We start from the raw sequence: 72,089 nt of genomic DNA, 5'->3' as shown, positions 1-72,089 counted from the left end.
AAGAAAAGAAGAATATTTTTTTGTGGACTTTGGAATGCCAGCAAGCATTGAAAGACCTAAAAAGGTATTTGTCCAGTCCTCCGCTAATATTTAAACCGAAGGAGGGTGAACAATTATTAATTTATTTAGCGGTTTAAAAAGTTATGGTGAGTACAATCCTGGTCCGGAAGGAAGAAGGTACGCAATTTCCTGTTTATGATATTAGTAAAATACTATTGGGAGCGGATACACATTATCGGCACCTGAAAAGGTTAGCTCTAGCTCTCGTAGCCGCCTCTCTAAAGCTTAGACCCTACTTTCAATGTCATCCAATAGTCGTCGTGATAATTTTTCTCTTGAGGAATGTCCTTCATAAGCCTGAATTATCAAGTCTATTGGCTAAATAGGCAGTTGAAATTAGTGAATTTGATATAGAATATAAACCTCGGACTTCTATTAAGTCACAAGTTTTGGCCGACTTTATAACTGATTTTAGTTTAGGAATGATACCTTTAGCTGCTAAAGAAGCAGTTCTGGTATCGTAAACTATCTTCGGTGTTTAGACCTTATTTACGGATGGAGCTTCCGACGTAAAAGGGTCCGATCTTGGGATAGTACTAATTACTCCTTCGGGAGAAACCTTGAGATAGGCTATTAGAACTGTTCCTTTGACTAATAATGAAGATGAGTATGAGGCTATGGTTGCAGGACTTGAATTAGCTTGGGGACTAGGCTTCAAGGTAATTGAAATAAAATGCAACTCCCAAGTGGTAGTGAATAAGATATACAGAGTCTTTGACACGAAAGAAGAACGCATGCAGCAGTACTTGAATAAAGTTCAAGTTTTACTTTTCCGGTTTAGGAAGTGGTCGATAATTCACATTTCAAGGGAAGAGAACGTGGAGGTGGATGCATTGGCCAATTTAGAGTCGTCCACGAAAATAAAAGGAGTTGATTCTGGTGCAGTTGTTCAACTGTTACATTCAGTCCTCGACGTGGATGGGTATTACAAAGTTAACTCGACCAACCTAATCCGGGATTGGAGAAACGAGTTTATAGAATATTTAGGACATGGCAAATTGCCTGAAGATTCTAAAGCCTCCCGGGCGCTACGAACTAAAGTTGCTCATTATTGCCTTGTTGATGGTCAACTATACCGAAGATATTTATGAGGACCATTGGCTCGATGTTTAGGAACATCAGAGGCTGATTATTTGATGAGAGAAATTCAAGAAGGGGTTTGCGGAAATTATTCTGGTGCGGACTCATTGGTTCATAAATTGACAAGGGTTGGTTACTATTGGCCCCGGATGGAACAAGACGTGCAGGTACTTATACAAAAATATGATAAGTGTCAGCGTCATTTGTAATTAGTGCATCAGCTGGTAGAGCTTCTGTATTCGGTGGTGTCACCGTGGTCATTCATGAAATGAGGGATGGACATAGTTAGTTCTTTGTCACAAGGGCCAGGACAAATAAAATTTCTTTTATTTTAATTGATTATTTCACTAAATGGGTTGAAGCATGTGCTTTCAAAAATATTAGAGAGCGTGAATTGATTGATTTCATTTGGGATCATATCATTTGTCGATTTGGAGTACCAAAAGAAATTACTTGTAACATTGGGCCGCAATTTATAGGTTCCAAAGTCACAAAGTTTCTAAAAGGATTAAAGATCAAAAGGATCACATCTTCCCTATATCATCCAAGTGATAACAGTCAAGCAGAGTCAACTAACAAGGTGATAATTCTGAACCTCAAAAAGAAATTGGAAGATTTTAAAGGCAATTGGCCAGAAGAATTACTGGAGTGTTATGGGCATATCGAACAACGGCGAAGTCAAACATGGGAGAAACATCATTTTTCCTTGTGTACGACGCAGAAGATTTGATTCTGGTGGAGATTGGAGAACCGACCATAAGGTATTTCCGGTCAAACTAGAAGGAGAATAATGAAGCAATGTTGATTAAGCTGGATTTGCTTGAAGATCAGAATTTAGCATATGTGAGCATGGTGGCATAAAAGAAACGGATGGAAAGGTACTATAATCGCAGAGAAAATTTTCGATATTTCAAAGTCAGAGATTTGGTTTTGCGAAAAGTAACACAAAGTACCCGAGAAGTTAATGTTGGAAAGTTAGGACCAACATGGGAAGGACCTTACCAGATTTCAACTATAACTGGTAAGGAATCATATCAGATGGAAAATCAAAATGGAGCAAAATTATCAAGTAATTGGAACGTGAATCACTTCAAAGGTAATACTGTTGAAGATCCTTGATGATACTAAAAGTATGAGCTGTATTCTTTTTCCCTTCATCCAGTTTTTGTTCCAATTGAATTTTTCTGGCAAAGTTTTTAATGAGGCAGCAACGTAAAACATACTACGAAAAAAGATCACGACAACATCAAGAATTCCATTATTCGAATTATCATATTTAGCATCCGAACACTGGGGGGGACTATTGTATATCAGAGCACTAAAAGTGCCATTAAGACCGGGGGCTGTTAGAAGATCATAGACTGTTAGAAGACCGAGGACTATATCTTATCAGGATTGGGGACTGCATGATCAGCCCTATAGAAATAAGTAGTACAAGTTAGTCACATGTACTGGTAGCTTTATTAAGAGAATGTTTGGTCATGTAAATGTACTTTTGAAAATATAAGGAATAAATAAAAATCCTTTTTTCATCTTATTTCCTATCCATATGATACGATAAGATCTTTTTCGTTTAAAAGTTACATAACTTCAAATGCTTGTGCCAGAATGAACAAGAGAGGTTCTCTTCAAGAGCATCGTATATATAAATGCCCTCTATTATGAAACCCCGCATAGTTAAAGGGTAAAAATCAAAAGTATGAATGTCCAAAATTAAAGTTATCGGATGTAAAACAATTTGAACTTTATCAAATGGAAAAAGATATTTTTGCACAGAAATTAAGCAAAAGATGTCATTTATTTCTTAAAATTCCAAACTCAATAGAAGTTTCGGCATAGTTACAACAACAAAATATTATATTAATTGGTTTTATCAGCGGAGTCCGATGGAAGAGAAGTCTCTGCTGCATCTTTTGAAGATGAAGTTGCTCCATATCCGGTTCAGTACCTTCATCTTTGTCTTTATCTTCTTCTTTAGCTTCCTCTTTGGTTCCCGAGGAATCAGAACAGGTGCTCGAGGAGCTTGAAGCAGTGGGCCGAGCAAGAATTTTCTCGAAGGCGGTTGTCTCCAATTCAAGAGCCTCAGCTATGCAGCTATCCATGTTTGAAATGCCTTTTTTGGCCTTCACCAAGGTATTCCTCCTCATGTGATAAATTGCATAAGTGTTCTCAAGGAGTAAAGAGTCTTCTTGATCTTGGAGTTTGGCTTTGAACATTTTGATTTTGGACTGCAGTTGTTCGTTTTCAGCCCTCACGATGTCATAGCTCCGGCAAAGGTCAGTATTTGTCCTCGCGTGTTCGCGGTTTTGATCCATGACCTTTTTGAGCCTTTCCTCCATCCTTGCTCTCTTCTCCTAGGTAATGATGATCATGAATTCTGTCGCCTATAAACTTTTCCACTTCTCATCATTTTTACCTTTCACTTTTACAAACTCTTCTTCTTCGAATTTCCTTAAAGCTTTTCTGCAAACCTTTCTTTCTCAGTAAAATTTTCTTACTCGGATTTGCCATTGTCATGTCTTCGACTACCTCTGCCCCCGATAACTCAGACATTTATATCGGTGGTGGCCCTTCTAAAAAGAACAAAACCAAGAAAGTCGATGCCGATCCTCCTACTACCAACACAACCATCCCCTCTCAACTAAATTCTGAGATGGATCTTCAAGTACAAATGGAACCTCATAACCCTAAAAATGACATAAATTGGCCCGTCAGCAAATATCCTTCTTTCATTTGTCTTGCTAGTATCACTGTTGTGAAAGAAGATTGTGACTGGAAAACATTAAAGTTTTAGCCTCTAATGAAGTAGAAAGATTCACCTTCAGCAAACCAGGGTTCATGTACAATTACACGTACCATTTCACTTTAAGAATGGGTCGAGAAATCGATCCCATTATTTTGTAGTTTTTCCACAACTACCAAGTTTGTTTGGCTTAGATAGGTCTGTCAATATGGCGAACGGTAGCTTGCTTTCGGGTACTATACTCCCAGGCTGGTGAAACCGTCACTATTTCTCATATGATCAACCTCTACTCCCCAAATATTTTTCGTGGAAGCATGATCAAACTTAGTAAATGCGGTCATCATGCCATCGTCACCAATGTTGATGATGATAACAATCGTGGTTGGATGTAAAGGTTCGTTGTCATTATTACCGGAGACATTCTTCCGGCGACAGCACCTCCTATCCCTGAATCTTGGAACTTTACCTCTCTTTTGCTAACTTTTATTCCTCTTACTTCAGCTACCCATTGGGTTTCTTCAACAGTTCAGAACCTGGCCTAATGGGTACAAAAAAGATTTTAGATATTTCTACACCAGACTCCCATAAGTGAAAAGAAATTTCACCCAAATTCAATTGAAAGACCAAGAAATATGGTGTAAAACTTCTCTTTTTCCTTTTCAATCTCCAACACGACGTAATATAAATTTGTTAACTCCCTTTCATAATACATATGCCTTCCGAAAGGGTCTTCTGTCTGTCTTGTTATTGAGGTTTTCCATGACCTAATAGTAGCTCATCAACAAATTCGAGCAGCCATTGACCAGAAGAGGGCTCATGATTCCGCTCTTGTTTCCAGTGAAGGCCCATCTTCCCTGAATCCCCAGTCCAAGGAGAAAAAACCAAAAAGAAGACGTATCTCCAAAGTTGAGATTCAGGAGAAGCCTTCAACAACAGAAACCCCAGTTGGACCAACCATAGTGGTCCTTGATGAAGACGAAACCGAGGACGATGATGAAGCGGTTTCTAGAAGAAGAAGAAGAAGAAGAACTTCCCATGCTCAACCGGGAGACATTTGAGGATTCTTTACAGAAATGGGAATAGTTGAAAATGCAGAGTCTCGTTTCCGGGCTCCAGTTGTTGCTTCAAGTCAGAGGAGTTCCACTTCTGATGTTCCTCCACCTCCAACTTCAACACCAGCTACAACATCATCAGCTCTTACCTCCCCACCGGCCCTAACTGAACAAATGGAAGGTGTTCGTTTCTTTCGGTCATGCGATCACGGGAGCATTGAGAACACTTTCCCGGCACCCATCTGAAACCCCGATGGTAAACGTAATGGAACTCTTTCGATTTTGAATGAGTGTCAGATACTCTCCAAGCCAGTGGGAGTTGCCAATTACTTGAAGCATTTGGCTTGAACAAAGATTAGCGAAAGATAGAGGGTCTTTCTGTGGAGTGTCTGATCATTAACAACATGCACTTTGCTGCTCATGTATCATCTTACTCTTCTTTTCTTTCCTTTTTTCTTGCTAAACATTATCCTCAATAACTTTAATCTTTGACTTTTCAGGCTAACCTCATTACCTCCGAGGGCTTGCAGAAGATGATCCAAGCCAAAGAAGAACTTGTTGTCGAGCGGGATCAAATTGCTGCTGAACGAAATCAACTCGCTGAGCGTCTCCCGGCTTTAGAAGCAAGACTTGCTCAGATGGGTGTGCTTGAAACCATGTTGGAACAATATGAGCAAGAAAAGATGGTTCACAACCAAGAGGCCACTCAGCTACATGCAGAACTTAAGGAGTTGAAAGTCAAGTAGGCTGAGCCATAGGATACTATGATTGCGGCAGCTGAACGTGAGTCTACTTCCATGGAACAAAACAACAACCTAGAGGCAAACTTGCTTTCCAATCTGTATGGGGTAAAATTGATGAACGACAGGTGGATGCTCGTCGAGTTGAACGTGGTAGTGAAGACAAGTAAGATATAAGTCACGAAATAGTTAGCACATGTTACGAACATATGACCGGTACTGAATGAGTTTCGAAGACGCATGAACCGGGGACGAAAATCTGAAAGGGATGTATCGGTTGGAAAAGACAACATTCAATGAGCAACTGTTACAAAGAATCTTTGCATTTATACTCGATCGTTATGCAACCATCAAGAGGGGTTTTATTCATATTAAAGAAGAGCTTGATTTGAGGATCTTGTCTCCCTGAATTGAACTATAAATAGAAGAATTTGTATTCATGGTAGGACACAAAAATATTTGTACCCAAAAAGGCTAAACTTACTCTTATTCTATTAACAACATTCTTTCTTTCTGCTCAATACATTGTTCTTACTCTTGCTTCTAGAGAAACTCATTTCACAATCAGGCTTGTATTTTATTTAAGTTTCTTTAATTAATATATTTCTGTTCTTCGTTCTTTTATTCTTGGATCAAATTAATTCAGGTGTCTATAAACCACGATACAAATTCAACTGTACCGTTTTATGGGTAAACAATGACTAAAATAAATACGAAGGGAGTCCTGGTAATCCCATTGAACAACTTCTAAGTGGCATCGTTACCCGTTTTCTCGACCAACCCGGTTTTAAGAAAGGATGTGCTTAACACGTACTAATCCTTGTTTGCCACATGTCAATTTTCAAGCATATATTAATGAAAGTAAAGTTATTATAAAATTCTCATATTATAATCGTCATGTTACAATCCTAAATATTATCCCTCACTCTGCTACCTATCCAAGAAGTCGTCTTGGAGGTTTCTGGCCTAAGCGTAGAGTTCAACATTGGGAGGAGAAAATCGGGGTGATAGAACCCTTCTACGGAAGTAATCTAGCTACGTGTTAGGATTACATTAAGGAAAAAAGATTGTCAAGACGGCGAATCAAGTCCTTGTGTTACTCCGTTAAGACACAAGTGCACTGACGGAGTAAATGCAAAACAAACGAAAAAAGAAATAAAGTAACGCCTTTTCACTTTACAAATTACAGTTTATCCAAGGGTAGCAGTATCATTAAGTTCCTTCTAAATCAATGCAAAAAGAGCCAATGATTTTTATTTTTTTTCAATTTAATGATAAGTACTATGGTCTCCAAAAGATTTTGTAGTCAAGCTACAAGTACTTTCTGATGACACCTCTAAGGAGGAATCTTGAGACGAGGGGGAAGAAAGGAAGACATCTTGTCTAGGCGCAAAAAGTAGAAAACCGACTATAATAAAAAAAAATTAGAAGATAATGATCAATAAAAGAACTAGAGGAATAAAACAGATCCAAATGTTTGGGCACTTAGATGCTGTACAAACTACAATAGAAGGTTTGTTCTCGATGAAAATTCAAAACCAAGCAGTATGTACAGAGCGGAAGAGAATTTTAAATAGAAGTATAGCAAAAAATATTTGCAAAAAGTTGATCCAGAAATTAGTAAGAGTCCTTTATGTTTCTGGTTCTCTCAAACAAGCATCAACATTGCTATTGAATAGCTTAATACAAAGATCAGCAAGATCTGTACCAGCAAACGACTAATCACTGTTCTGCAAAATCACACAAAGGGATTATGTCAAACTTCAGAGCATATATGTCAATTGACACTGTAAGAGAAATGTCACTTTCCCTAGATTATGCTAAAAAGCTTAACAATTCAGAATGACTCAAAAATAGCCCATTTTCCAAAATTGGGAGCATTTATATCAATATCAATTTGCTCAATTACTTAATCGTCACAGTTACTTAACATTCAATCGTTGAAGCTCTGTGTTGTCAGATTTTCTACTCTGTAATTTCCACTGGAGTTCTAGCAAGTCCCTTCAGGGACATCTGATAAAATTGGAATGACACTGGAGTAGCAATAAAGGTCCACAAAGCTATTAAAATCACTCTCAAATCCTCTCTTCAGGAATTATGACTATCCTTGAGCCCAATTACATACTATGCCCCATTTGTTGTAGTCATATCTAGTGCTCCAAAGAGAGGCGTACCAAAAATGTAGAGTCAAAGATCCCTTTATGGTTATATGAAATTTTAAGACCAAAAGAAGTTCTAACCCTTTACTAATGTTCAAGAATTCACAAATTGTAAATCAAGGTGCTACAAATTTAGCAATTTTAGGGAAGTTGGAATAGAGCAAAAAGGAAAGCAAGACAAAATATTCTATGCAAAGGGAATAAAAACATAGTAAATAAGACAACTAAGGAGAATAGTATCTATTAAGTGCTTCCTTCTGTTATTATGGATGGCAGGATGGTAAGAGAGTGGTGGTAGAATGACAAATGTCTTTCCTTTGCCTTCTCGCCCCACGTTCCAAATGAAAGAAGCAAATTGCATGAAGCTAACAAATAGCCTCATATTATAAAAACTCCTCTTATTATTAAAATACAACAATGCTGCTGGTGTACTGTTAGTTTGAAAGTAACTTGGCATTTATACATCGGTACATCCACTTGAATAAATTTCCATAAAACAAAAATTAGAGCTTTTTTATTGTTAGTAAGAATTAGGCCTCCAATTTTAGGTTATGTATCCACGAAAAGCACACATAACACAAGTATCAAAGCGCAAAATCTGTGACCCCGCGGTTAAGTATTTTATTCTTGATTCCTATCATCTCCCTGAATCAAACGAAAGAACTTTTACAAACTTGATTACTACATACTTTCTCCGTCTCAAATTGAATGGCTCCATATCCTTTTAATTGTTCTATAACAAGGTCCACTTGAAAAGGAAATTGTGGTAAATATTACAGTTCTTTAAAATTAAATATAACCCATCTTTACTTATCTGAGCAGAATTTTCTGCCTATCCTTCAACAATCATGTGAAACCAAACCTAAGAATTTCATGCAAAACAATGAAAAGAACATAAAGGAATAGTGTTTTTTACTAAAAGTGGGCACTTTTCTTTCCAATATGAACTATGGACCAGTATTTACGTTCAAGTCACTCCTTTGTTTCACCTTCATCTCTTAATATCGAGTATATTTCAAAGGATAATAGCAACAATAGGAGTTATTCAAGGATGTCAGAAGAAGAGGTGTTTTGACAAATTAAGGTCCTGGTGAGGGTTGTCTATTAGGGTGAAAAAACATTGCTCCACAATTAGTAGATATATCTATATTACCTAGGGCCTTCATTTTCCTCAACTTACTCGATACTAATAGGTGTAAAAAGGAATTTGGTACATCATGCAGATCCTTGAACGTACTAATAACTTGCTCAAAGTTGCGCACACGTACCAGATACTTGTCCACATCCTACCACGTACATAAATGGGTGAGACAAAAAGCTGTTGAACAAGAGTTGCATTGTATTCATTTTTTAATTTTATTTTGATAACTGTAGTGTCCGGGCCAACTTGTGCGCACCTCGACTAAATCCATGGGATACCTTCTACCTCCTACCAGCAACAGGTACCAAGTAACTTTGTGAGTTTGACCGCCAAGGCTTAGACAGATGGGAAGAAATCACCTAATGTTTTTGCCTTCCGCTGGGATTTGAACCTAAGACCTTATGGTTCTCAACTCACTTCATTGACCACTAAGTCACATCTTTGGGTGCAAGTTGCACTATATTCATTAGCAATAAAAGCATTTAAATTTAATCATATCGATTGAGAATATCATCATAGATTAGGTGGTCAACCAACTAATAGCATGTTTGGCCAAGCTGGAGAAATCAGCTTATTTTGAGAAGTGCTTTTGAAAAAAGTACTTTTGCAGAGAAGCAGTTTGTGTTTGGCTAATCACTCTGAAAGACACTTTTGCACAATAATTTGTGTTTGGCCAAGCTTTTCAGAAAGTGCTTTTAAGTATCAAATTACGAATAAAGACATGAAAAGATTTGCTTAATAGTTAATATTATAAGTAAATAAATAATCTAAAAAATTTGTTATTACAGGCAATAATTAAATCTTTTCATTTTATTTAAGTAAAATATGAAAGTAAAATTTAAAAGTACTTAATTCTTTTAATATAAGTTAAATATATTAAAAATCATTCAACAAATATAAAAGCATTCACCCCTAAAGTCACTATATATTAGAAAGTTATCCTAAAAATAATAAAAAATATTTATACATTAATATCCTAAGTATTAGGTTTAACGGTTATTTTGGTATATACTATATTTTGTTAAGGGTATTTTTGGTAAAAAAAAAAGTCAAAACTACTTCTGCTTTAGGGAAGAAGCTATTTTTTTCTGCTTCTCAGAAACTGCTTCTGCTTCTTCCCAAAAGCACTTTTTTCCCTCAAAAAAGCTTGGCCAAAAACCTTAAAGTTAGGGGAAAAAAGTGCTTTTGAGAAAAAGAAAAAAAAAAGCACTTTTTCCCTCTTGAGAAGCTTGGCCAAACAGGCTATAAGTGAGTTGAGATATGTATCCAAGTCACATAACCTTTCTCTAGCAAAAAATCCCATCATTGAAGGTCTGCCTCTATTTATTTCACGGTATTAAGCTACCAAGAGAATTTGAATGATGAAAGAAACAAGGTTTGTTCAAGGAGATCCTTTGAACACAAGGATTGCTCTGATTTAATAGATTCTTGGTGGAAGTCATATGATGTTCAAGGAGATCCCGATGTCATTCTTGCAAAAAAACTGAGCTTGTTGAAGGCAGATATTAAAAAATGGAATAAAGAAGTATTTGGTAGTCTGGAAACAAAGAAGAATAAGGTTTTAGAAGGGTTGGAACAAATAGATCATGGGTTAAGAGAAAATCAGAATCAAGAGCAATTAGAAAATGAAAGAAATGCTGCAATAATGGAGCTTGAAGAAGTAGCAAATTGTGAGGAAATAAGCTGGAGGCAGAGGTCTGGATGCTTATGGATTGAGCAGGGTGACAGAAATACACAATTTTTCCATAAGCAAGCAAATGCTCACAAGAGGTTCAAATCTATAGACAAGTTAATGATTGAAGGAGAACTTGTGGAAGATAATAAGATCATAAAGGAGCACATCCAGGAATCTTATGAAAATCTATTTACTGAGAAAGAAACTTGGAGACCTAGTTGGGAACATGAAGAATTAAAGAAGTTGTCGGAGGAAGATAGGGAGTGGCTGGATAGGCCTTTTACTTTAGAAGAAGTTGAATCAGTCATCAATTCTGCTGATGGGGACAAAGCCCCAGCTCCAGATGATTTTAATCTGTATTTTTTTCAAAAATGCTAGAGAACATAAAAGAGGATGTTTGGAATGCTGTGACTGACTTCCATCAAAAAGGTACTTTCATTAGAAGTTTGAACTCTACTTTATAGCCTTGATACCAAAGAAGAAAGGAGCAGTAGAAGTGAAGGATTTCAGGCCTATTAGTTTATTAGGCAGTGTTTATAAGATTTTTGCTAAGTTGTTGGCTGAAAGGTTGAAGATAGTCATTGACAAATTGATATCTCACAATCAGAATGCCTTTATAAAGGTAGACAAATAGTAGATGTTGCCCTGATTGCAAATGAGAGCGTGGAACACTTTATGAAAATGAAGACAAGAGGGTTAGCCTGTAAACTTGACCTTGAGAAGGCATATGATCATGTTAACTGGTCATGCCTGATCAACGCCATGAAGCTGATGAACTTTGGAGGTAAATGGCTTGAATGGATCAGATTCTGTATTTCCACAGTCAGATTCCCAGTTCTCATTAATGGAAATTGGAAGCCCTCATGGCTACTTCAAATCCCAAAGAGGACTGAGACAAGGTGACCCCCTATCACCTTATTTATTTGTTTTGGTTATGGAGATGCTGAGTAACATACTGAAGAAGGCTGAACTGCTGGGTTGGATCAAAGGACTTAATGTTGGAAGAAGGAATGGTGCAAATGTGATGCTATCTCACATACTATATGCTGATGACACTTTGTTATTTTGTGAGGCAGAAAAGGAACATTTTCTATTTCTCAGAGGAATCTTATTGGCTTATGAAGCAGTCTCTGGGCTGAAAGTCAATATGGGGAAGAGCAATATTTATAGCATCAATGCTGATGACAATATAGAAGAACTAGCAAATATTCTAGGATGCCAGATGGATAAATTCCCTACAGTTTATCTAGGATTCCCCCTCGGGGTGAGAAGAAATGACCAAAGTATTTGGCAAGGTGTTTTGGATAGATGTGCTAAAAAAATGACTCCATGGAAGAAGTAATATCTATCATTTGGAGGCAGACTAACTCTGATAAATAGTGTCTTGGGATGCCCTCCTACTTAATGGCTTTATTTCCTATGCCTACTGCAATTGAAAAGAAATTGAACTCCATGAGGAATAAGCTTCTATGGGATGGAAATAATGAATGTAAAAAGATTCACTTAGTCAATTGGCAGACAGTTCTCCGAGATAAAAGAGGAGGCCTAGGTGTCAGGAACTTGAGACTTCATAATAAGAGTATGATGTTCAAATGGTTGTGGAGATTTCATAGTGATGAAGAAGGAGCTTGGTTAAAAAAGTTGAATCTATTTATGGTAGTCATCAAGGATGGAATCCCTCCTCCAGTAGCATGTATACTAGAGGGGGAATTTGGAAAGAGGTTTGCAAATTATGGGAGGAGTTCAAGCAGTTTACTAGCTTGGAGGTGGGGAATGGAAGAAAGATTAAATTTTGGAGTGACTTATGGAATGGTGAGGAATGTTTGAGAAATAAATTTCTTGTTTTATTTAACTGTTGTAAGAATAAGGATGGAGTGGTGGCTGATTTCTTCTCAGATTCTGGCTGGCAGATGTATTTCAGAAGGAATTTAAATGATTGGGAGATAGAAAATTTCTGTCAAGTTGAGTTCTATCCACATTGATCATAGTAAGAAGGATTCATTATTGTGGAATGCTAGTAATGACAGAAAGTTCTCAGTCAAAAGCGGTCATAATTTGTTAAGGAAAAATGCAAGTCACTGGGAACCTAATTGGCCTTGGAAAGTAATTTGGAGGAACAAAGCTCCAGTAAAGGTTGCATGTTTTGGTTGGACTGCAGCTTGGGAAGCTTGCCTTAGCCAAAATAATCTTCAGAAGAGAGGCTTTGTTCTGTGTAGCAGATGTTATTTGTGTGAAGAACTGTAGACTACTAATCACCTTTTCTTGCATTGTAGATATGCTAGACAGTGCTGGGAGCTTCTTTTCAATTTATGTGGAATTTTTTGGACCATACCTCAGAATGTCAGGACCCTTTTGAATGGTTGGCAGCATCAGAAGACACATAAGACACTTAAACAGATTTGGAGAACCATACCTCTGCATATTCTGGACTATTTGGCTAGAGAGGAATAGAGCTTGCTTTGATGGGCAGAAAGATCATATTTCTAGAATAAAAAATAAGTGTTTGCACAATCTATTTCTTTGGTGTAATAGTAGTTTGGTAGATAATATTGACCATTACATGGATTTTATGGAGTTACTTAGAAAATGTTGTAATTAACTGCATGGATATTCCCAGCAGTTTTGTACTCTTTTGGTATTCAGTTAATAAACCTGTACCTTTTCAAAAAAAAAAAAAACAGTTTGAAATTTTTTTCAATATTAACTGCAATTGCCATACTACGAGAACTCTTAGACGTGTTACCAATCCAGTGCTGCCACCTCATCTACTCCATCTTGGATTGATCTCATAGAATTATGGACATCATGGCTTTGCTCCCATAACAGAATTCACGACGGAGTTGATAGTTGGGCTCTGAATTCGTTCATACCTAGAAAATGTAACGGAAATGTGTGATGCTAGATCAGGGATTGCTGAACTAAGCTTTATTTGAAGTATTGAGCTCATTTGTATTAACCATTCACCATCCTTGGATAAGCGTTCTTCGATCACAAATTCATAGGTATTGATTTCAAATTTCACTAGCTGTCGGTTTAGAATGACAAAAAGAATCCAAACATGGTTTGAAATTTCTTCCGATTTTAAAAGCAAATGACATATAAGGAGACATCTTAAGACAGTTTCCTAATCCAATGTTGCTACCTCATCTTCTCCTTCATTTTGGATTGATCTAATAGAGTCGCAAGGGGGCATCTAGGCTTGGTTCTCATAAAGGAATTCTCGAAGGAGTTGGTAGTTGGGCTCCGGGTTCGTTCATACCTAGAAAATGTGATGGAAAATGTGAATTGTGATGCTAGATCAGGATTTAGTGAACCAAGCTTTAGTTATAGTATAGAGCTCCTTTTTGTTCCCCAGTCGCCATCCTTGGACAGTCATTCTTAAGTCACGATTTCTTTTTTCTTTTTTTTTTTTGATAGAAAAGGTAAACAGTCTTAAATCACGAATTCATTGGTATTGGTTTTAAAGCTCAGTAGCTGTAGGTATAATCAGTCCATGTAACATAGGCAAACAGCTTAAGATTCTTGATACTTGAAACGTCCCTGCTTACCCAATGCCCAGCCACTTGCCTTTTCCCCCTCCAAACCCAATAACCCCTCAAAAGAAGAAAAAAAAATGAAGCTCAATTTTATTATATCATTGGACTTCCGGAAGGAACTAATCCTATTTTGACGTTTCCGCTATTTCTTATTTCATTAATACTAGTCTTATGATACGCGCTTTGCGCGTGTACCCATGTCAATGAGTATAGAACTTTTTAAACAAACGTATAAATATTATTAAATATTATGTTTGTATGAAACGAATAAAAATAAAAATATAAGTTTATAAAATAATAAATCTTGATCCTTCCACCTAATGCCCCAGGCGTACGCCTGGTATGCGCCCAACGCCTTGCGCATAAGATCGTCCCAAAGTTCCTTTGCAATCGTCTGTAATTAGATTTGTATGTAGATCATAAAAGATTCATTAACAATCCTTTGAGCAGTCAAAAACTTTCTTTATTAATCGCATTTCAAGATTTGAGAATATAATATCACGTCGCAAAAGTGAATTTGATAAAACCTTTCATCCAAAGTTCTAATTTTTGCTAGGTCTTGATTATTTATATTTTTCTTCAAATTTTATTTTTATGTTATTACGTTTGACAATATTTTTTTTTATTTGTGGTTTATGAAAGTTATTATTTATTAGTTAGTATTAGTGAGTAAAAATTTATGAATATTAATTAATGTTCTTTTAGTAATGAATTAACGTATTGAACTGTTTGTCAAATTATTAATAGCTTATTAGAAGCACACGATGGTAAAATATAATATGTAATTTTGAATTATTAAAGTAAATATTGTTTTCTAATTTATTTAATTTTTAACTTGGTTGCCTCTTAAAACATGTCAATAAAGGAGACATTAGTCTTTAAGTTACTTTTTTTATTCATTTACTTCTCGCCCAAATCTATATAATGGATTAAAGTTATAGATAGTCAAAATATGGAATAAACTTTAATGGTAAAGTATTTTTTTAAGAAAATAATTATATAAATTTGATGTAAATAGAAAAGTTTAAATATTTAATTTGGAAGAAAACTGTACATTGAATGGAATCTTAACATGCTTTATCAAATTTATAAATGCACGTTCCTAATTTGTAACTCTAAAAAAGTAGAAACAAATAATTATAAATGAATTGTTTGATCTATACAAGGTCAGATTTTAATGGATTTAATGTCTTAAATTTTAAACTTATATGTAACCGTTTAAATAAGGAAAACTTTAATAAATAAAGTTTTACTTTATTTAAAATTTCTAAATATTAGGAGATAATTTAAATGACGATCTTGTCCAATATAAAAATCAAATTTTAAGGGTAAAAAAAGAGAACGACATTTCGCTAAAGGCCTTCGTGCTTTTAATATAGTATAGATAAGGGGGTTATATTGTTTTTTATTTCAATAATGTCTTATTTCTGCAAGCGTGCATTATGCAAACTGCAGAGATCGAGAAGAGGGCTTTCCATCTGAAGCTGTTTTTTTTTGTTTCTTATTTCAATAATGTCTCATTTCTGCAAGAGTGCATTATGCAAACTGCAGAGATCGAGAAGAAGGCTTTCCACCTGAAGCTGTTTTTTTTTTTTTGGACATTAACGAAAGAAAGGAACCAGATATGCTTCGAGGGAGTGGCCAGATGGTCTGGTAAATCTATTTAGCTGGAAGAACCATTGTCATGTGAATGATTCTTTTTGATAAGTTCATTGTATGTAAATGATGCCAATCAGTTTTTTGAATTTGTTCTTTAGATTTTATGTAGGAGTCAATGTTACATTTGTAAAATACGCATCCACTGGATGCAACTAAGCAATAACATTTTGGTTACTTGAATTAAACAAACAAAAACAAAAGTGTAGCATAAAGCAAAGTGATCCGACCAAGTCATGACATGAGGGGGTTGAATCTAGTAAAAGAGAGTAACTGCATGGTAAAATATTTATAGATAAAAAGGCACATAACTAGAGAAAGGGTTTTAGGGTAAGAGAACAACTTACTCAAAATTCATATTTGAGAGTTTCCATAGTCTAAGCCTTGTGCAAAAGAGCCTTCATAGACAAACTGTCATTTTCCATTAAAAATAGTAGGAGCCGTATTAAAGAATATCCAAGTAACTTAATCTTTCAAGGTCAGAAGAACTACTGCATAGTCAACTAACTGAACCAAAGATGGAACAGAAGAAAATATGACCGCTACCTTACCTGCGTATTGGAGCCAAGCTGACTTCCAACTATATCTTTTCTAATAGATGCATCTCCAACCCTAGCAGATCCCTTGGCGTCTCCCTATATCAGTTACAAGCCCACAGTACATTTTTTATGAAAATCATAATTTAAAAGAATAAGGAAATCTATCTCAATGATGTGGAGAAACTGTGTATACCTCCATCTATAACACCATCATTGATCCATGTAATCCAGCAGAGGAAGTTGTTCAGCAACCACAAGAATAACATATACTCAGTGATTATAGCATAAAATATCCAGCCAAATTACAAACTCTTGAAAACTACAATAGTGAAGTCCATAAACATTACTGGAGGACATGACGAAGAATTGCAGTAATTGCAGTTACCTCTCTGTACCTAGACAAATAGACCTTCAGTGGCTGAATGTAGTCCTCAAATCCTAAGGTAGCCAGGGCTGATAGCAAATCATCTCCATTAATCGTCTTCCTCTTCTCTTTCTGACACTTGTCACTTGCTCTATAAAATAAAGAGAACACGTTCAAAACATGCAAGGAAATCCACGTGTCATCATTCTACTAAATCTCGGTATCTATATGTATAGAAGTCTGCTCTCTAACAACAAACATTTAACAATGTAGAATGTGTCTTCTACACAAGTACCAACACATATTCCAACTTCCCAAGCATTAAATTAGTACTTGTGTAGAAGACACATGATTAGGACAAAGTAACCTTGTAGAACGTGCTTCCATGTATTTATATAAAGACACCTACATCTAATATACAGCTTGTATGATCCAGAAAAAGAAATAACAGTAAAATAATACCACCCAAAAGATTTTAGCTACATGGATACTTTTTATGTAAGGGTTTAGGGTTTAAGGTAAATATCATGCTGGAAATGACAGAAAATATTCAATCTTCCAAATTCTGATACCCCCCCCCCCCGATTGTGCACTAAAACTAGTGAAAAGTCAGGCGTGCCATAGTTTTGATAGAATAACATGATTGGGACAGGTAACATTGTCAAAGTAAGGTAAAATAGGAAAGAGGATTACTATTTTGGAAAAGGGACAGCAGTGTATCCAAGCAGGGGAAAAAACTAGGGATGGCAAGATCAGCTGAATAAGAACGTGCAGAGCAACTCTGCATGATCCCTGGCAAAAGTGCAGCAGTGGATTGTTGTACATTCTACTTTTGAGGATTAAAAAGTACTCCCTCCCTTTCAAAAAGAATAAACCTATTTCTTTTTTATTCAGTTTCAGAAAAAATGACCTCTTTCTAAATTTAGAAAGAATGTAACTTTAAACTTATTATTTTACCCTAAATGAGATGATTTATAGCCACATAAAATATCTGTGGATTGTTCGAGACCACAAACTTCTCTTTTCTAAAACTCCGCGCCCAGTTAAATAGGTTCAAACAAATTAAAACGAAGGAAATACTACGCAAAACAGAAAAACGAAGAAATAAGGGCTTGCTTCACAATAGCTATTTTTTTTGTTTCCCACCTAGTGTCTGGCCCGAGTAATCTGGACTCGGGCCGAGAAGTCCCACCTTGGTAGGTAAAGTGCTCCCCACGAAAGGCTACTCTATTTTCAGGGCTCGAACCCGAAACCTCTAATTAAAGATGCGGGGTATTTACCGCCCATCACAACCTCTGGTGGTCACAATAGCTCTTGTCTTTGTCTCACTAACCGAAAACCAAAAGCAGATATTCTTCTTTTGGATCAACTACAATCCATTCTAACCAATGTCACAAGTAGAAACAGTAAATTATTTGACGATGTGTTCCTAATTTTCTTAGTAAGCGCGGGGAAGAATTGTAGTAGAGAGCATGCCTTTTTTTTTTTTGGGGGGGGGGGGGGGGGGACTGTAGATAGTGGTTGATTACATGCTGACTTGCCCGCCTTTTTCCTTCTATTTTTTTGCCTCCCGTCCTCCCTGCTGGCTCATTGAAGTACTACTATTCTCGTCCTCCCTTTTTTCATGTTTCTCTTGAGAGCATAATTAAAATGGCAGGTCATTCTACTCCACCTCTATTATAGTCAAGTCCTTCTTTTTGTGTTCTTTCCTTTCACAAAGCAGACGAATGCCTCTACTATTCCCTTGTCTGCTACTCCTTATCAACACATCTTTCCCCGTATTCTTTTTTCCCTAATGGGCCAGGAGGTGATCACATGTCCATGATTCCCCTAGCTCTTGAATGCCGTGAACAATTTAGCTTTTAGTCATAGCCAGGGGAAAGGGAATGGTAAAGAGGGATTTCAGAAAGGAAGATAGCAGCCAGCAAAGAGGGGGAAGGAAGCTTTATGCTGTTTGGCAATTCATGGAAGAGTCGTAGCCAGAGTTTATTTTTGAGTAAGCTATTAACTCCCCTCCCTTCTGTTAATGCTATCAAAACAGCACCACCCAGACATCCTATTGATTTCTCAAAGGGGAATATTTTGTTAAATGGCTAAAAGGAACCATCTGAGCCTAAAAGGAATTCCAAAAACAATTCTTGAAATGAGAAATTAGCCACATATAATGCCACATAACTTCAGTTGGCATAGCATTCTTTACCCATTAGTATAATGATTTAAGTTATACGCACAGTCTAATTTAACCTATTATAACAGATTGCTTAACATTTATTAAAGATCACCAATCCATGTTATTAAATAGAGTTACTTGCAATTAGACCTAATTGTGTAGGTATTCTTCCACTGTCAACGCGAACTTAAACTCGTAGTATAAACCTACTATAAAATTCTCATTCCTCCATTTCAGCATCTAAAATTCGACAGTCGATTCTGGTATAAATTACATAGGTCTCTATTGTCTACGAATTTATTGAAGCAATAAATAAAAAGCAAAGCTTACTCGCTAGTGATGAAACTGATGAACTCAGAAACGCATTCCTGAACAGTATCCTTAGAATCCTTAGCGATCTTTCCATTAGCAGGCAATGCCTTTTTCATGATGCGTCCTATATTCGCGATCGGTAGGTACCTGTCTTGTTCTCGCAAGTTCGACTGAGGGCTCCGCTCACCACCACTCTCATGGCTTCCGCCGCCGCCGCCTGGACTCGCCAGTTCCGCCATCCTTCACTCTACCGGAACCCTAACTAACTTTTATGTATCCTGAAAAGGATGATCGGAGAGAAAGTATAGATTGGTTTCGTTCAATAGTTTGAGAGAAAGAACTTTGTATTTGGAGGAAAATGGTTGCTTTTGATGGCTTTTCTAAGCTGTGTTTTGTGACACTGTTTACATAGAGCAGGGAAGAACCTATTTTTTACAGCTTGTTTTGATGGTTTGTTATATATGTTTAATAAATAATATATAATAGATTATATTATTTATGATATACCAATAATATAAAAAATAAACTTGTAATATTATAAAGAAACTAGAATTACTATATAATAACAACTCAATCTAATTCCACTAGTGGAGAAAGGTAGAATTATTATATAAAAGATAAAAAATAAAATAGGATTATTAATAAAAAAAAAAGGACAAGATAAGAGTAAAAATAAAAATAAAAAAATGCGACAGCACCAAATTGGTTCGTTCTATTAGGGTAAAGGATACAATAAATATTGTATTTAAAGTAACAATACGATACAATACACAGGTCCGAGTTTCTTTTAATATAGCCTTTGAATATCAAAATTTTAATTTTAAAATATTGAGTTAATCTAGTCTAATCTAATTTAACTTTGAAGATTAGTCAAATTGACTCGAAAAAAAGAAATTATGACAACTAAAAAAGGACGGAAAGAGTTCTTTTTAGTGGCGGAGTCATATAGCCTCAAAGGTGGTTAGTTGAACTCTTTTTGTCAAAAAATTATACCGCCTATATATATAAAATTATAAACACACTTAGCGAAGTTTCTGATTTTGGCCATTAACACTTTTCATCCTCTCTTGTTACATAGAATTTGTTTTGTATCCATGAATAAATATCTTCAAAATTGGATCCTTAACATGTTTTTGTGAACTGTTAGAGCAGAGGTGCAGAGAATACATGTATTTTATTTATTTATTTATTGCTCTCCTCTATTTGAAAGGATTTCCTATTCAAGGCAAGGAGTTTAATTTTCAGCTTGTAGATAGGAACAGCATTCATTTGCTAAGTTTTATTGATAATGCTTGATCCAATATATTACTAGATATCGCAAGAAACATGATGTAATAACGTATCTATGAAATATGCATTCTTATTGGATTCTCACTGATTTGTTAACGAAAAAGTGCTCAAAAAGAAATTTTAGACGTTAATTCGATCTAATGGACTAATTCAAGACAGTCGTTTAAAGATAGCAATTGTTTTCAGTGAGGTTATTTTGGTTGTTAGATCAACTTTAATCTACAATATTTTTCTGAGGAGTTAACTTTAGTTTCCCTTATTGTAGAAAGAGTATGTTTCAAATATACAAACACCAGAAAAACAATCTTATACCAAAAGCAGAACGGACTTATGTTTCAAATATACAAACACCAGAAAAGCAATCATCTTATACCAAAAGCAGAACGGACTTCAATTCAAATCAAATCATCACAGGCGTAATCAACGCTTCATCGCCAAGTTAATTGGACACCACAACATAGAAGGAATGCCAGTTTAGCTAGTCAAGCAAAAGACTAGGCCTTGCATCACTGGAAAACCAGCTGTGCTTTGAAGATGGGACCATTCCAAAAGGTATATCAGTCATTAAATAGAACCACTGGATACCCTTCAACGCTTGCCATTTCCATGATCTCCTTCTGCAGGAAAACAAGGATGAGTCTTTGCTCATTACTTGTGCAATACAGCTACTATAAGAGGCTTCACAATTTTATAACCATTCCACTACTTAAGCTTAGGCGACAAACATAGTGCATGTAGACCAATGATTAAAGTCTATAAAAGGAAAGACTACACAATAAATCAACAAAAAGATCCAATCCTGCAGTGGTTGTGTGTGTGTGTTTTGGGGGGGGGGGGGGGGGGCTCTATTAAACATCCTTGAAAGTTGTGGTCTTATGCCCTCCAAACATGCCCAAATGCTTCTTCTTACGATAATGTCGAGTTACAGCATCGTAAATTAGGTCTATGTATGAAAGTGGGTGGGATTTTGGGTGGCTGGCTGCTTAAATATAATAAATCAAAATTACATCAACAGTAGTTAGTGATTTTCTCTGTTGAAGAAGGAAGGCCTGGCAGCATCATACTCTTTAAGAATTGAGTCATGTCAATTTTCATGGGTACGAGAGCTCGAGGTGATGGGAAAGGAGAATCAACAAGATACGATGCTCTGAACAGATGAATGTTTATGGCCTAATATGATTCAGGTAATAGCATCTTCTTATACAAGCAAACCATAAGAGAATATCTCAAAATAGCGACTGGATTTAAACATATACTCTTTCCGTTCGGATAGGTGTATACCCTTTTTAGTATGTTAAGACTATTTCAGCATGTGTAATTAAGCATTTGACTGGTGTTTCTAATTGAGGGAAGCAGGATGAATACTCGATTCTCAAATCTTAATTAAGTATCATGTAAGGGTGGACAAATGTACAATAACATTAAAAATGGAACAGAGGTAATCTCTATTAAATGGCAAAGACATTAAAAAAAGTAGTCTCTTTTATTACCTGGATGAGTGCAGATATCCTTCCAGGAGCATGCTGAAATTTACACAAACATTAGCAAGGGAATTATTTATTAAGCAGCTTCAAAACTTCTTTTATTTCCCTCTTCTTTTTTTTTTGGGTGGTTCCGGGGTTTTTTTTTTTTTTTTTTTTTTGGGGGGGGGGGGGGGAGGGGATGGGGGTGGGGTAGGCATAAATGTATGTTTATGTGAGTTTACGTGTTAGTGCATGGATCTATGACACCTCAAATAGCTTCTCCTCCCATGTTAGGTCCCTCCAAGATTTTGCTTCAAGCGATTCCCATGAACTAGGAGCTTGAATAACTTCCACATGCTGCAACAGCCTCAAGCTATCTGCAATAATAGTTCAAGTAAGTATTCTAAAAGTAAAAATAAATCCTCTTACTGTATATAGGAATACAAATTCATGATGGCACGTTAAGCACACTTTTTACTCTACCTTTTTCTTTTCAACTATACAGGAATATGCAATTCATAATGGCACATTGAGCCCGCTTTTTACTCTACCTTTCACTTTTAAACTGAGTCTAACCTTAAATATTTGCACATAATAAGCATGAAGTTGAGCTGGAGAACTGAGGCAAGAGCTTTAAGCATTAGGACCACAACTTAGACATGTATTCTAGAAACTCAATCTCCACTTGACCATGCAAAGAGAAATATCGTTGGAGCTCTCGGCAGGGAATAAAAGCAAGCTTGAAGCATATAATGCTGACCAAATGATAATTCTGAGCTTAGTTTGAACCACCTACTTGTAATGAATGCTTCCAACCACATTTCACGCTTTGACCATGAAGGTGCAATTTCTCTGACTGGGATTTTGTTTCTTGAGCATATTCTGTACAAACACAGGATCATCAGTCATTATTTGACCCCCAAAAAAATTAATGAGAAATCTCATGTGATTAAGAAAGCTTCTTTCTTTAAAAGCAAGCAGCTCCTAGCAGACAAGCTCACTAATATATTTTTCTTGACAGAGGCTACTTAAATCATATAGAAACAATATGAATTGATCCTTTCGATTCAAAAACTCCACTTTTCTCATTTCAGTCAAATTCTCCAATAATCCACAGAGCCTCAGTAGCTTCAGATTGCCCTTGTGGTTCAAATATGGTTATTATGCACAAGGAAAAATGTCAGACCATTCTATAAAGTACACCCTTGGGAACATATAGGACAACTTGCAGATAGAAATTCTCAAATGGCAAAGATGGACTAGTAAACAGACTACTAACCAATGAGTTGTTATTACTAACTTGCCTCCTATATTATAAAAAGAGATCTCTGTCCAAGATCTGAATCAGACTCCCTACCATTAAGGAAATTCTTTACAGTATAGTACGTAATATGTGCATAACACATAGAATTAGGGCAACAGAGAACCCTCTAGGATAATTCCGTGCCAACCATATCAAGCATTAGGCAAAGCATTTATTACATTCTACAGATACTGCTGCAAAATGCAGAGACAAATTTCCAAACAGTAAAGAGGAGTTCAAAATCTAAATATGTCAAGTTCCACCAGCCAGAAAAGGAACGCACTCAATAATTACTTGGCGTAAAACTCCTGGAAGTACACCATCTCTTAGAGGGGCAGTCTGCAATTCAATTGATACTGTAGATTCATTGTCTCTTTGGCTAGCCTTGTGATAATCGTCGTTAACATCCTGCAACAAAATTTTCAGTAATTTCTGTAAGAAACATGATAGACCTTGTATAAGTTATACACCATTTACATACAGTTAAAGCAAAATGATAAGAGTTGTTAACTCTTCATACACTAGATTACAATTCCAAAATACCATTGACCTTTTAAGTCTCATCCCATTTACATATTAACTGAGCAAGATAAGCTTTCCACATGAAGTTAAGATTGTCATGCATTCACTTTCTAAAGGGGAAGCTGGAATGTCGTCACCAAGGATTTACCTTATCCTAGCAAAACAGTACTACTTGCACTACTCAGATGGCTTGGTTAGTAATTGCTGGAACCCTAAGTTGCTCGGACACGGGTGCGGATCTAGAGGTCGGATCTGTCGAGATATAGATTCTAAGATTCGGGGATACGGATCCTAGTAGGGGTACGGGTGCGGGATCCGGCTAAAAATAATTCAAAAAAATAAAAATATCTCTAAGTTATGAGAAATTTTGTAGAAATAGCTTGTAAAGTGTGGATTTCTTTTTTATTCTCAAGTTGTAGATAAGTAAGGGATTGATTTCCTAGATAAGATAGGCTATTTTCTTCAAATTTACCCTGGTTTTGGTTCTGGTTTCGGGAATCAAATTGTATCTCATCTCGAATTTTTTTGGTCCGTCGTAGTCAAAGTACCCAAAATTATTTGACCAAATCCGATATGGATCCCATACCCACACCCATACTAGTGTCGTGTCGACACGGGTACGGCGCCTAAACTGCCATGTCGGAGCAACTTAGCTGGAACCCTTGCTAGATAGAAGTAGATACACCTTGAGCGTAAATACTGTGTCCATTTGAAGTAAAGCCTAGAACTTTTTTTTCTCTAACAGTAAAAGAGCATTTTTATTTACATCAGCACTAAGATGCTGCATTATCTTGTACATCCAAAAAGCAAAAGTATATTTTTTAACGGTGGAAAGAACCTATAAAATCAATCAGTGATGTTTCAGCCTCCTGTACCAAAATACAACAAGATCATACGATTACTCTTGATCTTCAGCATGGAGTTAGTACATCTTCCAAGGAACCTCTTGTTTCTTTCTTTCCGGATGGACCACCAAATGCACACAGGGATTGCATTCCATATTGTCTTCAAGCTTTACTTGAAACTTAATAGCCCCAAACATCTTTTTTTATAGCCGCAGTAATCTTACACTTCACGAGTAGTTCCAGGCACAGTCCAAGTCATTCCCAGTGTGCCCAGAAGTAAAGTTTAGCACTATTTGATCAGTAAAGCGTAAGTTTCATTAATTGTTACCTTATAGGAAAAGGTTTCATTAATAGTTAGAGGACAAGCAATAAGCTTGTGATTGTCTATACAAAGTTTCCATATACAGACAATAACCCTCCCATAATTGACTAATAAAATCTATCAAGTTATGTTGACTACTACTAGAAGAAAATCCCAGACACTTGGGATCTTTCTTTCTCATACAAAGGTTCCAATCTGATCACTAAACTCACTGATGAATTATTTCTGTATAACTTGGTTCAAAGATGCCACAATGTCAGATTGCATAACTACAACAGTGAGGACTCTAAATACAATGCAAAATTCAAAATTTACAAGTCCCCACCTATAGAAACGATGGCTATCCTAAAGAAACCAACTGTTTCTTCAATAAATGAAATCTCTAGTTAACACAACCTCGTATTCTTTTTCTGTCCTTTTTTTAAGCATTAAAAACGCGCATAAGCTCAATTTGCTGAAACTTAGACTTCCATGAAAAACCATCAATGGACTAACAAAATTGGTACTCCTTTTTCAAGATCAAATAAGATCTCGGTACCAGTTATTACTAACAAATCAACTAAACAAAAATGGCTTGGCCATCTGAAATCCAGCCAACTATATGCAATATAACGCAACACAAAACTTTAAAAAATAGGGTGGTTAACGGTGCTATAATGATGTATCACCTTGCGGCAAACGACGAAAAGATTTGTCAAACAACCCTCTAAGATCTGATCATCATTGTTTGACAACAGGAGCTCATTGATAGAAGGTGGCCTCAGCTTCTCCAATTGCTTCCTTTGCCTACCTATAACGAAAACAACAAATTTCCATCATCATAGAAAGATTGTCTCGACAAAGTTCACCTCTTCCCTGTATCCTCAAATTAGATACAAAAGCTAAATCACCATTCATTAGTATGTTGAAGAAATTCCATGAGTATATCACTGTTAAAATTAAAAGGACTGCGACCGGTTTCTTGCGCATAATTACCTAACCCAGTCTGAGTATTTGGCATTTGCTACACGCCTACCACGACCAACAACTGCCAAACGTGCTGCATTTTCACGAATACCAAAGAGTGGAGGAACATAGGAACCAACATGAACATATACATCAAAAGCTGTAGAAATCTTTTCCTCATCTAAACCCTCAAATTCCTCCAAACTATCAACATTTCCACTGACAAGACAAGTAATAGCCAATTCCTCCCCACTTCTTCTTTCTTTCAATACAAAAGGCAGAGCTTTTCTCATTGAATCATTCACAAGAGATTGAACCAATGAATCCCACATGGTTGGTTTTGTTGATACTAAGGAAAAAGGGACTCTACATCTTTCTGAATTGAATAAAAGTTCTGGGTTGGAATTTAAAAGAATTCTTAGAGAGTTGGAGAGTCTGCTCATATGCCTTTCCCAAAACAATAGCTGTGAGCCACCATTGTGAGTCCTAGTTGTTGTATATGCACCTGAAATGGAAAAAGAACTGTACCCTTAAGTTTTTTTTTTTGTTTTTTTTAAGCATTTATTGGTTGAGGTAGTTCTAAAACAAACTTTCCTATGTGGGGAACTTTTTTTTTTGTTTAACAAAACAAGAATTCAAAAGAATGAAGATGAAAAATAGGTAAAATACCTTGGTGGGCTTCAAGTAAGGTTGTTACTGATGGGGCTTCTTCCAAATATGGAATAAAGCCATTTTTGAAGAGAAATCTGCAGCTGCTGCTCGTCATTTTCGCCTGAAACAAGAAGGTGAATGACCTATTTCCTCCCAGAAAAAAACAATAAATAAAAGGGGGTTGGGGGGGGGGGGGGGGGTGGAAAAATTTCGGGTCGTTTGGCTTGGACGCTTGGTATAGAAAGAAATCAAGAATTAATCGTACCATAAAACTAAAATTTAAACTTTATGTTTTAACCTTTAAAATTTATAACATTAAGTTTATTATATTTTAAAAATTATGCGTTCAAATATACTATTTGTTATAATTTAAATGAACTTTTACGCGTAAATCTATACCTAAAATACTAAATTCAAATAAACCCAATAGTGATATTGTTGCATCCGCCTCTAAATAAAATAGTAGTAGTATCTAAGAGCCCGTTTGGACATAAAATTTGATGGAAGATTTTTTTAAAAAAAATATATTTTTTTTAAAATCAGTGTTTGTTTATAAAATTTTCAATTTTCATTTGAAGATGTATTTTGGAAATTTTTAAAAATTTGAAAAAATGCAAAAAACTATTTTTTAAAATTTTTACTCAAATCACTCACAAAACTTCAAAAACAACTCAAGCTGAAATTTATATCCAAACACAACTCTAAATTTCAAATACAATTTTCACCTAAAAATATTTTCATCATTTTTTAAAATTTTATAATTCTTATGTCCAACCGCATGTTAAATTATACTATATATTCATGCGGGATGAAATGTGAAACAAAAGTACATGCATTAACTACGGCAGTTAAAGACAAATGTGCTCTTTTAGGATAACTAATTAATGTACCTTCAACTTTCTCTATAATAACATTTTTTGTTCCATATTTTTTTATTGTAGTGAATGACCGTTAAACACCTATAATAGCATTTGACATTTAAATATTTTTCGGCTATTATAAAAAAAAATTATCAAAAAATCCTTTTTTTCCTTTTTTAATATTGCATATAAAAGTAAAAAAATATTCAAATTTAAAATCTCAAAAGATATACATATTTCACTAATTAAATAAAGCTAATATATTTTAATAAAGTCAAAATTAAACATTAAAAAAAAATTAAACTCTAAATCACATATTTTAAAGCTACTAGAAAAATAAATTCTTTCAAGATTGATGGAAGAACTTTGTAATTGTAGCTTGTTTCGTAGATTCTATTATCTTGATAGCGATATAATGTTAAAACTGGCGAAGATTTGTGTCAAACTTTCACAAAAGGGTATCTGATAGCTTTTTCCTTGAACGCAATGTAAGAGCTTGATAGTTGAATCTTCTAACTAAATATTTTTCGGCAATGAAAATGATATCATATGCAGATCTTCAAATCTGATGCATTATGCAAGATAAAAACTTTTTAATGAAAAAGATTATGCGCACATTTAATTTCTAGAATTATTTCGAGTAACCTTAGAGATTTTACATGGTTGTTATAGAGGGGTGATTTTACAAAGAGTATTCTGCTATTAATATGATTGTTGTTATAGGTAAAAAAAGCTATTATAAAGAGGTAAAATATGACTTAAGGAATCTGTTCCGAAGAAAATTTGGCTTTTATAGTGAAAGATTGTTATAGAAAGATGTTATAAATAGGTCTAACTATTTTCAGTATCACTGCACAACAATAACTTCATCATTAGTCACCGCATAACAATTTCATTATTAATCTTCCGCATAGCAATCCCTTTGTAATCCCGTTATTATTAATCATCACCATAAAAAATTATTGCATTACTAATCTCAATGTAATTCACTTTAAAACCAAACGATCCTCGAGTAGTTTTTTTTAAAAAAGACCTTGGTGGAATAGTCTACTAATATCAATAACCTCGTGCACAGTGATTATGAGTTTAAATTAGGCGTAATACATATAAAAACTTGAAGTTGGCATGAACTAATATCAATAACCCCGTGATTATGATTACAAATGTGTCTCTTAAGACATTTGGATCCACCATATCTCACGCGTATTGTCAATCGCTACAACATGTTATATGAACAAATAAGAGTTTAACACATTTGTTACACGTTGTAACGATCCGATCGATCGTTTTGTGTAATTGCTCCCCGTAAGCCCTTTTTATACTTCACACATGTGTGTTTATGGTTTTATGACTTGTGGGGTTGATTAGTTTCGTTCCGAAAAGCTTTTGAGTTGATTTGGACCCTTGATTCTTGACTTAGAAGTTTAAATTAGAAAGTGTTGACCAAACTTTGACTTTTGTCAAAAAAAATCCCAGAACTGTATTTGTATGGCTCCGATAGCTTCTTATCATAATTTTGGACTTGGGCGTATGCCCGAAATTAATTTTAGAAGTCCGTAGGTTGATTTATGTTGATTTGTCAAATTTTGGCAATTTGAAGTTGAAAAGTTTGACCGTAGGTTGACTTTTAGCTATCTAGCTCGGAATTTGATTTTGGGACTTGGAATAGGTATGTTATGGTATTTAGAACTTGTCTGCAAAATTTGGTGTCGTTTGAAGTTGATTTGATAGGATTCGGACGTTTAGTTGTAACTTTAGAAATTCTTGAACTTTACTTTGAAATTCATGCGTTTTAGCATTCGATTCATAGTTTTAGATGTTATGTTTGTGTTTTGATAGCGCGAGCGAGTTTGTATGATGTTTTTAGACTTGTGTGGATGTCTGGTTTGGAGCCTCGGGGGGGGGGCTCGGATGAGTTTCGGACATGTTTCGGAATGGTTTGAACTGAAATTGGACTGTTGGTGCTGATGGTGCTCAGGTATCGCAATGGCGAGCACTAGCATCACAATTGCGAAGGTGCAGTGGGGGCTCTGATGTTGCAATTGCGAAGCCTGCCAGATTTTGCCTTATCTCAGATTTGCGAACACTTGTTCGCTTTTGCGATGCCCACCAGTTTGTAACTGCGAAGCCTCTATCGCAATTGCGATGAATGCTGAGGCTGTCAAGGTTTGCAAATGAGAGCCCTGGTGTAACGCCCCATAAAAAGTTTCGAAATATTATAAGGTCATTAAGAGATCCGATGTATGTAATTATATTTATTTATATGCTAATGTTAATTAACATTATGAAAGATATCCCATGAACATAATAACAAGTGTATGAGGTGTATTTGAAGTGATATAGGGCCTAAGGAGAGCCCTTGGGACAAGTCAAGTTGGAAATTACATGATAGACTAAAGTTCAAAATGAGTACGAGCAAGACCTAAATTTGAACGAGCATATCTAGAAATATATAAGGAGTTATGCGGTGAAATACCTATCAAATTAAAGATCTTCAAGTCTAGGTTTTAAAGATTCAAATTGTTCGTTATTTGGACATTCCTAAAATAAGTTATGATCAAATTACCAAAAGCTGACAGTGAAGTGCTGCCATAACGTCCGGGTCCGCATCCGAGCTTGGAGGATAAGTGAACTGGGGACGCGAAGCGTCTACGCTATCGTTCGAAACCCATAAATTTGGGCCTATAAGTACAAAGTCGAGGAAAGAGAGTATTTTGAGCTTTTGAGGTTAGGGTTCTTGAGGTCAAGAGGCGATTTTAAGCTCAAATTAAGTCCAACCAATTAAGGTAAGTTGTTAATGATACTTTGGGTTAATTCTTACTTAATATACATGAGTTCTAATGTCATTCTTACATCCAAATACTATATTTCATCATCAAATCTTCAAGAACACAAAAATTATCAAATTTGTGATTTTTTAAGATTGATCTACTAGAGGTAATTCTAATGCTTCAAACTCGTTTAATATGAGTAGTTAGAAGTATTTGAAGCATTTGTTACAAGTTTTAATAGTTGAAATATTGGATTATAAAACTCTAGCTCATGGCATGAATAGTACTTTTGAGAAAATGAGAGAGAAGATGAATAGTAATCTTAGCGATGGAATTAATGAATACAGTGAACCTATGGAATTATTTGTTAGCAAAAGTTGGAAGTGGTCAACTAAGTAATTACTCGAATTGTATATTTTGCAAGTGTTGAGTATGGAAGATGATGAATGATAACTTGGTGGCATTGAACAATTGATATAGTATCTTTAATGACTTAGAATAGGTATTAAAATATAAGAATGAAGTTGAATAGGCTAGCATGTGAATCTATTCGGCGATTTGAGTTGTTGGAGGCTTGTAGCCAACTTATGAGCCATAAATGGATATTGATCAATATTTTTAGGTCGTATTTTGATGTAATTAGGATATCTAATTGTAGATATCGACTTGTTGGTAATGTTTGGGCATTTTAATCAACATTGTAATGATGGAAGATGATTAAAAGCTTGTGAATATTAATAAAGCGAAAGCGAGGTAGGTTGATTAAAACTTACTCTTCTTGAGGGATTTTCTCTAAAATCATGTTTTGAGTTAATGCCTAAGTTGTTTGCAAATGTGCTTTCGTGCTTGTGGGGACAAACAAGTACGAATGTCTCCATGTACTAAAATATTATGTTGCATATGTAGTGTCATGTTGTTTTATAAAATTTTATTTTAAATCTTGTTGGCAAAATGACACTTAAGGTAAATGTTATAAGTTTTTATCAAAATTTACATATTGATAAAAGTATACATATCGGAGTGCTAAAGATAAGTTTTCATGGAAAGTATTTCTATTAAATTGATAAATAGAATAGCACTTGTTGTATCTTTTTAAAGTGCGATGACCCGATAAGTCATCTTATGTTTTAGAATCTAATTCGGTGCTTTGAAACCTTAAATACCTCATTCTAACCTTCCTCGATTTGTGTACGCAGTCCTGATGTTTTTCCGAAAAGTTTTTATGTTAAAAACTGAGAAAATATAAACAATTTGCCTTAAAATCTATTTGAGTTGACTTCGGTCAACATTTTCAGCAAACTGATACGGATTCATATTTTGACGGTCTCGGTGGGTCCGTATCGTGATTTGGGATTTGGGCGTATGCCCATAATTGAATTCGGAAGTCCATAACCCGAGTTATCGGACTTTGTTGCAATTGAAAAGTTTGAAAGCTTAATGACTTTGAAAGTTTGACCAATATTTGACTTTATTGATATCGGGTCCGTATTTTTGTTTCGGAACCCGGTATAGGTCCAATACTATATTTATGACTTGTCTGTAAAATTTGGTGAGAAACGGAGTTGGTTTGACGTGATTCGGACGTCCGGTTGTGAAATTAGAAGTTCATGAGTTTTCTTGAAAATTTCCTTTGATTTGATGCTAAATTCATAGTTCTAGGTGTTATTTTGGCGATTTGATCGCGCGATCAAGTTCGGATGATGTTTTTAGACCCGAGTGCATATTTTGCTTAGTGCCCCGAGGACTCGAGTGAGTTTCGGATAGGCTACAGAGTGAAATTGGACTTAGAAACATCATTGGTGTGTTTCAGTTCTCGTGCAGGCCTCTGATCTCACAATTGCGAGGTCAGGCTTCGCATTTGCGACCTTTGTAAGGTTCGCATTTGTGACAAATCCTTCACATTTGCGAAGAGGGGTGGGTCAGCACTGAGTTCGCATTTGCGATCATTTGGTCACAATTGCGAGGAGGCCACTATTCGCATTTGCGAACAAGTCATCGCAATTGCGATGATAGCAGGAATTGTGAGGCTTCGCATTTGCGAAGAAAAACTCGCATTTGCAGGGTTCGCAATTGCGAACCCCTATTCGCAATTGCGACACCTGCAATTGGTCTAATAGCTGAAAGACGAGATTTTCTCCTATTCTTCAAATTTTCAAAACAAGAAAACCCTAGAGGCAATTTTTCGAAGAAATCCTCTTCCCCAAATCATTGGTAAGTGATTCTAAACTAGTTTGTTTCAATCTTCCATTACATTTCCTAAAATTTCAACCTAAAATCTTGTGTTTTCATGGTGAAAATTGGGGGTTTGGGTAGAATTAGGAATTTTTGTAAAATGAGGATTTAGACCTCAAATTGAGGTCGAATTCAAAAACAAATCACATAACCGGGTTCGGGGGTGAATGGGTAATCGGGTTTTGGTCCAAATTTCGGGATTGGACCAAGTGAGCCCGGGGGTTGACTTTTGTTGACTTTTTCAATAATGACCTAAATTGAATTCTTTGCAATCGTGGGTAGTTCCTAAGGCTTGATTTGAATCGTTTGGTTAGTAATTTGCTAGATTATATTGGTTCGGAGGCTTGTTTGAGAGGCAAAGCTATGATTAAGCTTTGAGTAGACTTTTGGAGCGAGGTAAGTGTCGTGGTTAACCTTGATTTGAGGGATTGGGACTTGTTTGTCTATTTGCTACATGTTTAGATTTTGGGTACAACGTATATATGAGGTGACGAGTACTTATACGTTGTTGTCGGGTTAAAGCATGCGGGTGAGATTTGTTCCTTGTAGTTTATTGCTTACTTTGATCTTGTTATCTATGCTTAGACTAATTACTTACTAAATTGATCGTTCTTATCGTGTTTACGGGCTTTTGTGATAATTGAGTATTGATTCCAAAGTTGAGATTTGGTATTGTGGAACCATTGTTGAAGTAAGGCTTGTTCTTGTTGATTCTATCTCCCTGCTATTACTTGTTCATTGTTTTGTGGTAAGGGAGAGTGTTAATGCACGAATAGTGATGTCGTTCCATATTATGAGAGTTAATGCATGAAGGGTGATGTTGTGCCATATTGTGAGCGTTAATGCACGAACGGTGATGTCGTGCCATGTTATGAGAGTTAATGCACGAAGGGTGATGCCGTGCCATATTATGAGCGTTAATGCACGAAGGATGATGTCGTGCTATGTTATGAGAGTTAATGCACGAAGGGTGATGTCGTGTCGTATCTATTGATTTACATTGTGAGGTTGAGAGTAAAAGCACGAAGGGTGGTGGCCATATAAAGAGTGTGGCCCAGACTGGTGTTGATACCCAATTTTGCCCTCATATTTTTTTAAATAATTGTATATACTTTCAAAAATATCATTTTGCATCATTATGTAATGTACAAGATTTATGCAAGCATTTTCTATAATTTTTTATAATTTTAAAGCTTAAAAATTAATTTTCTTGCATTTAAATTGTTCAAATATTTATTAATTACCCTTTAAATTATTTTGTGATGACTCAATCATACAATTTATTATTTTGCACCCATATATATGCTTCATGATATTTTACTTTGTTTTACATAATTATATTTTATATTTTTAGGCTATTTACATAATTTTGCAATAATAGCCTGTGCACATGCATAATTATATTTTTTACATTATTTGGGCTCATATTTTTATATTTTCATAATGTTAAGTTATTATTTTTTAATCATTTTATTGCATAAGTAGTATTTTATTATCTATTAATTATTTTTATAAATTATTATTTTTTAAATAATTTTTCATGTATTTATAGCCTAGTGTAAGGCCAATTCCGAACCAATTCAACAGCCCAAACACCCAAATCTCTAGCCCAACCCCCCAAGCCCAATCCAAGCGACCCTTTATCCCTGACCCAGTACAATAACCCGCCCCAATATTGTTTTTTTTTTATCCTGGCCGTTGATCTTAAGAGATTAACGGCCCACAATCAACCCCTTCTTTTAATTACCCTAGACCTGAAACCCTAACCCTATTATCCGTGAGATGCGGTATTTGAATCCTCTCTTCGACTCTCCTCAGAAACCCTAGACGACCTCTCAATTTTCTCCAAATCTGTCTCAATCATGGATTATTTTCATGATTTCCTCACCTTTTATGTGTTATCTCGGTACTACTTGCAAAGTTATGGTATCACTTAGTACTTGCCTAAACATGGCAAGTACTATCTCTCAGAATTCGGCCATTCAACTTTAATCGTTTGAATTTGGACAGTATTTAGTCCATATACATCACGACCATGGCTATATGAGTCCGGTTAGCCAAGATTTCTGGCCAATCTTCAATTTCTGTCAACTAGGGTTTATATTTTTCTCCCCAATCCGATTTTTTATTGATTCTGTATGTTATTACTTCCTTATTTGTGTTTGATTTTACAGTTTTCCTTGTTTACTTGTTCAATTTCTATCACTATATAAACCCCTCCCCATTCCCCTTTGATTGAGACTGGAATCGCTATTTTTTCACTAAAAATTGGAGCTTTGTTTTGCTATTCCCTTATTCTCTTGTTCTGTATTCTATTTTTGGCCAGCTGAAAGTCAAGGCCACTAAGATTATATTATTCAACCTTCTCTTGTTTCGAGCATTGCCTGGGTTCCTTTGAAGCTCTTGGGAACTTTGACGCATTAAGATTTTGGGTTCTTGTGGAATTTTATTTTTTATTGTTGTCCGTTTAACTGGTAAGTCACTTGACCTTTCACAATTTTATTTTTATGTGTCTGATTTGCATATGTTCTCACTTCTGAAATTCATAGCTTAATGTGTTTCTGGGCTACTCTTGTGTGCACTGCTAGCTTTACAATAGTTTTAAGTCCCTTTAGCATAATGTTGCTAGCTATGAAACATGCTTATGCCTAATTTGAGTAATTTAGATTCTCTTAAGTCCGTTTAGCCAATGTGTTCTAGCTACTTCTGTGTGTGACCTTTACACTTGTTTGAACCTCTTTAGTATTTAAGTCTACCTAAAACTATCAATTCTGTTATTTGAATGTGCTTCATCTGAATAATTTGGACTTTCTTTAGTTAATTAGTCTATTGTGTCAATACCTGAACGCCTACATTTACTATCTGACATGAATCTCTGTAATGGTAATCTTGCATATGTAGTGTGTTCTAATCTGTGTTAAGACCCTTTTTCTATCAACCATGATTGGCTCCCTTATTAATATGTCCATCAACATGTTTTTGGCTTATTTGATTCACTATCCCTTCAGTAGTAATTGTCCTAATATGTACTTCCCCTCCATGTCTAATGTTGTTTCTTAATGTGAGTTAACATGGCCATCTTGTAACATTAGGGTGTATGCTTAGCATAATTTTCAACCATGTTTCAACTTGTTTGGTATCATGCACTTGTGTATGATAATCTTTTGTAATCCTACAAACTTGTTTCTCCCTTAACTCTTTCAATATGATTCTGCCTACGTGTTGTTTTGCTAAGTGATGAACCTATTTCTAAGCCTTGTTGGCTTTTTGATTAACTGTTCTATGTTTTAAAATTTGCTATGTCTGCTTCCTAAAACTAAGTACAATTTTGTCCCTTAACCATTGTCCACTCTCCCTCACTTGTTACCTATGTTATCTTGAACTTCTCGTTCTTAGCCGGCTGAAAGCCAAGCCTACCAAGGCTCTTACTACTGACCTCCCTAGTGTGAGCACTGCTTGGGGTACATTTGAGACCCTTGTGAACTCTGACATACTAGGATTTGGGTCTTTAGTCACTCTTTGAAACTTGAACTACCCCGCTCAACCCTTTCTCCCTATTATCTGCTGAATATCTAAGCTGGTTGGTTTAAGTGACTCCATGCTTGGCAATATGGTTATATGATTTGGCTTTGGGCTCTTCTATGGATTCTGGGCTGTGTTGATGAATAGGTCTCCTTGTTGGAAGACTGGGTATGCTGCATGAAAATTGCTGAAGGCCCAAACAATGTTGGGTATTCCTTTTAGGCCTGCTGTGGGCCTACTGTCATTATTTGTATATATTTATAATCATATTCATTATTGGGCCTATAATAACTTTGTATAAACAATTGGGGTGTTAGTAAAAATGGAGAACGGGTAGATTCTTAATATTTGCGTACAAAAGGGTAGACAATATGCCTACAGGACTCAGTGATTTACTTGCTATATATGCCATTCAATCACTATGTTCAATTCGCATAAGCACATTCACTAGAAATCATGCCTATAGGATTTTGATTATCCCGTTTGCCACTGTTCACCTAGAAAATATGCCTATAGGGTTAAGGTATGACAATAAAATCGGGTCTAAGTGCTAATCGTTAGAGATCCTGCCTATAGGGTATAATTACTCGCCCTAATTTGTTAATGTTGAACTGCTCAAACACTGTTTATTGCTTATTCATGCTATTGTTAGAAAGCATAAGTAATTCTGGGGCTCTTTCTCCAATAGATTTTACTGTCCTTTACTGCGTAGATCACCTAGGCATAGCACCTATAGGTTTAATAACTTGAAACATGCGATCTCAATAATCAGCTTGTAACAACTATATAATCCTGTCTATGAGCAGCACCTTGCATCTGAAACTGCATGTATGTTTTGATTCAAAGTCACCTAGAAATCATATCTATAGGGCCTAAGGTTCTTAATTCTGAACTCCCTAACCTGAACATTTGTTTCACGTGCATTTGTTGCTTAAGTGTGGAGGCTAACTTGAGCCCTTAACTCCCAATATTTGAAGTCTAATGTGTTTCGTATGTCGCCTAGTTTTAACATTTTGAGCAGTCTAGGTAAAGTCTAGAACTATCTAAATAGAGGTCCAAAACCTCTTGGACCATAGGTATGGGATGGGTAATGCATGCATAGGGCACGACTTAGAATTGAATTAGAGCGCTTTTAGGTAAACAACTTTAACATAGTAATCGGGTAGCAGGAGATGATAGTCTGTGCCCACTGAATATTATGAGTAACTCCCTACCCCAAGGAAGGTGCGAAATATTATTTATGTTGCACGGGGTGATCCTTTAGGCTAAAAAATTTAGGACCTCCCATTTCCTTTCTATGTTTGCTATTAGAATTGGAATAGTTGTATCTCTATATTCGTATTAAGATTTTTGTAATAAAATTCTTTGACCTTTATATTCTCTTTTCTTATTTGATCACTTAGCCTAATCTACATAATTTTAAGTTTGGCCGGGACCCACAGTTGTGGACTTCGAAGAGTGCCTAACACCTTCTCTTTGAGGTAATTTAAGCCCTTACCCGATCTTTGGTGGTGTTGACTAGTCAAACAGAGTTATCTACACAATATGTGTTCTAACACACCTTAAAAATCGTTAGGTGGCGACTCTTCTTTTAGCACTCTATCTCCCACTCTAAAAAAGAGTTGTCACGACGTTGAAACCCGCTTTCGCGAAAAAACAGGACGCGACAACATGGCGACTCTGCTATGGATTTACACTTAGGCTCTTACCATAATGAACTTGGTTTATGTGGATTAGTTTTCTTTGTTGTAAAAGGCACATTCCTTTTCCATCTTTATTTGTTAAATTTTGCTATTACATGCACATCCCTTTCCCGTTCACTTTTACTTGTTTAAACCCGTTATAATATGCACATCCCTTCCCTTCTCCACCTTTATTTGCTTAAATTTATTATAATATGCACATCTCTTTCCCTATTCGCCCTTGTTTGCTCTAACTGCTCTTCATTTGTTTAAAAACTACTATATCATGTCTCTCCCATCCCTACTCCCTTACTTGCTTTATTACATTATCATATATTCCACGAACTAACTTCTTCCCTTATCTTTGTTTTATGCCTTTCATGTTTTACCTTAATATTGTATTTATTGCTTTTACATATTTACCATGCAAATACTTGACAACGTGTTATTATCTCTTCATAAATCATACTCCACATCATACTCCACTCGTGCCAATTATCAATATAGCGGTGCTTGATGGGTGTCCGCGCTCTTCTAAAATTATCCTTTTAAATTGAAAAGGCTTATTTGCGGTAGACTAGTCGATTAGCGGTGCAGTCGACGGTCCCGTACCTTTCCCTCTCAAGTTGTCCACTTGAGAGTACCGGTCTAGTCCATCCTAGAAATCTTACTCCAATATCAAATGTACATGCATCATGTTAAACCTAGTACGGGTTAGAACGTTGTTAATATCCCACTAAGATAAACCTTGTCCAAAGTCCGACGGGATTTCCACAATCCTAATGAACACCGTCATATTATGTGCATTACTTAGATAAAATATGCCAATATATTGATCATTAGTGTGTAAATAGTCAAATCCGGAGGGGGAAAGGGCTAACTTTATTTGTTTGCAGAGAATGAAGCACGAAGTCCCCATGTTCGGCATGGTCCAAAACATCCCACCTCTGTTGCTTGACTGGTCGAAAAATCTCGCGCCTAGCGACAAGAATCCCGTGAGAAGGGTCCTTGGTAATTTACCGTCTTTGTTAGATATTCGGCCGAATAGAGCATTGATTGAGGCCGCCACTATATTTTGGGATGAGAAAAGGGTCGTCTTCCGCTTTGGTAACATGGAAATGACTCCTCTCCTAGAAGAAATAGGAGGCTTCGCTAAGCTTCCATGGGATAGTCCAGGTTTATTAGTGCCAGAGAATCGCACTCCCCGCGGTTTTCTGAAAATGCTAGGTTTGAAGAAAAATAATGAGTTGCTTTGTTTGAAGAAGTCATACATCCCATTTGAATTCCTTTATGAGCGTTATGGGCACAACAAGTCATATCGCCTTCATCATGATGAACTTGCCATTACTTCCTTGGGTTAGACGCACAATCGAGTTTATGTATTCATTGTCTGCTTCTTAGGGTTGCTAATATTTCTGATAAAAGGGAGAAGGATCCACACTCGCTTAGCCATGGTCGCCAGGACTCTAATGGAAGGAATCGAGGGACAGACTTATACCATCATACCCATTATCCTAGCCGAAATGTACCGCGCTCTAGATCGATGCAAGCAGGGGTTTGGACATTTCGAGGGTTGTAACCTGTTACTGTAAGTTTGGTTATTGGAACATTTTCAGAGGGGAGAATATCGTCAAGAACTTCTACGACGACCATTAAACGACTACATATCTTACCATCACCCAAAAAGAGTGACATTTATCCCATACAGGTTTGCACAACCGGAAAATGTTGTGAGCTGGGTGCGTTTCTTTAGCAATCTAACCGACGAGAAGGTACATTAGATGTTTGAATGGTTCCCTAACAGTGAATTCATCATCAGGTCAAGAGATACTACTCATCTAGTACTGATCGGGTTGAGGGGAATCTATCCTTATGCTCCTATAAGGGTAATGAGGCAAACGGGAAGAAAACAGGTAATACCTCGGGTTTTCAACATGGTCCAGTACAAAGCAGATTTTAAAGGGGACGTCATCCCATTCAAGTTCGAGGCACAACACATGTGGAACCAGAAGGTCATTGTGGAAAAGGATACTATCGAGCCAGACATGTATCATGCAAACCATGTGTACTTCTACCCATCATGGTTGGTAGACGACATAGCAGGAGACATCAAGCCGGGAATTAATTTTAAAAAACATGATCATAGATGACGCTTCCGAAGCACAAGTCAAGTATAGGATGTTGCGCAAAAGGGTCTTCGAGTTTGAAGCTAGGTATTTGAAACAACACAAAGTGGATATGGAAGCAATCAATGAACAGAGAGAAATTGCTACTACACTACTGGAAAATGAGCCTATGGCAACGAATTTTGTGCAACGGTTACAAAACCATTGCTACAGATGACTTATTGTAACGTTTTTAACCGTTACCAAAGGTTTTGGATGTTATTAGTACACTTTAGCAACCAAACCGTTGCCATTGTACAATAACTGTTATCGTAATATTTTCTATAGCCACGATTTACTTAACCGTTATATTTTATTTATTTGTGTCAACGGTTAAATGTTATTGGAACGGTTAATGGTCCCCCAAATTTTTTCGCTAAACCCGCCAAAATTCTCTTTCTTTAATAACTTTTTTTACTTTTATTTTGTAATTTTAATATGTAATACTTATAAAATTACTCAAAACCACAACTTTTATTTCTATTCTTAAAAACTAAAATTAGAAGACCCTTTTGCTTCAGACCCCCCTCTTTCTAAATACCTCAGACCCCTCTGTTTCTAATCCCATAGACTCCTCTCTTTCTAATCCCTTTCACTAACCCATTCACTCTAATCTTTTAGATCCGACCATTTTTTCCTTTTCAATCAAAGAAATCTTTCAAATCCAAACAGACCCAGTTAAAACAGTTAGATTTATCCCCAAATCCGAAAAGATCTGTGTCCGTTTTGCAAACCTTCAGTCTATCTGCTCAACATCGTCTTATTCAATCAATATCGGTGGCCTATGACTTCAATAGCGAAAATCTTCAACGCAAAAGGCAGTCTCTGAGAAATTGACTTTAGTTGTAAGTTTTTCTCTTTTGAATTTGGGTATTTTTCTTCTTTAATCATTCTTTTTTCTCTAATATTTAGGGTGTGGCTAGTGTATTAAATATCTTAATTTTTGGTAGCTATGGTGCAATGATTTTCTCTGAAATAATTATTTTTTGGAAAGTGATGGAAATTGATGTCGGATTTTTAGAAAAGGGCATGGCTAGTGATTATATCTTAATTTCTTTTATTGCTGATGCTAAAAATGCCATTTGTTATCTAAAAAAGCCCGTATCTTCTGATTTGGGGTTACTCTATTTTGCTTCAAGATTCAATTTTATTCTGTATTGAATTTGATTAATTACGTATCCCCGGAAGAAGAAAAAAGAGAAACAAATAGGACAAGGTTGTGTGTCCTTGTAAGCATTTTAGCAATAAAATGGGAAGAATAAGAAGTTCGCTATTAAACGGACAACGAGAAAGTTAGATGCAGAGGAGGGTTAGAAAAATACAAGGTAGTAAGCATAAATTTGGGTCGATTTGTTTGTTGGGCCAATGTCCTTATGATCAAATTAACTCTGCTCATATTTCATACTATACAATTTCTTTATATTAATTAATCTTGACAAAGATTTGTTTGTGGTCCGACTTTTTTCAGACGCGTACATAACGGGAGCTTAGTACACCGGGCTACCCTTTTTTTATGTGACACTGTGGCTTCCTCTTCTTTTTCATCCACTTATTTTAAATCTATAAATTTGTCTACAAACAAAAGTATTTTACACGTGACAAAGAAGTAACGGTGATACTAATTATTTCCTTATAATCGTTTTAGGCTTAATATATACTTTACCTTCCAACTTATATGAAATTTATTTTTTGTACACTTTGAATTTTCTTTAGACACTTTAATTTACTATAGAAAAAAATTACTCTGTTGTAGGTGCTGTCATCCAATCCATTTTTAAGGAGGTTCGCTGTGTCATTCTTCAAATGTTTCTGCTTTGCAATCCTCTTCTCGTGTGGACTGCTGACTGTGGACTTGCTGTACCAGAAGAACATGAGCATAACTAATAGCGAAAGAACTGAAAATTCCACACCATCAAAATTACAGAAAAATGAGAGAACTTTGCTGAATTGTTATTATGTTATTACCATTTGAAGTAAAACCAAAATAGGACAAGGTTGTGTGTCCTTGTAAGCATTCATAAATCAAAAATTGGTTATTCACATATTGGTATGAGTTATGAAACTGCTGTGGAAGGTCATCATTGGAGGATAATAACATCAACGTTTTCACATATTAGTGTGCTTCATCTTATTTTTAACTGGAATAATCTGAATAAGTGTGCTTCATTAAAGATGTCGATGAGGTTTATTCTCTGTCCTAGGATAATTAGGGAACGATTATAAAAACATATAAGACTATATTCATATAATCGTTCCCTAAACATCGTAAGATAGAGAATAAACTTTATTGCTATTCTTGATCCCATAGGTTCCTATCAAATCATCTTTTTGTTGCAAACTTTTTGCATTCTTATCTTGATCTGGTGTGCTTGTAACATTCTCTATTTCAGTTTGTTTGTAGAAAAGGATGTGGGTGGGACAAAGCTACATAAGATGAGAAGCTGCTTGAATTGAAACACTCTCAAGGATCTTTTTTATTTATTTATTTACTTTTAAAGAATCTTAATTTTGGTGATTTGCCTATGTCATATAGGATATCTATGGACAATGGAGATAAAAGTTGGATGATTTTGCTAAGTTGGATGATATTTCTTATTTTTCACACTAACCTAATTACACTAAATTTACAGGAAAAATATGATATTCCCGACGAGGCGAAACCATGGGCTTTTGAATCACCACAAGATAATTACATCCATTCTTTCTGTGACCTATTATCTGCTTGTTTCTTGTTTTACTTTATGTAAAGGATTGGTTGTAAAAGGGAAACAGTAAAATTTCAAAAGGGAAAAAGGGAAGCTTCTTCTGTACAAGAAGCTGCTATTCAGCTAATCAATCGACTAGTAACAATCAAGGTCAGTACATACCAAATGTTATACCTCTTCTTCTATAGTTCTATTTCTTCTTCTCCTCCTCCTTCCTTGTGCTGCTTATTCGGCTTCTTATACCACTGCTTTCTTTGTTTGCGTCTATAGGTGCTTACAATACAAATACAATACAAATTTTTTCTTTCGCTGGTTTAAGCCTTACTTTCAGAAGATTTTTGAGCCATGTGTTACCACAAAAACCTATTCTTCTATTTGCTATGTATAGATGTTGTTCGTTGTTAATTGTTATAATGGACTTTGATGTTATAGTTTCGCTAGCAGTATACCAGTGATTTTCAAAACTAGTATTTTTAATGATATCATGTTGACAAGTCTTAGTTTGTTTTGGCATTACAAACTCTGGCTTATGTTGTGATATGAAATCCTTGTCCGAAAATACTCTAAATACTATTAACTTATCCGAATTTAGAAGCTCGTTCTATTATTTATTACTAAAGTGTCACAATAATATTCCTCCTAATATATTCCTACAAGTCAAAAATTGACTTATTCTAACCAAAGGGACTTTAGTATATGCATATTTTTGGTTGGTTTAATTTGTGGCCAATAACTCTATAGCATGAGCTTTGCCTAAGGATCATTGAGAGCACTTGAGTCACTTGACTTGATATCTAGATTAGTTACACTGATTCTTAGATGGATCACAATATTTTCTTACGGATGTACTCTCATTATGTCCCAAAACACTGCAATTGGCTTGGCTTGGACTTCTATTTGTTTACGTTTAGGATATAGTTGAATTGTGCTATGTGCTATTAAGTCTATGTCATTCATTTGTTGCTCACATCTAATGCTCGAAGCTGGAATAGGTAATTGGCTATTATTTCTGACTTTGCAGCTGACCCAATTCACTTAGATTTGGCATAGTTTATTTATGTATTGCATGTTGTCTTCCTCATATCAGTACATCTGATTTTGTGCTCTTGTGTATATTGTCAACCTTAGTTTTTGTGTTTCGTTGTCACTGTTTTAATATGCTTCCCTGCTAGTTAGTTGTCATGTCAGTGATGGCTTTTCATACCTAATAGACCTATAAAGGTACCATGGTTATACTAGAGGCCCACTATCAATCAATTTTTTGCTAGGATTCAAGTTAGGAAGAAGTTCTCAATGACAAATGAAACTAAAGAAGAGAAACTCTATGGATGTATCTTGCTGTAAGTTACTCGTCACTTAATGGTCAACCTGCTGCTACGTAGTGGATATAGTAGTAGGTTTAATTTGTTATTCACAAATGTTTCTTATGCTTCTTGTTTTTTTAGTAGTGATTGTCAGTTCAAATTTTTTCTCATCAAAATCATGTCTAGTCCATCCGTCATGCTGTAGTTATATGGGTTTTATTTTTTTAGCTCAATACCTATTGGCAGCAGAATTGGTCCAAAAGATTTGGCCTCTTTTAGGCCAACGCCCCTGGTCATCGTGTAGGGAATCAAGTGGACCATGTCCACAGTTTCATATTTCTCTCACTTTTAAAAATTCTTCTAATGGTTTGATTTGTTGCCTTTACCTAGTGGGGTCAACTTGTGCAAACATGTTCGTCCTCAGACTGCAACCAGTGTTTATTTGGAAGTTTTTCCCTTACTCTTACTTAAAAACTAGTTCATTTATCGTGCTGCAGCATGTTCCTAGGCTCATGACTAGCATCTTGTATGTCCAATCTTTTCTTTTTCTTTTTTATTCTATATATTAAGTCCAGACATTCAATATCTTTTGGTGCTATGAGTATTCTTAGACCGGATTCACTTGAAGGGTAATGACTTTACTTATCTCTCTTTTGTAGGTGGAGTAGATCAAGAAATGGAAGATGAAGGCATCGATGATCTAGACCTTACTTTAGATGAATTTTGAATTGCTATAGATGAATGTTCTAGGAATCTTTTGTTATTAAATTTTAAAACTTACTATCTTGAAATGTATTAGACCTGTGCACCTCGGGTAGAATATTTGCTTTATGGATATTATGAGCTTGTTATTATTAGTAGTTTCATTTTGTGATTTTTTAAATTTTAGTGTTATTATATATATAATAATTTACTTACAACATGGGCTATATTTCTTTTAAATGAACTGTTACAGTAGCCTATGTAAACCGTTGCAATAGGACACAAATGGCGTTCCATTAGAGAATGTCAACTGTTGCAATAGGTCCGGTAATCCGTTCCAAATTATCCTATAAATCGTTCCAATAGGTAGTTAAAAACGATGCGATAATACAAATAAAACCGTTACAATAGCTTAAAGAAACCGTTGTTATATCCTTACATAACTGTAACAATAACTTACATAAATGTTGCATTAGATAATATGGTAACAGTTATGAACCATTGCTTACACAATGTAGTAATGGTTTTAAACCGTTCCAATTGGAAAGAATAATCGTTCCAACAGAGAAAGGAAAAACTGTTGCGACAGACGTCTTTATAGCAACGAAGATGAAAACCGTTGCAAGAACCGTTCCTATAGCTCTATTGGCACGCAGGCGGATGTAACGGTCTGTAAATTGTTGCAATATCTCTATGTCAACGGTTTATCTACCTATTGGAACGGTTTTCCATGCGTTACCATAGACTAATTTTTCAGTAGTGCTAAGTCAACAGAGAGATTGGAATATTTGGTGCAAGGGTTGATGGAGTTTGAGGGAAAGATGAGTAAGAGACTCTCAGATTGTCAGAACACGGATGGCAATGAAGGAGGGCATCTAGCAAAGGCTTACCTACTGTTGGATATGCGCGACCTGGAAAACCTGATTGATGGATCTAAAAGAGTCGGGCATGGGGATGGTCCTTCTGGGGCCAAGTAGACTAGGAAACAATGTTCTTTACTGCTTTTTAGATTCGTTTTAGATTTCGATTGTAATAAGGCAAATGCCATTAGTAACTTTCTTATTAGTATCGATTTAGTAAGGATTTGATTCATTTTCGCATTAATGAGATGACACAATTATTGGCATCAATTTTCTCCAAGTCTATGTGTCGCTTAGGCCTACCTCGGGCATAACGAGGTCCCCCAAATTAGAACGCGAATTTATTAATCTTTCAAAGCATGTTCAATATTGCAAGCATTCTTTCAATATCCCTTACTGACTTGGTTACCTTTTGTTTTTCTTTCTTTTAATTATTCCCATTACCTAAGGTTGGTTCGTGCATACTGGCATCATCTACATATCACACCAGATCCAGAGGTCCTCCACCTCCTCCTCCACCAAGTGATCCTAAAGGCAGAAGCAAAGGGTAAGGAAAGATGGACGATTTAAGTGGTATCTGAAAGGACAATGCAGAGAACGTTGAAACTTCGGATGGTCAAACTACTCCAGCGCAGAATGAATTGGTCCTACGCCTGAAACAGAAAATACTGGAGCTACAAGGAGAACTTGAGCAGGTCGGGATCTTGGCAAACCTTTCCCTCACCCTAAACGTCCCTGATATCAACCAACAAAATACAAACGCCCAAAACCCAGCACCTCCCCAAAACATACAGAACCAAAATCCACCGCCAAACCCTCCCGCGCCACATCAATACGCCACACCTCCTCAGAACCATAACCCTCCACCGGTACCTACTCCTCTACAACACCATCACCATCCAACTCAATACCCACAAACCACCACTTACCACACCTCAAAATGCATCGCAACCTACTTCTGATCCCCAAAACTCAACCAATGGCCACCATTATGCCCAAATTCCCAGGGTCCACCAAAGCAATCCCATATATGTGGAAACTTTACCCCACACCCCACAACAAACCCTATATATATTGAAATCCACCGAGAAGGACCTGCTCATCAAGAACATGGCAGAAGAACTCAAGAAGCTCACTGGCAGAGTTCAGAGTGTCGAAGGTGGCAAGGGCATCGAATGTTTGAATTATGAGGACTTGTGCATTCAACCAGATGTAGAACTGCCGGAGGGTTACAAACCTCCCAAATTCGATATGTTCGACAGAACTGGTGATCCGAAAGTGCATCTAAGAACATACAGTGAAAAACTTGTGGGGGTTGGCAAAGATGAACTAATTTGTATGAAGCTGTTCATGAGGAGCCTCACTGGAGATGCTGTCTTGGTACATCAGTCAGAACCCAAAGAAGTGGGTTAATTGGGTGAGCATGGCATCAAATTTCATGGAATGGTTCAGGTTTAACACAGAAAATGCATCAGACGTTTTCTACATTCAAAATCTCAAGAAGAAACCAACGGAAACCTTCCGCGAGTATGCTACTCGATGGAGGTCTGAAGCCGTGAAAGTAAGGCCGGCACTTGAAGAAGAACATATGAATAAGTTCTTTGTCAGAGCTCAAGACCCACAATACAAACGAAAGGTTTATGGTTATTGAAAACCATAAATTTTCTGACATCATCAAGCTGGGAGTAAGAATAAAAGAAGGGATCAAAAGAGGAATGGTGACAAATTTCGAAGCACTCCAAGCCACAAATAAAGCTTCGCAGTCAGGAGGTATCTCCAAGAAGAAAGAAGTGGGTGCAATAATAGTAGCCCAAGGTCCAAAGTCTCCTCTCATATACCAAACACCTCCACCCACATACCAGCCTTCACCCCCCAGATACCAACAACCTGACTGCACCTACCACACATATAACACCCAACCCGCATATTACCACTCACCACCAGCCTGCCAAAATTACCAAAAACCAAGACCAAATTTCGACCGCAGACTACCCATACAATACACTCCGATTGCTGAACCCATAGACCAACTATCCGAGAGACTGAAGGCTGCTGGTTATGTCACTCCCATTCTCGCTGTTGCTACGGAAAACTCTTCTCAGTAGGTTAACCAAAAAAAGACATGTGCCTATCACTCAAGCATGAAGGGTCATACCATTGATGAATGTCGCACTTTGAAGGACAAGATTCAGACATTAATTGACACCAAAGTCATACAGGCAAATGAGACTACACCCAACATTCGTAACAATCCTCTCCCAGATCACAGAGGTGATGGAGTAAATGTGATAGAGACCGATGAAGAATGGGATTCGTAAGGGTCAATTGGACTCATTTGGAAGGGGGATGATCCTAAAACATCTCCAGTCACCCTCACACCCATTGTAGTCCAAACCCAGGCACCGATTGAAGTTGAGGTAGCCGCACCAGCGCCATTTGAAGTCTAGGTGACCACACCCTTCACTGTAATGGTAACACCTACGCCATCTTATAAGTCTAATGCCATACCATGGGATTATGTTGCGGAAGCAAGAAGGAAAGGAAAAGCGAGAATGGAAGAAACAGGTGCAACACAAGGCATGGCTAGAACCGGTAGGGTTTACACATCCGAGCACTTGGGAGGAACAAGCAAAAAAGCTGCATCTAAGCCGCATGTCATTAAGACCGGCTCAGACGACCTTTGGAGAAAGGTTCAAGCGAGAGAATACTCTGTGGTTGTCCATCTGAACAAAACTCCTGCTCAAATATCCATTTTATCACTGCTACAAAACTCCGAGACACATAGGAATGCCCTGATGAAGGTGCTGAGTGAAGACTATGTACCCTCCAACATCACCAGTGGGGAAATGGCTAACATGGTGGGGTAGGTATTAGAAAGCCACAAAATCACTTTTCATCAAGACGAGCTACCACCGGAAGGACTAAGTCACAACACGGCACTACATATCATAGTGCAATTTGAGGACAAATTCAACGCCAAAGTCCTGATAGATGGGGGCTCAAGTCTCAACATATGTCCATTAACTACTTTGAAGAGGCTGGGTAAAGTCCTGCACGAGATATGAGCAAGAAGTATGAATGTGAAGGCGTTTGATGGATCTCAAAGAGACACAATTGGAGAGGTCAACCTCAGCCTACAGATGGGCCCAACCTGGTTTGATGTCGAGTTTCAAATGCTGGATATATCTGCTACCTACAATCTATTATTGGGGCGACCCTGGATACATGCCGCTGGGCCGTAGCTTCTACTCTATATCAGGCTGTGAAGTTTGAATGGAATCATCTGGAAGTGATCATCCATGGAGATGGGAGTAATCCCATTTATACCAATCAGGCTATTTCAGTCTTCGAGAACAGAAGAAAGCTGGGTGGAGAAACATACCATCACATTGAGCGCGTCAACACAATTGAAAAAGGCAAATGGTGGAGCAACAAGATAAAAAGCATATTGCTATGGACATGGTATGAGCCTGGCAAGGGTCTCGGCAAGAATCTCCAAGGGATCACCAAATCGATACAACTAAAGCGTCATGGTACAACTTTCGGGCTTGGGTATGAATATACTTGGCAAGAGTACCAGGATTGGTCGCCGCCATGGCATGGTCCTTATTATCTGCTGGAACAACCAGTACCACATTTGTACCAAACATTTCATCAAGCTGACATGATGTGGGGGTCTGATGAAGATGAAGTCTTAGCCGGCATGAGGAAGCTGTTTTTGGATGATGAAGACATGGATTGCAGTGCGATAGTTGAGGAGGAGGAGGGGGAGTACCTTACTATTCAGACTGTGGAGAAAGGAGATGTTCTTAAGAACTGGACTGCTGCACCATCGAGGGCCCGTTGAGTTCCTGGGTAGCCTGGCAATTAGCATCACTTATTTTAAAGCAATTTTATGAGCATCTAAGACATTTTCAGTATTTTGTTTTGAACGTATTTTGTTTTAAAATAATTGCTCAAGTCATCGAGCCGTACTTGTTTGACATTTTCAAGATTTATTTAATGCTTTGTTATTTTTAGTATTTATTATTATTCTTTACATTTTCTCTCTACAACGTTATTATTACTTATCCCGATGAACCTACGACTGTGATATGTAATGAGATAATGCAACATAAGGATAGTGATTCAGAGGATCTAGAAGATGATATAATACCCGAGGAAATTGTCAGAGAAATGGAAAACTTTGAAAACAAGCCTAAGTCTAAATTGGATGAGACTGAGACAATTGACTTAGGAGATTCCGAAACAGTCAAGGAAACAGGTGTAAGTATTCATATACCACCGTCAGAGAAGGAAGAATACATCTGGTTCCTGAAAGAGTATGAAGATATTTTTGCATGGTCCTATGATGATATGACTGGTTTGAGCTCATCCATAGTGGCTCACAAGCTACCTACCGATCCCATGTGTCCACCTGTAAAACAGAAACTCAAAAAATTCAAGCCAGATATAAGTTTGAAAATAAAAGAGGAAGTCACTAAGCAAATCAAAGCCAAGGTTCTCAGGGTAGTTGAGTATCCGACTTGGCTGGCCGACATCGTGCCAGTCCCAAAAAAAGACGGAAAGGTCAGAGTGTGTGTCGACTATCGAGATTTAAACAGAGCAAATCCCAAAGATGATTTCCCATTGCCCAATATACAGATACTGATCGACAACTATGCCAAGCATGAACTCCAGTCTTTTGTGGATTGCTTCGCGGGGTATTATCAGATCTGGATAGATGAAGAGGATACCGAAAAGAAAGCTTTTATCATACCATGGGGAGTGTATTGCTATTAAATGATGTTGTTTGTCCTGAAGAATGCTGGAGCCACTTACATGAGAGCTATGACAACTATTTTCCACGACATGATACACAAGGAAATAGAGGTGTATGTGGATGATGTCATCATCAAATCTAGAAAAAGCACAGATCATATAGCAGACTTAAAGAAATTCTTCGATCGACTTCGAAGATACAATCTGAAATTGAATCCCGCAAAGTGTGGGAGTCCCCGCCGGGAAATTTCTAAGATTCATCGTCAGCCGCCGAGGGATTGAATTGGACTCGTCAAAGGTCAAAGCTATCCAAGACTTGCCACCTCCGAAGAACATGAAAGATGTGATGAGTTTCTTACGGAATCTCAACTACATCAGCCATTTCATAGCACAATCAACTGTGATCTGTGAATCGATTTTCAAAATGTTGAAGAAAGATGCTGCAACAAGTTGGACTGAAGAATGTCAGAAAGCCTTCGACAAAATCAAGAAATATTTTTGTTCTTGTCCCACCGGAACCCGTGAGACCTTTGTTGCTTTATTTATCCATACTAGATGGGGCTTTTGGTTGTGTTCTAGGACAACACGATAAGACGGGAAGAAATGAGCATGCCATATATTATCAGAGTAAGAAATTCACGCCCTATGAAGCACGGTACTCTTTGCTGGAGCGCGCCTGCTGTGCTTTGACATGGATAGCTCAAAAGTTGAGGCACTACTTCTGTGCCTACACCACATATCTCATATCAAGGATGGATCCATTAAAATACATGTTCTAGAAACCCATGCCTACGGGAAAGTTAGCAAAATGGCAGATATTACTAAGTGAGTTCGACATCATCTATGTAACTCAGAAGGCGGTCAAAGGACAAGCGTTGGCAGATCATTTGGCAGAAAATCCTGAAGACGGAGAATACGAACCCTTGAAAATGTATTTTCCTGACGAGGAAGTATCATTCATAGGAGAAGATATCACTGAAGCATATGAGGGTTGGAGAATGTTCTTTGATGGAGCTACAAACTTCAAAGGAGTGGGTATCAGAGTTGTCTTAGTGTCAGAAATAGGCCAACACTATCCAGTATCCGCAAAACTCAGATTTCCATGTACTAACAATATGGCAGAATATGAGACCTGCATCTTAGGACTCAAGTTATCCATTGACATGAATGTTCAGGAATTGCTGGTGATGGGAGATTCCGACCTTTTGATACATCAAGTTTTAGGAGAATGGGCTACAAAGAATACCAAAATATTGCCATATTTGTACTGTGTACAAGAGCTGATCAAGAGGTTCACGAAGATAGAGTTTAAACATGTTCCGAGGATTCAAAATGAGTTCGCAGATGCATTGGCCACTTTGTCTTCCTTGATACAACACCCAGACAAGAACTTCATCAATCCTATCCCAATAGGAATTCATAAACAACCGGCTTATTGTGATCATGTTGAAGAAGAAAGTGACGTGAATCCTTGATTCCACGACATCAAAGAATACTTGGCAAAGGGAGAGTATCCGGAACATGCAACTCATACTCAGAAGCACACACTCCGAAGGTTAGCCAACTATTTCTTTCAAAGCGGAGGAATTCTATACAGAGGACTCCAGACCTGGGATTATTACGGTGTGTCGACGCCAAGGAAGCATCCAGATTGCTTGAGGAAATATATGCCGGAACCTGCGGACCGCACATGAATGGCTTTGTCTTAGCCAAGAAAATACTAAGAGCAAGATATTTCTAGATGACTATGGAAACAGACTGCATCAAGTATTTCCAGAAATGTCACCAGTGCCAGATACATGCTGATATGATATGAGTGCCACCCAATGAACTCAATGCAACAAGTGCACCCTGACCTTTCTCCGCTTGGGGGATGAATGTCATCGGTCCAATCGAACCTGCTGCTTCAAATGGGCATAGGTTCATTCTAGTAGCCATAGACTATTTCACAGAATGGGTTGAAGCCACATCTTACAAGGCTGTAACTAAAAAGGTCATTGTAGATTTTGTTCGAGATCGCATTATTTGTCGATTCGGGGTACCAGAATCAATCATCACCGACAACGCCGCCAACCTTAACAGTGATCTGATGAAGGCCATGTGTGAGACCTTCAAGATCAAGCATAAGAATTCCACAGCATACATGCCGTAAATGAATGGAGATGTAAAAGCCGCCAATAAGAACATCAAGAAGATACTGAGGAAAATGGTAGATAATTACAAACAATGGCATGAGAGGCTACCATTTGCTTTGCTTGGATATCGTACCATGGTTCGCACATCAACATGGGAAACTCCTTACCTGCTGGTCTATGGTACTGAAGTTGTTATTTCTGCCGAAGTGGAAATCCCTTCTTTGAGAATCATACAAGAAGCTGAGCTCAGCTATGCAGAATGGGTACAAAGCAGCTATGAACAACTGGCCCTCATTGATGGAAAAAGGATGAACGCAGTATGTCACGGTCAACTCTACCAGAACAGAATGGCAAGAGCTTTCAACAAAAAGATTAGACCAAGGCAATTCACACCGGGGCAGTTGGTGCTAAATTTCCCACATCAAGATGAAGCTAAAGGGAAATTTTCACCCAATTGGCAAGGTCCCTACATGGTTCATCGAGTATTAAAAGAAGGAGCACTTATACTTGCAGAAATGAACGGAGATATTTGGCCAAATCCTATCAACTCAAGCGCAGTTAAGAGATACTATGTTTAGGATTGTTTACATTTCTTCATTTGATGTAACTGAACTACGCTTGACCTGATTCCCATTTAAGAGGGGATACATAGGCAGCCCTGTGGGTTCGGTCACATCTTAATAAAATCTTCATTTTTGTCATGATCCGAAAGTAGGACAGAATTTTGAGGAAGATCCTCAAAATTCTGAAGTAAGTCCAGCCAACTTCGTCATATGCGGAACCGTCAAAGGGTTCCATTTAAACTGGGGCAGAATTTTGAGGGGGACCCTCACAATTCTAAAGCAAGGAGGTCGCAATGTCTCTAAAATATGTCACAGTCATCGGTTCATCTAAATTACATGATATTGCATACTACTATATTTCAAAAAACTATATTCATCAAATGCATGCATATGTTTTCGAAAACTTTATTTCTGTAACAACCAGATGTTACCAAGGGTAACTCAAATAGGATCTCAAGGCAGGAGCAAAGATAGAACAAGAAAACAAAAGCGCGAACCAACCTTCCCCCACAGAACTCACGATTTTTCTTTAGATGCAGGCACAATAAGACAACGATATCCGTAGACATATCAAGTCACTGCCTTCAAGACAACAAATTATCTAGCGCAATCATCTCCAGCTAAGAAATACTTTACTTCCTCACTATCACTCATCGTTTTCTTGTATGAGGCTAAGCACTGCCTCCCTTCTTGTATAAGGCTAAGCACTGCCTTTCCCTGCATAAGACTAAGCACTGTCTCCTTTTTGCATGAGGCTAAGCATTGCCTCCCTAATTGCGTTAGGCTAAGCACTATCTTTCCCTGTATGAGACTAAGCATTGTCTCTTTCTCTGCATGAGGCTAAGCATTGCCTCCCTTATTGCATAAGGCTAAGCACCGCCCTTCCCTGCATGAGACTAAGCATTGTCTCCTCTTTGCATGAGGCTAAGCACTGCCTCCCTTCTTGCATAAGGCTAAGCACTGTCTTTCCTTGCATGAGACTATGCATTGTCTCTTTCTTTGCATGAGGCTAAGCACTGCCTCCCTTCTTGCATAAGGCTAAGCACTACCTTTCCCTGCATGAGACTAAGCATTGTCTCCCTCTTTGCATGAGGCTAAGCATTGCCTTTCCTGCATGAGACTAAGCATTGTCTCTTTCTTTTCATGAGGCTAAGCACTACCTCCCTTCTTGCATAAGGCTAAACATTGCCTTTTCCTCAAGATTAAATACTATCTCCACTGCGCTACTTAAGACCTAGCATTATCCCTCTCTTCGCCTAGGGCTAAGCACTGCCCTCATCTTACACAAGACTAAGCCTTGTTTTGTCTCACCTTTGCATGTGACCAAGTGTCATAATTTTGCATTTCATGGTCTGAAACATCGCCATTTTGTCCAAAGGCGTCATAGTTCGAAGGCATCATCCTCATAGCCGGAAGACACCATTCCATGGCCTGAGGATATCAAAGTGCACATCATCATTCAAAGGCGTCATAGTCCAGAGGCACCATCCTCATGGCCCAAGGATATCATTTCACTTGCGAAATCCTTATTACACGATTCATGGCCCAGGACGTCATAGTCTAAGGACATCATCCTCATCTTCCAAAGACAACTTTCATGGTCCGAAGGGAATTTGCATCATGTTTAAATTCTCGAAATAATCCATATATACTTGTATGCATCATGTTCTAAGTTTTGCAGGTAATCCAGAAAGTAACCGTTCTTCAAACGGGAGAAATCTTCGCTTCGGTTTCCGTTCATAACGTTCACATCCCGCAGTTGTTTCAACATAACCAACCACCATCAATTACCCGCCTTTTACTCTATGACCGTTCAGATAATTGCTTTATGATACATCCGTAACGTTTCAGAGTCACATTCATGATTTCACATAAATTCATCTGACACTGTCCTACCCAAAAGAACCTTTTCCAAAACATACGACCATTCCTATAACAATTCCATCGGTTTCGTTTACCGTTGGATCCATAACTACACACAACCTGATTCCCATAACACTAGGGATATGTAGGCAACTCAGGAACCAGGGTTAGACTCCCATTTTTTCCAAATCACATCATCCCTTATTAAATTCGGCCAAAATTGGTCATCATATTCTTTACCCGACAACTCTTTCATCATTCTCGGGTAAAGAGGGGCAGCTGTTGATACCTAATTTTGCCCTCATATTTTTCAAATAAGTGTGTATACTTTCAAAAATATCATTTTGCATCATTATTTAATGTACAAGATTTATGCAAGCATTTTCTACAATTTTTCATAATTTTAAAGCTTTAAAATCAATTTTCTTGCATTTAAATTGTTCAAATATTTATTAATTACCCTTTAAATTATTTTGTGATGACTCAATCATCCAATTTATTATTTTTCACCCATATATATGCTTCATGATATTTTACTTTGTTTTAAATAATTATAATTTGTATTTTTAGGGTATTTACATAATTTTGCAATAATAGCCTATGCGCTATGCATAATTATATTTTTTTTACATTATTTGGGCTAAAATCACATTTTTATATTTTCATAATGTTAAGTTATTATTTTTAATCTTTTTATTGCACAAGTAGTATTTTATTATCTATTAATTATTTTTATAAATTATTTTTAAAAAAATAATTTTTCATGTATTTAATTTATAGCCCAATGTAAGACCAATTTCGGACCAATTCAATGGCCCAAACACCCAAATCTCTGGCCCAACCCCCCAAGCCCAATCCAAATGACCCTTTATCCCTGACCCAGTCCAATAACCCGCCCCAGCCATTTTTTTAATCTTGGCCGTTGATCTCTTAAGAACAACGGCCCATAATCAACCCCTCCTTTTAATTACCCTAGACTTGAAACCCTAACCCCATTATCCCTGAGACAGCGCCTTTGAATCCTCTCTTCTCCTCGCCTCCGAAACCCTAGCCGACCTCTCAATTTTCTCCAAATCTGTCTCAATCATGGATTCTTTCCATGATTTCCTCACCTTTTATGTGTTATCTCGGTACTACTTGCAAAGATATGGTATCACTTAGTACTTGCCTAAACATGGCAAGTACTATCTCTTAGAATTCGGCAATTCAACTTCAATCGCTTGAATCTGGACAATATTTAGTCCATATACATCACGACCATGGCTATATGGGTCCGATTAGCCAAGATTTTCGGCCAATCTTCAATTTCTGTCAACTAGGGTTTACCTTATTTTTTTCCCAATCCGATTTTTATTGATTATGTATGTTATTACTTCCTTATTTGTGTTTGATTTTATAGTTTTCCTTGTTTACTTGTTCAATTCCTATCACTATATAAACCCCTCCCCATTCCCCTTTGATTGAGACTGGAATCGCTAATTTTTCACTAATAATTGGAGCTTTGTTCTGCTATTCCCTCATTCCCTTGATCTGTATTCTGTTTTTGGCCGGCTGAAAGCCAAGGCCACTAAGATTCTATTATTCAACCTTCTCTTGGTTGCCCGGGGTTCCTTTGAAGCTCTTGGGAACTTTGACGCATTAAGATTCTAGGTTCCTGTGGAATTTTATTCTTTATTATTGTCCGTTTAACTGGTAAGTCACTTGACCTTTCGCAATTTCGTTTTTATGTGTCTGTGATTTGCATATTTTCTCACTTCTAAAATTCATATCTTAATGTGTTTCTGGGCTACTCTTGTGTGCAACTCTGCTAGCTTTACAGTAGTTTTAAGTCTCTTTAGCATAATGTTGCTAGCTCTGAAACATGCTTATGCCTAATTTGAGTAATTTAGATTCTCTTAAGTCCGTTTAGCCAATGTGTTCTGAGCTACTTCTGTGTGTGACCTTTACACTTATTTGAACCTCTTTAGTATCAAAGTCTACCTAAAACTATCAATTTTGTTATTTGAATGTGCTTTATCTGAATAATTTGGACTTTCTTTAGTTAATTAGTCTATTGTGTCAGTACCTGAACGCCTACATTTACTATCTGACATGAATCTCTATAATGGTAATTTTGTATATGTAGTGTGTTCTAATCTGTGTTAAGACCCTTTTCTATCAACCATGACTGGCTCCCTTGTTAATATGTCCATCAGCATGTTTTTGGCTCATTTGATTCACTATCCCTTCAGTAGTAATTGTCCTAATCTGTACTTCCCTGCCATGTCTGATGCTGTTTCTTAATGTGAGTTAACATGGCCATCTTGTAACATTAGGATGTATGCTTAGCATAATTTCCAACCATGTTTCAACTTGTTTGGTATCATGCACCCGTGTATGATAATCTTTTGTAATCCTGCAAACTTGTTTCTCCCATAACCTTTTCAATATGATTCTGCCTATGTGTTGTTTTGCTAAGTGATGAACCTATTTCTAAGCCTTGTTGGCCTTTTGATTAACTGTTCTATGTTTTAAAATTTGCTATGTCTGCTTCCTAAAACTAAGTACAATTCTATCCCTTAACCATTGTCCACTCTCCCTCACTTGTTACCTATGCTATCTTGAACTTCTCATTCTTAGTCGGCTGAAAGCCAAGGCTACCAAGGCTCTTACTACTGACCTCCCTAGTGTGAGCACTGCTCGGGGTCTATTTGAGACCCTTGTGAACTTTGACACACTAGGATTTAGGTCTTTAGTCACTCTCTGAAACTTGAACTACCCCGCTCAACCATTTCTCCCTATTATCTGCTGAATATCTAAGTGATTCCATGCTGGTTAGTTTGCCTACAACAACAGCTACCAGCCGATCATTCAGATAGCTCCCTATGAGGCATTATATGGTAGGCGGTGCCGATTGCCAGTTGGATGGTTCGAGCCGAGGGAGGCGGTGTCGATCGACTTCGCACAGCTCGGTCAAAGCAGAAGAGTTATGCCGACCGTAGAGTTCGTGATGTTTCATTCATGGTCAGAGAGAGAGTGTTGCTTCGGGTATCACTCATGAGGGTGTGATGAGGTTCGTAAAGAAGGGCAAGTTGAGCCCTAGGTATATCGGGCCTTTTGAGATTATTGAGATAGTGGGAGAGGTGGCTTACAGGCTTGCGTTGCCACCGGGTTCATCAACAGTTCATCCGGTGTTCCATGTGTCCATGCTCCGGAAGTATCACGACGATCAGTTCCATTTGTTAGATTTTAGCTCTGTCGAGTTGGATAAGGATTTGACTTACGAGGAGGAGCCGGTGGCTATTCTTGCCCGACAGGTTCGTTAGTTGAGGTCGAAGAGTTATCCTTCAGTCCGAGTGTAGTGGAGAGGTCAGCCAGTCGAGGCAGCTACTTGGGAGTCCGCGTCAGACATGCATAGTAGATATCCCCACATGATCACCAGCCCAGGTACTTTTCTATGTCCGTTCGAGGACGAACGATTATTTTATAAGTGGAGAATGTGATGACCCAATAGGTCATCTTATGTTATAGAACCTAATTCGGCTCTTTGAAGCCATAAATACCTCATTCTAGCCATCCTCGATATGCGTGCGCAGTCCGAGTGTTTTTTCGGAAAGCTTTTATGTTAAAAACTGAGAAAATATAATTTTTCTTTCTTAAAATCCATTTGAATTGACTTCGGTCAACGTTTTCAGCAAACAAACCCGGATTCGTATTTTGACGGTCCCGGTGGGTCCGTATCGTGATTTGGGACTTGGGCGTATGACCGGAATCGAATTCAAAAGTCCCTAGCCTGAGTTATCGGACTTTGTTGAAATTGGAAAGTTTGACCAATATTTGACTTTATTGATATCGGGTCCGTATTTTAGTTTCGGAATCCGGTATAGGTCCAATACTATATTTATGACTTATTTGTCAAATTTGGGGAGAAACAGAGTTAGTTTGACGTGATTCGGACGTCCGGTTGCAAAATTTATAAGTTGATGAGTTTTTTTTGAAAATTTCCTTTGATTTGATGCTAAATTCATAGTTCTAGGTGTTATTTTGGCGATTTGATTGCGCGAGCAAGTGCGTATGATATTTTTAGACCCGAGTGCATATTTGCTTTAGAGCCCCGAGGGCTCGGGTGAGTTCTGGATAGGCTACATAGTGAAATTGGACTTAGAAACATTGTTGGTGTGTTTCAGTTCTGGTGTAGGCCTCTGATCTTGCAATTGCAAGGTCAGGCTTCGCATTTGCGACAAATCCTTCGCATTTGCGAAGAGGGGTGGGTCAACACTGAGTTCGCATTTGCGATCATTTGGTGGCAATTGCAAGGAGGCCACTGTTCGCATTTGTGAACAAGTCATTGCAATTGCGATAATAGCAGGAACTATGAGACTTCGCATTTGCGAAGAAAAACTTGGCATTTTCGGGGTTCGCAATTACGAACCCTCAGTCGCAATTGCGACACCTGCAACTGGTCTAATAGCTGAAAGAAGGGATTTTCTCTCATTCTTCAAATTTTCAAAACAAGAAAACCCTAGAGGCAATTTTTTCAAAGAACTCCTCTTCCCCAAATCATTGGTAAGTGATTCTAAACTAGTTTCTTTCAATCTTTCAGTACATTTCCTAAGATTTCAACCTAAAATCTTGTGTTTTCATGGTGGAAATTGGGGGTTTTGGTAGAATTAGGGATTTTTGTAAAATGAGGACTTAGACCTTAAATTGAGGTCGGATTCAAAAACAAATCACATAACTGGGCTCGGGGGTGAATGGGTAATCGGGGTTTGGTTTGAATTTCAGGATTGGACCAAGCGGGCCCCGGAGTTGACTTTTGTTGATTTTTTCAATAATGACCTAAATTGAATCCTTTGCAATCGTGGGTAGTTCCCAAGGCTTAATTTGTATCATTTAGTTGGTAATTTGCTAGATTCTATTGGTTAGGAGGCTTGTTTGAGAGGAAAAGCTGTGATTGAGCTTTGAGTGGACTTTTGGAGCGAGGTAAGTGTCGTGGTTAACCTTGGCTTGAGGGATTAGGACTTGTTTGTCTATTTGCTACATGTTTAAATGTTGGATACAACGTATATATGAGGTGACGAGTACTTATGCGTTGTTGTCGGCTAAAGCATGCGGGTGGGATTTGTTCCTTATAGTTTATGCTTACTTTGATCTTGTTATCCATGCTTAGACTAGTTACTTACTAAATTGATCGTTCTTATCGTATTTACGGGCTTTTGTGATAATTGAGTATTGATTCCAAAGTTGAGATTTGGTATTGTGGAACCATTGTTAAAGTAAGGCTTGTTCTTGTTGATTCTATCTCCCTGCTATTACTTGTTCATTGTTATGTGGTAAGGGAGAGTGTTAATGGACGAAGGGTGATGCCGTGCCATATTATGAGAGTTAATGCACGAAGGGTGATGCCGTGCCATATTATGAGCGTTAATGCACGAACGGTGATGCCGTGCCATGTTATGAGAGTTAATACATGAAGGGTGATAGCGTGCCATATTGTGAGCATTAATGCACGAAGGGTGATGCCGTGCCATGTTATGAGAGTTAATGCACGAAGGGTGATGCCGTGCCGTATCTATTGGTTTTCATTGTGAGGTTGAGAGTAAAGGCACGAAGGGTGATACCGTGCAATTTTCTTTATTGTGCTTAATTGTTTCCACTGGTTAAAGGCATATTGACTATTTTGGTTATCATTTCCGTTGTATTTCTCGTATCTTGTATCCCCTTTAGCATGTCCCCCTCCCAATAGTACATGTTTAGCTGTTATTGTTATTTTCGTGTACGTATATTGTTATCTGCACACGTTTATTACGTGGGTGTCTTGTCATAGCCTCGTCACTACTTCATCGAGGTTAAGCTTGACACTTATGAATACATGGGGTCGGTTGTAATCATACTACACTCTGTACTTCTTGTGCAGATTTTGGTACCAGTCCTAGCTGATCGTGAGGCTTAGCAACTTGGACTTGCTTATTGGAGACTCAAGGTCCACAAACCTTGGAGTCCCCTTCTATCTCCCCTATTTTACTTTTTCTTTTCATTCAGAACAGTTGTATTTCTTTCAGACTCTGTTTGTAGAAAATCTTAGAAGCTCGTGAGTTATGACTCCAGATCTGAATTTGTATTAGATATTATGGGCTTTATATTATTTCGCATTTCAGCTTTTAGCTTCTATTTTGGTTTAATTAATTATGTTATTGAAATTGACTAAATTTGGTTTAAAGAATCCTCTAACACTGGCTTGCCTAGCAAGTGAAATGCTAGGCGCCATCACGGCCCCGAAGGTAGGAATTCCGGGTTGTGACATAAAGATTGATGTTAAATTGCTAAAGGCTTTAACATGTAAAAAGGTTGTTTATTTAATTTTTGTTCAAATGGTTTAGATTTTCTATTAATGCTATGATTTGATAAAAAATAGATCCTTCGAGGCTACTGTGCTATGAATCTATTTTTGGAGTATCAAATGTTTTGGGAGTTACTTGTGTTCACCAAGATTGGATCCGGATATATTGTGTTCGTCGTCATGACACTATACGTGCCAGTGTAGGCGTTGATGGCCACTTTGTGGTATAGAATACGACTGTGTGCTCTCTCTCTCGAGAGGGTACTATTTTGTGCTATTATTATCATGGATGAGTCGATTCGTACGACACTACAATGAGATGACCTAAGAAAGTAGGGTATATGATACTTGCCGCTAGGTACATAACTTAGCTGACCTTCTTGTGTCGGTGATGGTATAGTACTCCCAATGAAAGGTTAGGATGGTTTTCGTATGTTTACGCCTAAGAAGCCGAAAGTGATTTCAATGACTTAAAGAAAATGGAATAATTTTATATGATTTTATTCAAAATCTTGGATTGATCTAAATATTTTAAAAGTTTATTTTATGGGTTATGTTTCACTTGTCTTTTATTTAAAATGATAAATATCATGAATTGATAAAAAAAAGTTATCGTTTTATATCTAATATTGGTGCATTATTTTTATAAAGTTTGTCCCAAGAACTTAAGTTAGAGAGAGTCTATAACACTTATTGAGTACCATCGTGGTGTACTCAGCCCTTAGGGACCCTTGTTCAGGGTCCCATTTTCTTTACGTGTTTCAAGATAAGGTGTGACGTGATGTGTGGACAGGACATCTGATGACTCACTTTTCGAGGTATGATGAAGTACCACTTTTATCTCGTGGTAGCTATCATGTTATTTCTTATTTTCTTTTATTGGAATTATTCCAAGCGGTAGTTCTATTCTTTGGTATAGAGACTCCATAGATAGTTGTGTTGGATGTAAAAATAGTGTTGTGGATAAAGGAATAAAATTGGATTATATCATTTTTATGAAAAGTTTTATGTAAGATTTTGGAAATAAAAACAATATTCTATGACTTAATTTGAAAATGTACAAGATTTTCAATTGGCTTCCGCAATTATATTTGGTTTGACATATGGGTTGGTTCGCTCGGGTCGGGTAGTGTGCCAGGTGCTGGTCACGTAGATTTGGGTCGTGATAAACTTGGTATCAGAGCACTAGGTTCTAAGTAGAGTCCTAGAAAGTCTATGGAGCCGTGTCAAGTAGAGTTCCTCTTATCAGTGTGTTGCTGGCCATAATTATATCGGCGAGGCTGCAATGACATCTAGGGAGTTTCACTTTCTTCTTACTCTAGATCGTGCGTTTGTGGTTGAAGTGAGAGTCTGGATTCTAGATTATATTGATTACCTGTTGTGGCAGATATAGAAGTGATGAGAATAAAGCTCAAGGTTCAAGTTATAATACAAGATGTTTGGGCTAATAGCCAGAAAGCGTCAGATTATCCAAAATGGAATGATAGGTTGAGAATAGATTGGAACCGATACAGTCAACACGTATGACTTTGGTGAATAAGAATTATCAGTCGAATACTGAGAAATCGTGGAAGAAAACAAGGTGATGATGTCAGCTAGTACTATCAGGATGGTGTCAGGACTTATAAAGAATTTACTAAAGGATGCGAATAAGGGCACCTATGGTAGACCCTAAACTTCAATTCAAGATTGTTGGTCAAGATGTTGGAATGACTGTTTAATATGATAATCACCATTAACGAGTTTAACAAAGGTACAAAAAAGTAATACTGTAAATGAAGAGGCTGGATCTTAAATTATTATAACAAGATATAGAGAGGTGTTATGGATTTAATTGATAAGTGAATGTGAATCAGTCAAGTTTGTGGGGAACATAATCAGACTCATAAGAAGTATGGCATAGTTAAGACAGTGTCAATAATGACCAAATACACCTTCCCAAAAGAAAAGAAAAAAAAGACTTTCTTGATCATCGTAACAGGGAATGTTACAAGACGTGAGAGATGACCCTTAATTATACTAGAGATCGGGTTTCACCTGAGCATGATAGGCTATCGTCATGATGGTGTCATATGTAATAGAAGTGACACACAAGAAATAATGTGCCACGTGTAAGTACGAGTTGAGAATAGACGAATCATGCCATATGTAAAATATGGGTATGAGAATCTTGAGTACCTCCATATTATGAATGTGGTACAACTAACAATTCAATCTCTAATGATGCATACCAAGGTATGCGAGGATAAAGTACGTGAATTTAAATGGGTAAGCGTAAAAATATTAAGGCATGAGATGCACAAAAGGCGTAATCTTGGAGGTTATAAGAAGCAATATAAGTTGTTAGAGAAGGGGAAAAATGACTTGGAATGATAATCTTGAGTTTGTCTAGTCGAGGTATATCTTATTTTATTCTGTTGAACTGATGAAAATTGAGAATTTCCAAGAATAATCTCAAAACAACTCTATATGTGCCCAAAAAAAAGAGAGCAGTTAACTTGTGATTGAATGGATCCTTATGATTTAAGATGAATAAATATTGAAATGGCATATGGACTAAGTTAAAGTTATTGGAAAGTTATACATATAATGTGTACGACGTAAGACTAATAAAGAATTAAAAACGATTATGGTACGAATTTGGAAATTGAGAAGTTACAAGAATTCTAAGGCTACATGATAGTGTCACCAATCCCTAACATGATATGTATGGACGAGGTTAATGATACCATGAAGAATGAAAAAATATGCAAGTATATATTTATTATATGAAACATGTTAATGTAAATATATGGTATTAGGTATGGCCAAAAGAGTTTGCATTATGATGAAGATATGAGGTAATAAGACCCTACAAGCATGATATCTTTATCATAAGTATTAGCCTACTAGGTGGGATTCCATCAAAATAAAGTTTTATGAAAGGACTTACGAGCAAGAAATATAATTTCAGAGATATATACTACGAAATATCATATATATATATATAGAGAGAGAGAGAGAGAGAGAGAGAGAGAGAGAGAGAGAGAGAGAGAGAGAGAGAGAGAGAGAGAGAGAGAGAGAACATGATGGTGGCATAAAGATAGATTGCATATTTATTATATTTAGCATTGTGAAGATGGTATATGTTGTGAAAAGTTATATAATGATATGTGGATTTAACCTAAGGGAATCACACTTGTTCAGCATATTTAAGCATGAGATGAGAGGCGCAGGGTAGTCGTACTTGCTAGAATTGTATTAGAGCTTAGATTGAAAGGTGAAATGTTAGAAGAGATTTCAACGGTAGAGTGAACATGAAATAGTAAAGTGCTAACTATAATGATGTCGTAAGGGAGGAAAATAATGGCACTTAACAATATATGTTGCATCTAGTAGCGACGTGATACTTGGATACGAAAATGAACAAAGAAAGTTCATATGAGTATAACCAATCTATCTTATTGTCAGAATATTGAGCATTTCAACATAATGATGAAATAAAATTCAAGGTATGATGAAAGATTGAAGCAATAAAATAAAGAGTTCTAGTCGGGGAATGAATAGCCTATAGTAGTGGGTGATTGTGTAGATGGTCAACGAGAAGTTTCCTGTGAGATGGAAGTTTAATAAAGACTTCGAGTCGCAGATACGAGTTTGAATTGGGTTTACTTTTAAGTGGGGGAGCATCGCAACGGGAAGAGTTCACCTTAAAGGTGATAGTTTGAGAAATAAGATTTCTTATTCACAGGAGTCAAGAGTAAGAGGTTTTGGTAACTTCATGATGAAATAGGTAAAAATATCATAAAGTATTTGTAGGAAATTAAAGACTCATTACAAGCAATAGTCAGGATATTCTGCATCAAGGATGTTAAAAAGTTATGTATGATATTTATATATTTAATAGGCAACTCAAATGTATTCTTACAACTTATAGGCATGTGTGATTTAAATTAAATTCAAGTGTTGGCGGGAACGAGGGAGTACTTTGAATTATACGTGTAATTTTATGGAATAAGGGAGTCATTTTAATATGTGCACACTTTACACGGAATAAAATAAAAAGGGGTAATGCAATGCTTATTATTAAATGAGAAATGGCTTTTATATACCAAAAACAAAGTATGTTAGTAAAAAGCATGGGCTTAAGGAAGAGCACTAATCTTAAAAGGTATAAGTGTCATCGTGATAATATTGATACGCGAGTGTTGGAAGCTTACGGGCTGTGGTAGTATGTCTATGTTGCACCCAAAAGTAGATAAAATCTCAAATGTTTGTTAGAGAAATATCACATGGAACTGAATAGAGTTAAGGAATTGGTTAAAGTTTAAGAAATGGAAACTTAAACCCTAGTATTCGAGAATGGATGGCAGAGTAGTATCGTAAAATAAATCAAACTGGGATGAATATTTTTCATATAGCAAACTTGTGAGCAATAATAGTTATCAAGTTGGGATCGTTGGGAACTCTAAAGTCACGAGTGAAAGTGGGGGTATTAATTACCATGTGATGGATGAATCTAGGACAAATATCTCATTAGCCTTTGGAAGAAACAGAAGAACATTCTAGAATAATTTTAACGATTAGGGAACATCAAGAGTCCTAAGTGGGAAAATCATGCTTGGTAACAAGAATTTTGAAAGGCAAAAGACTTATTTAAGAGTACTATTTATGAAAGAATTTCAAGTCTACAATTCAGAATGGACAAGTTCTGCAGGTACCAAATGGGCAATACAACTTCGCTCCTGTCAAGCATGAGCTATAGCCTCGAGAAAGCTAAGAAATTAAGGCAACATGGAAATTATTTTATTCTTTTATCTCAAAAATAAATTTAGAAAGTCCAATCACATGGAGAATTCTGGTTTATTTGAAGATACTTTTCAGGTACAACTTGACGTATGCATGACTAAAAAAAATGAAAGCATATACAATAGTAATATGAGAGCTATTTAATAGCTCTTATTGATATTGAATGGTATTCATGTATGTTACAAGTTAAAAGTTTTAAAGATTTACATTTGATGCACTTATGGTATATGTATGGTCGAGGGGGGGCCAAGATGGTACATTATATTGTATATTGTTAGTTGTTGAGCTATGTTATTGTTGGTTCCCGTGTGGGAGATTATTCTTGAAAGATTGGAATTTCTGGATAGTCCCAATTATAGGAAAAACTCTGCCGGAAATTTTAAGAACTTGAAGAACTAGCTAAATTTTGAAGTGTAAGGGAGTTGAGATTTTGGAGATAAAGTGTAAGATCAATATGAAGTGACAAGTGATTAAGGATGGTGATTTAAGAAAAAAAGGAGGATAACATCTTACGTAAGAATAACTTATAAAATATTCTAGGATGAATATTCTTAAGTGGGGGAGAATGTAGTGCCCCGGAAAAAGTTTTGAAATATTATAAGGTCATTAAGAGGTCCGACGTGTGCTAATTATATTTATTTATATGCGAGTGTTAATTAACAATATGAAAGATATCCCATGAACATAATAACAAGTGTACTAGGTGTATTTGAAGTGATATAGGGCCTAAGGAGAGCCCATGGGACAAGTCAAATTGGAAATTACATGATAGACTAAAGTTCCAAATGAGTACGCGCAAGATCTAAATGTTGACGATCATAACTAGAAATATATAAGGAGTTATGTGGTGAACAACCTATCAAATGCAATATCTTCGAGTCTAGTTTCTAATACTTCAAACCGTTCATCATTTGAACATTCCTATAAGAAGTTATGATCAAATTACCAAAGGTTGGCAGTGAAGCACTACCATAGCGTCCGAGTCTGCATCTGAGCTTGGAGGAAGAGTGAACTGGGGACGCGAAGCATCCGGGGCAGAGTTCGAAACCCAGAAATTTGGGCCTATAAGTATAAAGTCAAGGAAAGAGAGTATTTTGAGCTTTTGGGGTTAGGGTTCTTGAGGTCAGGAGGCGATTTTAAGCTCAAATCAAGTCCAACCAACTAAGGTAAGTTGTTAATGATATTTTGGGTTGATTCTCACTCAATATACATGAGTTCTAATATCATTCTTACATCCAAATACGATATTTCATCATCAAATCCTCAAGAACACAAAAATCACCAAAGTTGTGATTTTTCAAGATTGATCTACTAGAGGTAATTCTAATACTTCAAACTCGTTTATGTAACGATCCGGACGGTCATTTTGATTCTTGTAGCCCCGTTCCCCACTTACTTCTTATTTTATGCTCAGTTGTCGTTATGTGACTTGCCGGGGTAGTTGGTTCGGTTCCGGGGATATTTCGGAATAAGTTGAGACACTTAGTCTCAAGGTTGGAAGCTTAAGTTGAAAGGTTGAACGGATGTTGACCTATGTGTAAATGGCTCTGGAATAGAGTTTTGATGGTTCTGATAGCTCTGTTTTGTGATTTTAGATTTAAGAGTGTGTCTGGATGGTAATTTGGAGGTCCGTGGTTGATTTAGGCTTGAAATGGCAAAAAGGTCGAAAATTAGAAGTTTGAAAAATTGAGAAGTTTGACCGAGAGTTGACTTTGTAGTTACCGAGCTTGGATTTTGGTTCCAGAAGTTGGAATAGGTCCATTGCTTCATTTATGACTAGTGTGCAAAAATTGAGGTCAATCGGACGTGATTTGATAGGTTTCGGCATCGATTGTAGAAGTTGGAATTTCTTTATTTTTGTTAGGCTTAAATTGAGGTGCGATTCGTGTTTTTGATGTTGTTTGATGTGATTTGAGGCCTAGACTAAGTTTATATCGTATTTTAGGACTTGTTTGTATGTTTGGTTGAGGTCTCGGGGGCCTCGGGTTGGTTTCGGAAGGTTAACGGATCAAAAATTGGCTTAAGTGTTATGATGGTGCTTCAGGTCTGGTGTCATCGCACATACGGTGGGATTGGCCGCAAGTGCGGAGCCGCAAAAGCATCTAAGCTTGCGCAGCTGCAAAGAGGAGGAAGGTCTATGGGGGTCGCATGTGCAAAATAGGCTCCGCAGATGCGGATGCGCATCTGCGCGAGGTCGATCGCATAAACGGACTTGGACAGGCAGCAGGGGAGTCAGAGAAGTGAAGGGAGGTTTGCAGATGCGGTCCCGCAGGTGTGAGGCTGGGACCGTAGGTGCGAGAGGTGGCATGTTAAGTGAGTTTTGCAGAAGCACGGATTTCTCCGCAAAAGCGGATGTGCAGGTGCGAGCCCAAGCTCCGCAGGTGTAGAAATGCCTGGGCAGAGTTTAAAACTCGAGGGTTTCGTGATTTTTATCATTTTGGACATTTCAAGCTCGGGCTAAGGTGCATTTTGAGAGGGATTTCGAGGGGTTTCTTGAGCTAAGTCACTTGTGATCATTTTTATGAAATAATATTGTTTCTCCATTGAATTTTGGGATTTTAAGGCTAGGGATTTGTAGAGTTAAATTTGGGAATTTGAGTGACAATTTGGTGTTGGAATTTGGTTAATTTGGTATGGTTGGACTCGTGGTTGAATGGGCTTTCGGATTTTATAACTTTTATCGGATTCCGAGATGTGGGCCTAGGGGTTGACTTTTGACTTGACTTTTGGACTTTCAATATAGAATTTAGCATTTTCATATGAAATTGATTCCTATAGAATGAGTTGATTATATCAAATTGTTTGTGGCTAGATTCGAGGCATTTGGAGGCCGATTCGCGAGGCAAGGGCTTGTTGGAGTATAGATTTGCACGGTTTGAGGTATGTAACACTTCTAAACTTGGTTCTGAGGGTATTAATCCCTGAAGTAACGTGCTATGTGATTGGTGTTGAGGTGATGCGCAAGCTATGTGACGGGTGTGTGGGCGTTCAGCGTAGTAATTGTGATTTAGTTGATTCCATGGAACTGTGCAGCTATCTCATCTGAATATCATTACTGTACTCTATGTGTTAGAGCGCTTGAGCTGTGATTTATGCTAGAAATCATGTTTAGGCTATGTGCTGGTACTATTGGGACCCACAATGATCGTTCTTTGCTATCGAGTTATTTGCTTAATTGCAGTTATGTACTTAGTCGCATTCATCATTGCATATCATATCTCAGTCTCTCTTATCATACATTGTCATATCACATATCATTGATTTGGGCTGCTTAGCATGGGTGTTGTGAGCACGAGAGACTGGAGAGATTGATGACTGAGTGAGGCCAAGGGCCTGTTTGTGACTGATATTTATGGGATCGGGCTGCACGCCGCAATATGCTTTATTGATTCATGCCATGATTGGCTTATTATAGCGCTTGGGCTGGATCTTCCCCTCCGGATTATGCACACCCACATTGAGCGCAGTTGCTACTGATTCACAATATTTGATTCGGGTAAGATCTGTCCTAGACAGTGCTGAGTGATTGAGTGTGATGAGTGATAATTGAGACAGTCAGGTTGAGTAGTCCGAGAGTGTGAGTGCACGAGGCTTTCATTGTGTTGCATCATATACGATATGCATATTGGCATATAGATATAGAGATGTTATATTCCTCATATCATTCAAACTTGACATATTTTATTTGTTCTGAGTTTAATTTTTAAACTTGGAAGCATGTCTACATTCATGTACTGTGGTACCTGCAAATTTTGAGTTTCTCTGAGATATCACTATCATATGTTATGTAAATTTCCCTACTGTTTAATTATGTATTTGGAACGTATTGTTCGGACTTGTCTCTGCTTTCAATCTAAAGGTTAGACTTGTTACTTATTGAGTTAGTTATACTCACGCTACACCCTGCACTTCGTGTGCAGATCCAGGTGTTTTCGGTCACGGTGGTTGTTGATCTCAGAGTTTTCAGCCGTTCGGAGATTATCGAGGTAGTTGCCTTAGCGTCCGCAAACCTTGACTCTCCTCCCCTATCCTTCAGTTTTACTTATTTAGTTCTACTTTCTTAGATAGTGTATTAGACTATGTATTTGTATAGATGCTCATGTACTCAGTGACACCCGGGTTTTGGGAAATTCTGTTTTGAGTTGTGACGTTTTCATTAAGTTTTTATGAGACTTTTACTTACTTAAGCCTTTTTTCGTATATTTTAAATTTCTAGATGTGGGCATGTGTGAGTTGTCGGCTTGCCTAGTATCATGATAGGCATCATCATGACACTTAGGATTTTGGGTCGTGATAAGTTGGTATCAGAGCCTTAGTTACATAGGTCTCACAATTCATGAGTAGGTTTAGTAGAGTCTTGCGGATCGGTACGAAGACATATGTACTTATATTCAAGAGGCTGCCGAACCCTTAGGAAAACTTCAATTTTCTTGCATTCTTGTCGTGCGAATTTTTTGATTCCGGGAACTAAACTTCTTTTATTCTATTATCTCATAGATGTTGAGGACACGTGCTACCGGACCGGGAGGACGACCACTATTAGCACCATCTAGGGCCACGAGAGGCTGGGGCCGCGGTAGGGGTCGAGGTGCAGCTCGTACTGTAGCTAGAGCAACACGTGCAGATCCTCTAGTTGCTCCAGCTCAGGAGCAGGTTCCATATGTGGTTGAGCCAATGGGGCCAGCTCAGGTATCAACTGTGCCCATTGTGATTCCAAGCCTTCAGGAGGCTTTGGCCCAGATATTGACTATATGCACTAGCCTTGCTTAGGCGGTTTCTATTCAGACCATTCCAGCCACTTCTCAGGCCGGGGGAGGTACTCAAACTCCCGCCGCCCATATTCCAGAGCAGGTGGTGCAAGGACTTCAAACAGCGGGGGTACTACCAGCCTAGTCGGTTATTGTTGCTCAGGCCTAGGTGGGTCCTATTATGAGTGATGAGGAGCAGAAGAGGCTAGAGAGATTTTGGAGGCTCATGCCTCCATCATTCAGTGGGGCTGAGTTAGAGGATGCTCAGGACTTCTTGGATAGGTGCCAACAGATTCTTCGCACGACGGGTATTCTGGAGACTAGTGTAGTCTCCTTTACTACTTTTCAGTTATCAGGGGTTGCCTTCAGATGGTGGGAGGCCTATGAGAGGAGCATACCAGTCGCTGCTGCACCAATTTTATTTTATGAGTTCTCCGTTCTCTTCTTGGAGAAGTTTGTGCCACAGACCTGTAGGGAGGAGCTGCACAGGCAGTTCGAGCAGCTACGTCATGAGGGCATATCTGTGACCTAGTATGAGATGAGATTTTTAGAGTTGGCTCGTCATGCAGTTTGGTTGGTTCCCACTGAGAGGGAGAGGATTAGAAGGTTCATTGATGGCCTCACCTATTAGTTGCATTTGTTTATGACTCGGGAGAGTGTATCGGGTGCTAGGTTCAAAGAGGTGGTTGATATTGCTCGGCGGCTAGAGTTAGTTCATAGTTAGGAGCATGAGGAGAGGGATCCCAGGAGGCCTTGTGGATCGGGTGGTTTCAACGGTGTTCCCTCTAGGGGTCAGTTCCACCACAACAGGGGTCGTCCTTATAGGAACGCTCAGGTGGCTTGTCCAGTTCATCGTGGTGCATCATCTAGCCATGGTTCTACAGTGCTCATCCGGGTCAGTCATTTTTTAGTGCACTTCCAGCTCAAAGTTCATTTCGTGCACCTTTAGTTCAGGGTTCATCTGCATCAGGTTCCTCGGTAGTTATTCTGATTCTCGGGGTCCGCCTCAGTACTTGCCACCATTTTCCGAGATTGAATGTTTTAAGTGTGGAGAGTTGGGCCATGTGAAGAGGCATTGTCCCCGTCTTTCGGGAGGCCCAGTTTAGTAGAGGAGTCAGGTTGCGACTTCCACAGCCAGCTCGGGGTGGGGCTCATATAGCTAGGGGTCACCCTAGAGGGGGAGGCCGATCAGGTGGCGGTCAGACTCAATTCTATACTATTCCTGCCAGGCCAGATGTCGTTGCTTCTGACATACTGATCACATGTATTGTCTAAGTATGTCACAGGAATGCTTCTATTTTATTTGACCCTTGTTCCACTTATTCGTATGTATCATCATATTTTGCTCGTTATCTGGATATGCCCCATAAGTCCTTAGTTTTATTTGTTCATGTTTCTACTCCAGTGGGCGATACTATTATTGTGGACCGTGTATATTGGTCGTGTGTAGTGACTATTGTGGGATTGGAGACTAGATTTGATCTCTTATTGCTTAGTCGATTTCGACATGATTTTGGGTATGGATTGGTTATCTCCATGTC

At 37.4% G+C, this 72,089-nt stretch overlaps 3 protein-coding genes and 2 long non-coding RNA genes across 8 annotated transcripts; 2 read left to right on the top strand and 3 right to left on the bottom strand.

Moving 5' to 3' along the window:
* Positions 1–7,101: 7,101 nt before the first annotated feature.
* Positions 7,102–19,673, bottom strand: LOC104099384 (nuclear transcription factor Y subunit B-10-like). Its single transcript, XM_009606353.4, has 6 exons — positions 19,246–19,673; positions 16,767–16,896; positions 16,575–16,580; positions 16,394–16,477; positions 16,190–16,253; positions 7,102–7,405 (listed from the first exon to the last, which is right to left on the bottom strand). The coding sequence occupies exons 1-5, from the start codon at positions 19,464–19,466 to the stop codon at positions 16,197–16,199; spliced, it is 498 nt and encodes a 165-aa protein (XP_009604648.1). The 5' UTR covers positions 19,467–19,673; the 3' UTR covers positions 7,102–7,405; positions 16,190–16,196.
* A 1,128-nt stretch (positions 19,674–20,801) lies between these two features.
* On the bottom strand, positions 20,802–26,738 carry LOC104099385 (uncharacterized). Of its 3 annotated transcripts, none has more exons than XM_009606356.4 (8): positions 26,587–26,738; positions 25,948–26,422; positions 25,641–25,758; positions 23,567–23,691; positions 22,777–22,862; positions 22,223–22,357; positions 22,008–22,040; positions 20,802–21,134 (listed from the first exon to the last, which is right to left on the bottom strand). In XM_009606356.4, the coding sequence occupies exons 1-6, from the start codon at positions 26,681–26,683 to the stop codon at positions 22,239–22,241; spliced, it is 1,020 nt and encodes a 339-aa protein (XP_009604651.1). In that variant the 5' UTR covers positions 26,684–26,738; the 3' UTR covers positions 20,802–21,134; positions 22,008–22,040; positions 22,223–22,238. The 3 variants fall into 3 exon arrangements, 2 of the variants coding, with proteins under 2 accessions (XP_009604651.1, XP_009604650.1); XM_009606355.4 differs by having other exon boundaries at positions 22,248–22,357; XR_001969887.3 differs by lacking the exons at positions 20,802–21,134; positions 22,008–22,040 and adding an exon at positions 22,557–22,695 and having other exon boundaries at positions 22,225–22,357.
* A 13,573-nt stretch (positions 26,739–40,311) lies between these two features.
* On the top strand, positions 40,312–44,646 carry LOC104099387 (uncharacterized). 2 transcript variants are annotated; one of them, XR_004507814.2, is made up of 4 exons: positions 40,312–40,645; positions 41,554–41,794; positions 42,431–42,655; positions 44,469–44,646. It is a non-coding gene; the product is annotated as an uncharacterized lncRNA (long non-coding RNA). The 2 variants fall into 2 exon arrangements; XR_686995.4 differs by having other exon boundaries at positions 41,554–42,655.
* LOC108945706 (uncharacterized) lies at positions 44,458–45,345 on the bottom strand. The gene is made up of 2 exons (XR_001969888.3): positions 45,224–45,345; positions 44,458–44,540 (listed from the first exon to the last, which is right to left on the bottom strand). It is a non-coding gene; the product is annotated as an uncharacterized lncRNA (long non-coding RNA).
* A 5,572-nt stretch (positions 45,346–50,917) lies between these two features.
* Positions 50,918–51,607, top strand: LOC138892827 (uncharacterized). The gene has a single exon (XM_070176570.1). The coding sequence runs from the start codon at positions 50,918–50,920 to the stop codon at positions 51,605–51,607; it is 690 nt and encodes a 229-aa protein (XP_070032671.1).
* The last annotated feature ends 20,482 nt before the right edge of the window (positions 51,608–72,089 follow it).

The sequence above is a fragment of the Nicotiana tomentosiformis genome, chromosome 5 (assembly GCF_000390325.3).
Source record: "Nicotiana tomentosiformis chromosome 5, ASM39032v3, whole genome shotgun sequence".
NCBI lineage: Eukaryota > Viridiplantae > Streptophyta > Magnoliopsida > Solanales > Solanaceae > Nicotiana > Nicotiana tomentosiformis.
This window is presented reverse-complemented; position numbering and strand designations above follow the sequence as displayed.

What these genes read in the sequence shown, in the direction of transcription:
- LOC104099384 (XM_009606353.4), bottom strand. Translation starts at nt 19,466, where the DNA reads ATGGCGGAACTGGCGAGTCCAGGCGGCGGCGGCGGAAGCCATGAGAGT. An exon ending in ATCAGTTTCATCACTAGCGA is followed by an intron (nt 16,897 to 19,245) that starts GTAAGCTTTGCT and finishes TTTATTTTATAG; the next exon opens with AGCAAGTGACAAGTGTCAGA. An exon ending in AGCTTGGCTCCAATACGCAG is followed by an intron (nt 16,254 to 16,393) that starts GTAAGGTAGCGG and finishes GGAAAATGACAG; the next exon opens with TTTGTCTATGAAGGCTCTTT.
- LOC104099385 (XM_009606355.4), bottom strand. Translation starts at nt 26,683, where the DNA reads ATGACGAGCAGCAGCTGCAGATTTCTCTTCAAAAATGGCTTTATTCCA. An exon ending in TTTTCGTCGTTTGCCGCAAG is followed by an intron (nt 23,692 to 25,640) that starts GTGATACATCAT and finishes ATTTTGTTGCAG; the next exon opens with GATGTTAACGACGATTATCA. An exon ending in GGATATCTGCACTCATCCAG is followed by an intron (nt 21,135 to 22,007) that starts GTAATAAAAGAG and finishes GTTTTCCTGCAG; the next exon opens with AAGGAGATCATGGAAATGGC.
- LOC138892827 (XM_070176570.1), top strand. Translation starts at nt 50,918, where the DNA reads ATGCCTACGGGAAAGTTAGCAAAATGGCAGATATTACTAAGTGAGTTC.